At 34.7% G+C, this 72089-nt stretch overlaps 5 protein-coding genes across 9 annotated transcripts; all 5 read right to left on the bottom strand.

Annotated features, from left to right (window-relative positions):
* Positions 1 to 27273: 27273 nt before the first annotated feature.
* Positions 27274 to 29404, bottom strand: LOC112278167 (uncharacterized). Its single transcript, XM_024511339.3, has 5 exons — positions 28795 to 29404; positions 28255 to 28343; positions 28047 to 28119; positions 27817 to 27921; positions 27274 to 27692 (listed from the first exon to the last, which is right to left on the bottom strand). The coding sequence occupies exons 1-5, from the start codon at positions 29062 to 29064 to the stop codon at positions 27639 to 27641; spliced, it is 591 nt and encodes a 196-aa protein (XP_024367107.1). The 5' UTR covers positions 29065 to 29404; the 3' UTR covers positions 27274 to 27638.
* A 2573-nt stretch (positions 29405 to 31977) lies between these two features.
* Positions 31978 to 34935, bottom strand: LOC112277793 (uncharacterized). The gene is made up of 6 exons (XM_024510521.3): positions 34697 to 34935; positions 34468 to 34511; positions 33773 to 33936; positions 33492 to 33594; positions 33150 to 33319; positions 31978 to 32970 (listed from the first exon to the last, which is right to left on the bottom strand). Exons 1-6 carry the CDS (start codon positions 34933 to 34935, stop codon positions 32449 to 32451), a joined length of 1242 nt encoding a protein of 413 aa, XP_024366289.1. The 3' UTR covers positions 31978 to 32448.
* LOC149986228 (uncharacterized) lies at positions 34760 to 36337 on the bottom strand. 3 transcript variants are annotated; one of them, XM_090248183.1, is made up of 3 exons: positions 35877 to 36337; positions 35454 to 35683; positions 34760 to 35175 (listed from the first exon to the last, which is right to left on the bottom strand). In XM_090248183.1, the coding sequence occupies exons 1-3, from the start codon at positions 35906 to 35908 to the stop codon at positions 35087 to 35089; spliced, it is 351 nt and encodes a 116-aa protein (XP_090104309.1). In that variant the 5' UTR covers positions 35909 to 36337; the 3' UTR covers positions 34760 to 35086. The 3 variants fall into 3 exon arrangements, with proteins under 3 accessions (XP_090104309.1, XP_090104308.1, XP_090104307.1); XM_090248182.1 differs by lacking the exon at positions 35877 to 36337 and having other exon boundaries at positions 34760 to 35058; positions 35454 to 35870; XM_090248181.1 differs by lacking the exon at positions 35877 to 36337 and having other exon boundaries at positions 35454 to 35846.
* Positions 36338 to 36486: 149 nt separating this feature from the next.
* On the bottom strand, positions 36487 to 41966 carry LOC112277792 (nuclear transport factor 2). Of its 2 annotated transcripts, XR_016501260.1 has the most exons (11): positions 41456 to 41966; positions 40337 to 40395; positions 39843 to 39986; positions 39232 to 39496; positions 38828 to 39105; positions 38544 to 38688; positions 38026 to 38147; positions 37782 to 37841; positions 37552 to 37615; positions 36966 to 37403; positions 36487 to 36935 (listed from the first exon to the last, which is right to left on the bottom strand). XR_016501260.1 is itself a non-coding variant. In XM_024510519.3 (10 exons), exons 2-10 carry the CDS (start codon positions 40388 to 40390, stop codon positions 37084 to 37086), a joined length of 1452 nt encoding a protein of 483 aa, XP_024366287.1. In that variant the 5' UTR covers positions 40391 to 40395; positions 41456 to 41966; the 3' UTR covers positions 36487 to 37083. The 2 variants fall into 2 exon arrangements, 1 of the variants encoding a protein (XP_024366287.1); XM_024510519.3 differs by having other exon boundaries at positions 36487 to 37403.
* Positions 41967 to 45735: 3769 nt separating this feature from the next.
* On the bottom strand, positions 45736 to 48334 carry LOC112277673 (uncharacterized). Of its 2 annotated transcripts, none has more exons than XM_024510265.2 (4): positions 48114 to 48334; positions 46698 to 46905; positions 46169 to 46258; positions 45736 to 45899 (listed from the first exon to the last, which is right to left on the bottom strand). In XM_024510265.2, the coding sequence occupies exons 1-4, from the start codon at positions 48317 to 48319 to the stop codon at positions 45867 to 45869; spliced, it is 537 nt and encodes a 178-aa protein (XP_024366033.1). In that variant the 5' UTR covers positions 48320 to 48334; the 3' UTR covers positions 45736 to 45866. The 2 variants fall into 2 exon arrangements, with proteins under 2 accessions (XP_024366033.1, XP_090104136.1); XM_090248010.1 differs by lacking the exon at positions 48114 to 48334 and adding an exon at positions 47114 to 47496.
* Positions 48335 to 72089: the final 23755 nt, after the last annotated feature.

The following is a 72089-nucleotide window of genomic DNA, read 5'->3' as shown; positions in this document are numbered from 1 at the left end:
TAATCTAACAAGACAGTCAATGGATACAAGATCGTAAGTACAAAGCGGTATCGGAGATTAGCAGATTGGGTTGTTCGGGGTTCTCTGTAACGTCTAGAGACCTACCGACTGGGGCAAAAAGGACTTCGACAAGCAGTCGAAGGGCATCCATATAGATTTACGGTATATTCTTGTAGTCATTTATATTCTAACAGTCAAAAACTGATAGACTGCTTGACTATTGGCGAATCTCCATACTACCTTCTACAGTCAGACGCCCAGCGCGTTCTCGAGCAGGAAAGCACGTAATACGACAACGTATTATGATATCATGTTATTGTAAGCAAACTCTATCAATAGCAAAAGAGTTGTCCAATCATCTTATTGGTAGTTAATGGTACATCTTAAATATTGCTCTAAAACTTGATTAACATGCTCCGTTTGTCCACTAGTTTGAGGATGGAATGCAGAAGATAGTTTTATATCCACTTTTAGAATCTTAAAAAGAGTCCGCCAAAATCTTGATACAAATTGAGTTTCCTTATCTGATATAATATCCTTGGATAATCCATGATAGCGATAGATATTATCAAGAAAGAACTTAGCTGTTTCTTTAACTATAATAGATTTTGTACATGGTACAAAATGTACCATCTTGATAAAATAATCTACTATCATGAATATAGAATCATAAGAACCTGAGATTGAAAGATCCGTGATGAAGTCTATAGAAACAGAAGACCATGGTTGTTCTGGAATGGGTAATGGCTGAAGAAGTCCAAAAAATTGATGATGAGGAGTTTTTGATCTCGAGAAAATATTACATGATTGTACAAAATCTTTGACTGCCTTCCACATTTGAGGCCACCAAAAATCCTTAGATATCAGCTCCAAAGTCTTATCATATCCAAAATGTCATGTTGTTGAGAAGTCGTGATGAGCTTGAAGAACAAGTAAACGTGCTTCTTCTTCTGGAACATAAAGGCGTCCTTCAAAATAGAGTAGGTTGTTCTTGAACTCGAATTAAGAAAAATCATGAGATTTAGAAGAATTATTCTTGATATCATGAACAAGAGGATTTGAAGACATAATTAACTGGACTTGCTTGAGAAAAATTAAATCAATAATCAATGTTGATTTTATTGCTCGAAGATGAAATTTCTCCGGCTTCAAGAGAATACATTGGGCATCTGGTTGTAGAAGATAAAATAATATTTTATAAGTATCCAAGTAGGCTAGTGGGTTTCAACCATCTAAATATAAACTATTTCAGATTTCAATTTAAAGCTTAATCTCATTACAAAATACTTAGAAATACTATTTTTTAATAACTTCAAGATATTATTAGTACAAATCTTTTGTTATTTATTAGTCTTATTTTTTATTTTATTTTATTTTTTTATTTTTATTTTTATTTTTATTTTTATTTTTTAAATCCTAATCCTAGACAGCGAGCTTTGATAAGCTGTAATTTTCAATCTGACCGTCCGATTGTTGTAAACTTCTACCACTAGTGTCTTTGTAAGCCTTCTAAATGCTCAAGAAGTTTCAATCCAATCTAACTTATAGATTGCAAGAAAATGTCATAAATCCACACTGATGTATCTTGACTGCCGCCTCCAAGTCCTCAACTTACTATGCTAAAAATCACCTTATTCAAGTTGTTAGATCTCCAAATATTACAAAAATCCTAAACAACTTCAATCTGATAACTTTCGATATTTCTTTACGCTAATAATCAAATAACCTCTATCTGTTCAATCACATTAACACAAACCTTTGCATGCACTCGACATACTCAAACCTCTAGACACCTATAAATTTTAACTGTAGAAGTTTCTCCAATTTCACAAAACAGTCAAGAGTATCAGCCTTAACTTTATTGTAAAAAAAAATCCAAATCACCAATACAAACATTGACTTTCAGCAATGATTGCCAAAGTTTTTCCAAACCCTATGAATCCAATTCACCACCTTTTGAAGGAGCTTGAAGCTAGTTCTCCGACCTCCAAAATCCCAATCTCCCGAATGCCCCTTTTCTTATCCTCTCCTCTCCTTTAACTTCATGAGGTCCCCTATTCTTTTGCCCTGGACTCCAAATTGGAATAGTCGACAACACTTCTTTAGAATTCTTGTCTCTAAGAGGATCTTATCTTCAAAAAGGACATTTCTCCTGAAATGGCATAGAGAATGAAACAGCTTAAAATGGAACCAAAGCCTCCATATACAAGACCTCATTGGGTTGCACAACCAAGTCAGGTCTCATACTAGGTGAGAGGCCCATACCAGGACCTGGATTGGATGTCTCCATAGTTGGATCAAATTGGCCCTTCACATCAGATTCACTTGAATATTGAATTGGTCCTTTCTCTTTTTACCGATTCTTTGTAAAAATGGCTCAGACTCATTCCACCCGATTTACTAAAGAATCTTCAGGACCTTGATTTATCTCCTCAATTTTTCCTTGGCTTAGGATATGCTGATCCCATTTATTGAAATTGAATGGAGCATTACATTGCTGATAAGTATGCCTCAACTGCTTGCAATTCCTACACATTGGCGTGTAATCATCACTGGCTTTAGAATTGAAACATTCACTAACATAATGACCAACCTGTCTGCAACGAAAACGATGAAGTGGTCTTCTTGCACTTCCATCATGCATATTGGGTGTCTCCACTGGTATATACCTACTAGGCTTGTTCCATGTAAGGTTGGAAAATGATCTTGATTGTCCTGTTGGTATGGAGGGTATTTGGTTCGATGACACCGGTAGAGCATACGTTGTTGTCACGTTCGATGCTACAGTTGCAATGGGATGACATTAATTGGCTCCTAAATATTGGCACTGAAATTGGCCACTGTTTCTAACATCCAAGTTCACTAAATATTAATAAATCTTTTTTATTTATATTTTCACTATATAGTCATGTTGTAACATGACAATGGTCCCTATTGTAAATGGACAAACTCGTTTTCTAACATATTATCTTCTTTGACAACCATACTCCTCATTTTGTGGTTGTGTTGTTTCTTTGAACAATGTTGAGCAGTGTATTTTGGTTCTCCACAACATAAACATAATCCTTCTTGGCGACGACAAGTCTTTTCTTGTTCAGTAAGAAGTTTGAAATGTATTGCATCAATTTGCATATCTTTTACTTTTGAAGATATGTGTTGAAAAGACGTAGGTATTGCCATTGAATTGTAATAATGTTGAGGCCTACTTATGTGACTCTCAAATCGAAATTCAAACAGTCAATTGTCACATTTTATAGCAAAACAATTGCTTAACTCAATATTTGTAGATCGGATAAATTACGTATCAATTTTTTTACCTCATATTATAGTCCATAAAGAAATTGGCTAATGAGTGCAGCATCATCCCACTTGGTATCAATCACAAGTTATCAAAATTACAAAGCATATGTTGTTACAAATCGATTTTCTTGTCACAAGATATGGATCTTATTTGTTGCAATATGAACTGTATCATGTTCTCCATACATAGATCAAAATTCCACCAAAAAAACTTCTAAATTATCCAATATTGGATCTTGTCGTTCAAGAAAAGATGGAAACCATAATAATGTAGAATCGGAAAGTAGTGTTCCAATAAACCTGACTTATGATCCAAGAGTTGGATAGCTTTGGGATTGAAGTTCGATTGTCAATTGTACTTGATTGATGAATCCTCGAAACTTTGATCTCGTACCATCAAATTTCTCGAGTAAGACAATTCTTGGTTCTCTAGTATTTGAATGGTGTTCTACCACGGGAGAAGGAGCACGATTCGATGTAAGTGTTGAGGCAGCTCTGACCACCTCTATATCTCAACTTTTTTTATTCTTATTCCTCCTTCTGTTAGTGAATTAAGTTGATACATCACAAGCATTAATTGCCTCAGTTATTTTTGCATTTGTGTCATTGCACTCTTGAATTCGACAAGCTCTGCCATGGTAACACCTACAAAAAAAATGTCTAATATTGCTCAAGACAAGTAAGAGAACGGACTTGATAACAAAGAAAATACTAAAAATAATATCAATTTAAAAGAGGGTAATCCGCAACTCTTAATACACTTATGTCTTATTAAGAAAAAGGGGTAATCCATTCTTAATCAAGAAAAGATAAAGCTCTGATATTGTAAGTATATTCTTGTCAATCTGTCAAGGACAAGAACTCGATGAAAAAGTAATTCAGACAAGTGAGCCTTCACTCAAAGAAAGATAACAAAATATAAAAAAACAAGTATGTATATTAAAAGAGAAACTGAAATGGCTATTGCCAAAAACTAGAAAACATGAAGATTCTTGAAATTAGACTAAAAACAAGAAAGGAGTTGACAAGAGTGAAGAAGGCTTCACTCTTATTTCTATATATACTATCTAACTAGGAGCTACGTGGTAATGTTCTATAGAACCTCCAATATGTGTTGACTTTGTAGGACACATGCCTTGACTTACAAGGCAAGTTATTCTACGTGTGGGCCACATTGTTAGCTTGGTCTTCAAGCTAACAACATGTGTGGCACATGGCCAACTTGTTGACCACGTTGCTAATCCAAAAAGTCAATTAAAGTCACCTATAAAGTCAAAGCAGCATCTATAAAGCTTCTAAGAAGCTTCCATATCAAATACTATAGAATTAACTTACTTTTATCTACTTTTACTTACTTCTACCTATTTATATATGTAATTATTGGCTTACATGAGTATGTCCGTGACAGATATTGCCATATAGTTCTTAATTAAGAGTATATATGGAGGCAAGAATGAAGTCTTCTTGTCAATGCCTTTCTAATCTTTAATCTTATTTCAAGACTTTCTAATCTTCTTATCTTTGGTATATTCATTCTAGTTTAATACTATATCATCTTTAAGTGATTTTTTTGTCCTTTTAAATGATACAAGACAGTATTGAAGATTTTCTTTTCAAGATTTATATCTTTAATATAAAGTAATTTGGATTTGTACTTGCTTGAGATTAATAAGAAGAGTATTTTTAAGTACTTGTATTGGCTCTAAGCCTTTTGCATTGAAATTTTAATTACTTTATATTTTGATGCTTGAAACTTATTAAGATTTCTTAAATACATATAAAATATAACTTTATCTTCTACAACTAAATGCCTTGTGTATTTTTAAATAAGACAACAGGTAATACAATACCATTGATATATACTAACTTTGCTTAATGTGATTGAAAGGTTTTTGGATAGCTAAAAAAAAAAAAAAAAAAAAAAAAAAACTTAAATCCAAATTCTCACAATATTTTATATTATTTTTATATTTTATATTATTTTTTAGCATAATAATATGAAGATTACTTACTTTGTAAGTTAAAATATATATCTCTCAAATTAGACACATGTTAGGGGTCCTATAAAACTTTGCCATCTAGATCTTAGTTACATAGTATATATGAAGGCAAGAATGAAGTCTTCTTTACTCTTGTCAATTCTCTTCTTGCTTTTGATCAAGTTTCAAGGATCTTCAATTTCTTTGTCTTTTGGCAATAGCTATTTTAGTTTTTTTTTAAAATATATACACTTTCTTATTTTCATTTTTTTTTGTCTTTCTTTAAGAAAAATATTACTTATTTATTTATATTTATTAAGTTCATATCTTTGACAAATTAACTAAAATACACCAACAATATCAAAGCTTTGTCATTTTTTGATTAAGAGTAGATTATTCCTTTCTCTTGATAAGACATAAGTTAATTAGAAGTTGTGGATTATCCTATTTTAAAATAATATTATTCTTAGCATTTTCTTTATTTTCATATTCTTTCTTCTACTTATCTTAGGTGATACTAAATAAATTTTTTTTTTAATATTATCATAATAAAGCTTATTGAAATAAAGAGTACAATGGTACAAATATAAGAATAATTGAAAGAGTTAATGCTTGCAATGCATCAATTCAATTTAGTACTACAAAAAGCAATAAGATTGGAATTTCTTTAATATTTGTACCAAAATATATTATTTTTTCTATAATAAAATACTATTTAAATATTAGATAATTAAAAATTATCCTATTCAAGAAAATTTATGACACAAGATCAAAGTTTCAAGGATTTATTAATCAAGTACAATCGGTGATTGAATTTTAATCTCAAAGCTATTCAATATCAAGATCACAAGTCAAATTTATTAAAACACTCTTTTTAAGTTTTGTATTTTCATATTACGTGAAGTTTTGCTCAAGAATACATTGGATACCTAGCTGAAGAAGAAAGAATGGAAATTGCTATAAAAAAATCTTAACTCTAATATAATATTAAATAAACTCTAATTAAATCTTAAAAATACTAAATAAGCTTTAATTAAATTTTAAAAAAACCTTAAAGAAATTATAAGAAAAATAATAAAAAAAAATCTTAAAAGAGTTGAAAGAAAATCCACAATAAACTTGTGATTGTCATTTTACTTATTTCGGAAGAAACCTCCCAGAATAAACCTGTATAGGAGAATTCGAACACAAAAAAAGACCATGTATATGAGCTTCAATTGTTAGGATCACACAATTAATCGCTACTGCTGAATGCTTACAATATCAAAGAACACTTAACTTTTCGTCCTACTGTCCACTCTCTCATATCAATATGATAACAACCACAATATCAATTTCAGTACCTTATGTAATTCACAAATACACAAGCATAACTCAAACCCTAGAACGAACAACTTCCAATCCATAGAATCTGATCGAGACACTTTCTTCGATTACAATTCCTCTCCATTGAACTCACAACCTTGCAATAAAAAGTAATTAGAAACTTCCATACATCATCAATCTTTTACAACAATTGATAAACAGTGATCCATAAATAACTTCATAAATCAAATATTCATTCATTAAATCCATTTTCTTCACTAGAATCAACACTAATACAAAAGAAACAAGAAAACTAAGAAGAAGAGATAGCACCAAGTTTATCCCAACTCAGTACTATCGTATTCTGGCCCCCAGCTCATGACTATCATAGTCTAGTATTTTCTTCCTCTCTTCCATCTTCTTTATTCTACCCCGAGATACCAATTCCTATACTACGGATGATAACTACTTTTCCTGACTATTCATCTATTCTATCTACTGAACCACCTTTTCAATAGTTATATATTCCTATTTACACTATATACTAGATATCTATATTCTAAAAATAACTACTTATTCTACATAGCCCCACTCCTAACTATGCAGCATCTCCGCAAACACAGTATTGATAAACAAAAACCAATCTTTTTTTTTTTTTTTTTTTTTTTTTTTTTAACTGGATTGTTCAATCTCTTCAATTTGTGGCGCTAGCTCTATTTGGTCTTATTCCAACACTATATCTTCTTCCTCCGACTTGTCCTGAATCTCTGTCCTTAATTTGAGCTGTTAAATCTTCATTATACACTCCCAATTCTCGAACCTGAGCTTCCAATTGGAGTATTCTGGCATCTTTACCTTCCAGTTGTTGTTGCTGATACTGTAATTTCTCCTCCAATTTTTCAATTCTTACTCCCGTTGACGCAGATGTCTATGACTCACCAATACTGACCAAATCACTCTCTAATTTCGTTACTATTTCCTTCAAAACAACAATTTTTACATGTAGCTCATCCGTTTTGTTTTGATATTGGTCACCTAATTGTTTCTTTTCAAGCTCCAATGCCTCCTTTTTCTCTCGTTCCATCTTCAACTGAGCGTTCATCTTCTCTTGTTCCAATCTATTCAATTTGTGAGTTTTTAGTAATTCTTGCCTTTGATTTTTCAGGATATGCTGAATCCTCTGTTTCTCCTTGACCAATTTTCCACTCTCTCATCTAATTCATGCTTCACTCGTATCTTGAATTCTGATTCTACCTTGATGACTTATTCTTGTTCCTTGATTTTATAATTTTGTTCCAATATTATTTTCTTGCTCACTTCCACTTGTCTTTTTAAGCTACCTTCATCTTCGAGCTTATTCACCGTAAGTTGCAGCTGAAAAATTTGACCCAATATAACTTTCTTAAGATTCCACCCTTCCGTTACACCTCGTTGAAATCCTAATTGGTTGCTTTCCCTTGGAATTAGTATTAGTATCGTCATCTCTATTGTCGGCCAAATTAAAACTCGCTTTGGTATAGATATTGGTCTTGCTTTCCGTTCTGCGGCTCTGCTGGATTCTCTCGCTTCATATACTATTATTCCTAGACTAACTGTCCTCGTTTGTAAACTTGGAACTACTGGTTGAGATTCCTGTTTCAATGTATACTCAATCACTGAATTTACATAATTGAAACATAATAGTGAAGCAAACTTCTCCGTCTTTCGCTTAGCTCCCATCTCTGCATGTATCCTTGTCGCCACATAAGCTACCCAATTGAATACCATACCTTCTAGTGTTCCTATCGTGGAAAACAGTAATCGCTTCACCGTGTAGGTGGTATGCCGATTCAATACTAATCGCTTCTGAATGAACTGCATCTATTCCATAAGTTCAAGCGTAAGTACCTCTTATACCTTCCATCCTTGATTTTGCTCAAGAAATGACATTCTTCTTTTGAAGTAGCTTCCTGGCTTGAAGTCATTTGATGCATCTCCTCCCACCTCAAGCTCTTCGGTTGATAAATGTAAGACCTTGTGTAAAATATTCTCATCTATTCTAATCAAGATTCCTCTTACCACACTCGAACCATCCTCTGGATTATAATTTTTTATATATTTCACCACTCGTTCTATATCAATTGCTGGTAGTTTATCCGATCCTCGCAAAAACGTAAATAATTGTACATTTCTAAAATCTTTTTGCATTTTCAATGACCAACACATATCTAACTTCATCGGTTCCATATTAATGATAACTACAAGAGACGGTGATCCCAGATCGTACTTAGACCTCACATTGCGACGACTTTCTGATCGTTTTGGTACTCTCTTCGTTCTTTTCATCGACATTGTGAAAATCAAACTCTCAATACTTCCTCGCGCTTATACTATTATTGATTACTGTTATAAAGCTTACAGTTCAAAGTACAATGTCTGAAATTTGCAACAATGAAACCTTCTATGAGTGCCCCACTTCTAATTGCCTACTCGGCATCCAAATCAAGAATATTTAATTTAATGTACCTAAATTCTTTGTCTAATCAAGAATGTCTAATTTCTTGACTAGTCAGTTTCAGTACCCAAAACTAACCATCAATCATTTCCTAGCTATCTTAACCTTTCCAATCATATTAGTTAATCATTATTACGGAGACTCCCTCCCGCCACTGAGTAAATCCATCCCGGATTAACGTATAATATAGACGTAACCAGTTCCCATTAATGTTTGTTGTGAAGTGAGTTCCTAGAAAATCTTTCAATTGAACAAAACTATTAGGAAAACCTTCTACCACTCGATATGGCCCATGCCATCATACTTGAAATTTATTGGGAAAGTTGTTAAAGCGACTATCATAAAGTAACACTTGATCATTGGGCATAAAATATTTTGGCCATGACTTACTGTCGTAATAACTCTTTTTATGGCACTCTGTAGCTTCCATGATCAAGAGAGCCGTAGCCCTAGCTTCATCCAATTTCTCCAATTGGACTAACCTATATTGAAGAGATTCTAGGTCTTCCATACGTTCATCCAACGTAATTCGTAAACTTTGGACCTCCAATTCAATTGGTAGAATTACCTCCTGATCATATATCAATTGAAATAGAATAGAATTAGTAGTTATTTTATACGCAGTACGGTACGCCCATAAAGCTGCAAATAATTTAGTATCTTAATCGGTTCCCACTCCTGAAGTAGTCTTTGTTAAGATCTTACATAGGATACCATTGGTCTTTTCTGTCTGCTCATTGGCTCGTGGATGATAAGGTGTAGTTTTGCAATACTTGATCTCATACTTCGTTGTTAATGCTTTAATTGTTGTATTAATAAAATGTGTTCCACGATCACTAACCAATTCTTTCAGATAGCCAAAACGAGTGATAATGTTCTCATATAAAAATATTACTACATTATTGGCATTATCAATTTTTGTTACCATGGCCTCCATCCATTTGGACTGCAATTGGAACTGTTGGTCCATCGGACGCCATTAAAGATGCCGGTGTTCTACTCAATTCCTTATTAAAATAAAAACTGTCTCTTGCAAAAGTTTTTTTCGAACTTCTAGGCCTTCTTGATTGACTATAATTATCTCCAAATAATTTTACTAGTTGAATATGAGGTGAAAATAATGGATTTTGACATACTCTTAATTGGTCTTTATTGGCAAGTGATTTATGCCGATCTTCAGAACCAGTCTTGTTAGAATCAAACGTATCTCCAATTGAGAAAATATCCAATGGGATACCTAATTCCTCTGTGTCTTCCTCGCTTTCCGTTAACGGCTTCGAGAGGTATGTTGGACTATTAGCAGCGCTCCTCGTGAGTGCTCTTGGTAATTTCTTTAACGGTATGTACCTCTAAAATATTAGAGGTCAATCGTCTTCTTGGTACGATCGAATATGCCAACAAGCATGCAACCACGATTTAATCCAACTTTTTTTTATGCTTCTTTTTCAATTTGCGATCTCGCTCATTACGTAACAAATTTCTTGCTTGCGATCTCTCTATTCTTTTCTTTGATTGCTTTGTTCTCTTTGTTGTTAAATTCTCATTCTAAATAACCATATTCTTTCATTATTTCTACTAAGTTTGCTTCCTAAACTCCTTTACTACTTTGGCAGTTAATTCCTAACACTCAATAATGTTGTCAATCCCCGGCAGTGGTACCAAAATGTAATTTTCGTTTTACTTATTCCGGAAGAAACCTCCCACAATAAATTCGTTTAAGGGAATTCGAACACAGGAAAAGACCATGTATATGAGCTCCAATTGTTAGGATCACACAATTAATCGCTACTGCTGAATGCTTACCATACTGAAGAATACTTAACTTTTTCTCCTCCTGTCCACTCTCTCATATCAATATGATAACAACCACAACATCAATTTCAGTACCCTGTGTAATTCACGAACACACAAGCATAACTCAAACCCTAGAACGAACAACTTCCAATCCATAGAATCTGATCGAAATAATTCCTTCGATTACAATTCTTCTCCACTGAACTTACAACCTTGCAATAAACAGTGACTGGAAACTTCCATACATCATCAATCTTTTACAACAATTGATAAACAGTGATCCATAAATAACTTCATAAATCAAACATTGATTCATTAAATCCATTTTCTTCACTAGAATCAACACTAATACAAAAGAAACAAGAAAACTAAGAAGAAGAGATAGCACCAAGCTTATTCCAACTCAGTACTATCGTAGTCTGGCCCCCAGCTCATGACTATCATAGTCTAGTATTTTCTTCCTCTCTTCCATCCTCTTTATTCTACCCCGAGATACCAACTCCTATACTACGGATGATAACTACTTTTCCTGACTATTCATCTATTCTATCTACTGAACCACCTTTTTAATAGTTATATATTCCTATTTATACTATATACTAGATATCTATATTCTAAAAATAACTACTTATTCTACAAAACTTTAAAAGAATCCTTAAAAAATTTTGAAATAATTAGAATATTTACAAATATATCTTAAATAAATCTCAACTAAGTTTTAATTTAATTCTTGTTGAAATCTTAATAGACTTCAATCAAACTCTAAATAAATCCTAAATCTTAAATTAAATCTTAGATAAACTCTAAATCTTAGACCAAATCTTAAATAAACCCTAAATCCTAAATCAAATCTTAGACAAATTCTAAATCTTAGATTAAATCCTATACAAATCCTAAATCCTAGACCAAATCCTAGACAAATCTTAAATCCTAAATCAAACTATAGAAAAATTCTAAATCCTAAATCCTAAACCAAATCCTAGACAAATCCTAAACCCTAAAACAAATCCTAATCAAACCTTAATGAATTCAATTTAATCCTAGTATTGTTTAGAACCTCAATATCTATTAATCAAACCATTGCTCTTGCTTGAAAATTTAGAATCTTCTTAAAAATTAAGTTAGCAACAAGCATACAAAATTTGAAGATAATCACACTTACCATATAGAAGAAAAATCCTAAAATCCGCTCAATAGTTGGCTAGCTTCCTACTCCTATCTAAATGTTGAACTTTTAATACTAATATCTCTTATTCAAACTATTAAATTTTTCTTAAATTACACATATTTGTAGAAAATTAAGTCTTTTATACTTATATACAAATTTTATTCCAATTCAACTTGTATATTGCTAAAGATCATAGAAATCCTAACTATCTATCAAAATCCAATTTTTGAGACCTCAACCTACTTGAAATTCAATAACCTTTAATATAACCATTCAATCAAGCTCAAACTTATAGTATACACTCTAAAAAACTATTCTCATAAGTTAACAAAATTTGAACCATAAATCTACTTCCAAACTCACAAAATTCTCTAAAACGTAATATCCTTTTTATTTCACAAATTTCAAAGTCATCCAAAAAAATTGTGACTTTGCAAAGCTCTTGCAAAGTCATTATACATTCAAATCACTTAAAATCAATGCTTAAAAAAATCTTTTTAACTCTGCTTTCTATTTCCATTCTCTAATCTGCAAAAAAATCATTAAATTACCACAGGTGCCTATTTTGTGCGTTAGAGTTTGATTTTGACCTAGGTTGATACTTGGTCCTCTTTGGATATTAAATTTTATTCTTTTGAATTAAATTTTATTAAAATTAATTCCTAAATTTCTTCTATATATGTTTATATTTTTTTTATTTTTCTAATCTACCTTGTTTTGCCTTATTTATGGCTTTACAAAGTAAATAGAAGCATAATTTGTAAAAAAGTAGCATTTACATCTTTATTTTTACTTTATTTTGGACTAATGTCTATTTTCTAAGATAATTTTCTATAATATTTGAATATCTTTAATAATATAATAATTTCTTCATTCTTTTTATCTATTAGTCATATTACATCATGACAATATTATCATGGTTTTCAACTTTTTTTAATAATATGATTCAATATTATATAATCTAGATTTAGAAGCCTCAATTTGTTTCTAAGATAAAGAATTTATTAAAAAATATAGCATTTTTATTATAAAAAAAATTAAACTTATTCATGTAGAAATTATTGATAGTTATTTTTTATCTTTTAGAGATGTTATTCATAAAATCCTTCCTATAAAAGTAACAACTAATAGTCATAATATAATTAGATTTTTTAATTTAATTATTTTTAATTTATTATTATTAAAAAAAATTAAATAGATTATATTTTTTATAATCTTGATTCTTTTAAGAGTTTTCTTAGGAAAATAGAAAGTCAAAAGTCTTGTGCAATCAAATTTATATTTGTAGATGTAAGAACTTTTTTTTGTTGCAAAAGAAGGATTATCTTTATTATATATGCCACACCTATTTTCAATGGTGAAAAGACTTTAAGTGGCATACCAAGCCAATATCAAGATTATCAAGATATTTTTGAAAAAAAATACAAATATTCTTTTAAAGAATTACTTTTATAATTACTTAATTGATCTTTAAGAAAAAGCTTAATTTCCATTTGAGCCAATCTATAGTTTATCACAAAATAAATTGGCTAAATTCATAAAATATATGAATGAAAACTTAGCCAAGAATTTCATACACCATTCAAAGACTTCAATATGAGCTTTTATATTATTTGTGAAGAAAATAGATGAATCATTGCAAATTTGTATAGATTTTTGATGATTCAAGAAGATCACCATCAAAAATAGATACCTTCTATTCTTGATATTAAGACTTTTTGATCAATAAAATCAAGCAAAGATCTACGCTAAAATAAATTTACAAGGAATATATAACCTAATATGCATCAAAAAAAGAGATACATAAAAGACAACATTTTAAATCAGGTATAAACATTTTGAATATAATGTCATATCTTTTGGATTCAAAAATATCTTGGTTATTTTTCAACATCTTATAAATGATGTCTTTTGAAAATTTTTAGATGATTTTATTATCTATTATTTAGACAATATCTTGATCTATTTTAAAAATACAAAAGAGCATAAATTTTATGTTAGTTGTATGTTACAAAAATTTAGAGATGCAAGATTATATGTCAAGATGAAAAAATATATATCGTATTTTTACAAATAGAAGTAGATAACAAATTCTATCTAATAGCTTTGTATTCCATGAAATTTTTAGTAACTAAAATTAACTACAAGATATATTATCTAAAAGGCATCTTTATTATGAAATCTATTATCTAGAAGATATCATTATTATAAGATCTATTATCTAGAAGGCATCTTTATTTTAAAATCACATCCAATCTAATTATTCTATATATGAATCACAAGAATCTTGAGTATTTCATGGAAGCACATGTTTTAAATCATTATCAAGTTCTTTGGAGTATGTTTTTATTAAGATTTGATTTTCAGTTCACTTATCAACTATAAAATAATAAGATTTGTTGGACATCTTTTTTAAATGTTCTTAACTTACACTGAAAGAAAATAATGTAATTTTTTAACAATAAAGAATAACTCTCTTAAAGCTAGAGTATTTCCATCTTTATGCAATAAAATCAACATTGATTGTTGATTCATCCTTTAACAAGTTTAGTCTAATATATCTTCTGAATTTTTGCTTCATAATATTAAAAATAACTCTTCTTAATCTCATCATACTTTTAAGTTTAAATTTGAAAGTAATTTATTTTATTTTTAGGAATGCTTATATATTCTAAATGACAAAGCATGATTATATATTCTTTAAACTTGTCACAACTTTTCAACAATAACATATTTTGGATACAACAAGAATTTAGAGCTCATATATAAAGATTTTTAGTAGCTTCAAATGAGAAAGACTATTAAAGTTTTTTTTACAATTATATGACATTTTTTAAAGATCAAAAACTTCTCATCATCAACCTTATGGACTTCTTTAGCCATTACCTATTTCACAACAACTTTAGTCTTTTAATTCTATAGATTTTACTATGGATCTTTTAATCTCATATTCTTATGATTCTATATTTGTGATAGTATATTATTTCACTAAGATGGCACATTTTGTATCATATACAAAATCTATCACATGCAAAGAAAGAATTAAGTTTTTTCTTGAGAACATCAATTGATATCATCTATTGTCCAAAGATATTATATCAAATAGAAAGGACTCAATTTGTATCAAGATTTTTAAAAAAATCTTATTAAAATTCTAGAGATAGATATAAAACTATCTTTGGCTTTTTATCATTAAATTAATGGAAAAATAGAATGCATAAATTAAGTTTTAGAGTAATATTTGAAGTATACCATTAAGTATCAACAAGATGATTAGATAATTTTTTTATAATTGACAAAGTTTGTTTTTAATAATATAATATTTTTTTATTTAATAAATAATTTTTTTTTACCAATCATGATTATCATCCATGATTTGATACTTTTGACTTCTTAAAATTTGATAATTATAAGATGGAAGATTTAATAAATTATTTATCTAAGTTGTATATAACAATGAACTTGAGGTATGGTTATTTTGTTGTAATATCAAGATTATTTGCCATTGTGATAAGTTGGACTATTATAGATTTAAATCATTTTTTTTTGTGAAAAAATAAATTGAGTTGCTTATTGATTATATCTACCAAAATTTATGAAGATCCATCTTGTATTTTATGTATCTGTTCCTAAGCCATATAAATCAATGAATATTCTTAAAAGAATATAAATACCACGACCTCCTATAAAACTGAATAATAATCAAGAATTTTAAGTGGAAGAAGTCTTAGACTCAAGGTGGTGATGACTTAAGTTAAATTAACTTCTTCATTAGTGTAGATACAATATTAATAAATATACATAAGATCCAATTAAAAATCTTACAAATATAGTAAATAAAATCAAAGCTTTTATTGATAATATCTATTAAAAATAAGATAAAAAATCAAGCAAATCTTTGCTATGAAAGAAAGGATGTTTAATGAAGATTATATTCCATCTTCTTTTCTTTATTTTGATTTCTTTGTATTAGTGGTATTAAGCAAAATACAAAATCAATAGCAAGTAGATTCAACTCAAGAGCTATCGTTTGCTAATTTATTGAATAAGACATTACAATTGTGACAGCCTTTAAGACAATGTAATAGAAATAAAGATCTTCAAAAATGACATGTTTTTCTTTAAATAGATGGCAAGATACAATACATTTGATATCACAACCTTGAAAGAGATTCTTAATATTTGATGGTTTTATTAGAAGTAGGAACAATTCTTGATAATGTTATAAATATTTTTTTTTTAAAGAAGTTATAAAAACTTCAACAATGACCAAATTTCAAGGTATTTTTTTGCCTTAAAATGGAACATTATTGATAGCTAAGAAGATCTATTAATTACTTTTGAAAAGAAGAAAGATCAAAGTATGTGGCAAATATAATTCGTCTTATCTTAGACTTCATCAATATATAATCACTACTCTTAATGGAACTCTTTTTTAGAAAGGAGGGATAATATTACAGATAAATATATAAATACATATATATATATATATTTATTTATTTATTTTTATAATTAATTAACTAATATGGATAGATTAAAATTACTAAAAATAGATCAAATTAATAAAATCTTATAAAAAAACTTTTTAGAAGCTTTACAATTGAGATTTCACCTTTAGATGTATTTAGAGGTGCTTGATAGGTTGAATAATTGGCCAATAAATTAGCCATATATTATATGTATTGATAGCTTTGATACAAGTTAACTATGTGGCATATATATAAGAAACTTATTTTGCAAGTTAAGACATGTATCTTGCAAATTAAATACATGTTGGAGGTTCTATAGAACATTGCTACATAGATCTTAGATAAATAGTAAATGTAGAGGTAAGAGTGAAGTTTTTTTCACTCTTATAAACTTCTTTCTTTCTTCTAGTCTAGTTTCAAGGGTCTTTAATTTTCTTGTCTTTTGGCAATAGCCATTCTAATTTCTTTTTAAATATACACATATATTTATTTTTAATTTTGTCATCTTTCTTTAAGAAAAGTCTCACTTGTTTATTTTCTTTCAGTAAATTTTTATTCTTAATATCTTATGAATAAAAAATATATATTATAATATAAATTTTTTTATAAAAATTTAATATTTAATCCAATATATAAATATAATTCATGATTTATGACACGCAAATAGTATCTACAAAATCTTATTTGCTAAAATTAAAAAGATATAAAAATAAAATTAAAATTATGGTGAATTTATTAGCACTTCAAATTTGTAGTGCTAATAAACCATAGTCAAAATAAAGTATTATTATAAATATCTTTTATGAAAAATAATAATTTTTTATATCACAATTTTACTATATAAAAGTAATTTTTGTATTTAGGCCATATAGACTCTTTCTACATCAACTCATTAAATGAGTCAAATTAAGTTGAAAAAAATAATCTAAAAATTATGAATTCTTATTGCATAAGAATTCTTCTTAACAATATGCAAAAGCTTTACAACTATTACCACAACAAAAATATAAATCATAGTCTTACAAGAAAGTAATATTTCTTATAAAGAAATGTAACCATTTCTAGAATAATACTACAAATTAAGAACATATGCAATAATAAAAGACCATTCAATTATTAAGAGAATTGCACAACAATGTATAAAGTAAATTAAGATGAATTGGAAAGATTGTGAATTATACATGTTAAATAATATTTTTGATTAAGATTTCCTATAATGAATTAATTTAATATAGGAAAATTTAAACTAAAGAAATCCAATGAAGAATAATCTTTTCAATTATATACTTAGATTATTTTTAAAAAATTGCAAAAAATCCTATTAATCAAAAATTCCAAACTTAAGATTGTTCTACCAAATATCTTTGTGTTGGTCACTTATTAATAGACCAATTATAATTCATCAACTAATAATAATAGTTTATTTGTTATAAAATTAATTATATATATATATATATATATATATATATATATATTCTTATAATAATTTAATATAAATAACCACTAAGTTGACACCTCCCTTTTATTACATACTCACTTTTCTCTCTTCACACTTGTCAAAAAATATTATAAAGAAAAAATATCAAATATACCCTTAAATTCTTAATAATTATAAATGTATCCTTGAGTTTTGTCTTAATTACAAATATGCCTCTAAACTTGATAACTTATCTTGACATTTCTGTTTTAGTTGTTATTGGGGCCAAAACCATATCCTATGTAATTTTTGGCATGGCACTTTTCAGCCCCCCCTCTACTGCTATCGCCCCAATTCTACCCAGCCCTCTATAATTGTTTTGATTGAGCTGATCCACAACCAAGAAGTCCACCAAAACCTCCCAATCATTAAATTTCTTGATATATTGATTTTGATACCTTGGCAATAAGTCTCTAGAGCTGAAATTCAAGTATGGTAATTCATATCTCTCTGATCCATTTCAAAATAAATTTCTGGCATCTTGATCACTGATTTCAAATTTTCTTGTAGATTTTATGTTCCTCTCATTGCAGTAATGCTGCATGTAAACATTATTCTCTCTCCATGTTATGTGCCATCGCCTCAGAGTGCTTAGCTAGCTTAGAAATCAAAGATGCAGTTGTAGAAAAGTTGTTATTAAAGATTCCCGCCAAGTGTGTTGTCTTCATTGAGATTCTGTTTGTCAACAGTTTGAGCTTAGACAATGCTCAAATAGATTGCTTTGATATGTGAGTGAAGATTTCATATACAGTTTGAATACATCTTCAGGAAAAGATGATTTTTTCTTAATGTATCAAGAATCAAGAACAACATTATAAGAAATCACAAAGGCAGCATTGTGATGTTTTTTTGGAATGTTCAATTTTTGTGTCTCATGGTATATGAAAAAGAAGCTATAAAAGACAATAAAAGGTTTGTAAAACTTCTAAACAGACAGAGTAGCATAAAAATACAAGTTTAGCCTGCCAAAATTATTTAATATAACAGATACAAAAGAAAGTACTTGTGATTGGTACTAATTGTTCAAAATAAAATAAAAATATCCTATGTTATAATTTTTTTATAAACTGTACTAAATTGGCTGTAGTCAGTAATAATAAAAAGCACTGGTAATTATTGTGCTGCTGTTAATGTTTTGATTTTTTTTTAAAAAAACTATATTTAAACTTATTCATTATGAACTTTAATACATTGTAACAAAAACTTAAGGCCAATTTGAAAATTTAGGATAATGTTGAAAAACCTTTGCAAGAAAACTGAAGAAATTCCATTATTGAATTCGACAAAAAAAACTAGACAATGATATACTCATAAACTGATATTATTTAAAATCCAACTTGGATCACAAAATGGTTCAGAATATTTTATTACAAAGCAATAATCCATATGCATTAGAAGTATGTAGCACATATGATTCCATGATTAAAACTATACTTTTGCATGAACTGTTTTACAAGTTATAAAATTTTAATTGGAAATTTTTCTATATAAAGAAATATGTGAATACTTCAATAAGACCAATAGGGCTGTAGTTATTGTAGGAGATTGGCTTTGTGGATTTATATACTCATTATTGTAAAGAGATAAAAATAAGCTAATTATATTGCATTTTATATTTCACTTCTATTTATTTTGAATAATATACTTTATAACGTCTTTCTTAAATTCTAACAAACTAACCTCTATATATTTATGAGTAAAAAAATTCAAATTTTATTTCAAAAATGCCTTTGATAATTCAGGATGTTTAAATTCTTACTTCGAATTTTATTTTATTGAATTCATGTGTATAAATATATATATATATATATATATGCATTTATTATTTGTAATTGTGTATGCAAGTACACAGTTTTCTACTAGGTTTTTACTACCCTTAACAATTGCTTTCAGATTGTACTGTCCTTGTTTGCTTTCATGTGGTTTAGATACAATTGGCTGAAAAGGAATGAAAGGAAAATACATGATTCAGTGCAACTTGAAAACAATACAGAACTACTTTAGTTTTTTTATGAAGTACAATATTTCGGCATTTCAATTTAGATGGAATTGAACATGTGAAAATTTTGGAAATAAATTTTGGAAATAAAGTTGTAACTCTGAGTTACAATTTGTTCACAATAAAAAATAATGATTTCACAGTACTTTAAATCCTAATATCACTGTTTGTTTGTTTGTGTTGTTTTTTATTATTACTTAAAATATTCTAAATAAAATAATAAAAGTATAATTTCTTTAATAAAAATTAGGAATGCAACCCTTTTGCAGTTTACCATCATAAAATTAAAAAATAAATAAATAAATAAAAATTTGTTTGATCTGTTATTGACAAGTCTCACTGATTTAACGTCACAACCAAGTTGATATCATAGTAGTGTTCTATAATGCAAGACTATATTTTAAAGTGGCTTACAACCAATCTGTGACTCAACTAACAGGCAGGTAATAAGGCTACCATAAAGATTTATTTTTTAAATCATTTTTTAAATCATTTTTTAATTTGACATTAATAGTTTTCAATCAACAATAGACATTGTTTAAGTTATTATAGCTAAAATATATGTTAATCTCTTTAATACGTAATGTATACAAATAATATTTTTGATATTTTTGATTTATTAATGAATTCTTTATATACAAATTTACTAGTCTTGCCCATAGTTATGGAGTTGAAATTTTATTTATAACATTATTAACATAACAATAAATTATTTAGAAGACTCAATAAAATATTAAAATTTTCCAATATTTTTTGCAATTCTTGTAGTACAAATAAAATCCATTTTATTACCGTATCCTAGAATTAAAATTCAATTGAATTTTTTCTTACAAATTTTGTATTTAAATCCTTTACTATTATAGCATCTCTTAAACCATGCTTTGGTACAAATTTTCAACAATTGTACATAAAATCATATTCATGCAAAAAAAACATATATACAATATGATTGTGTTATTAGAATATAACCAAATGCATTCATAATCTTAGTTATTTTAGACTATAACTTAAAGCTTCTAAACTTCAACATCTATTTTAACTTTAATATAAAAATAAAATTATAAAACTAAAATTTTGTATAGTCAACATATCAAATGATTATATTATAAAGGTTCTCTTGCTACACCTCAAAAAAATTAATGAATGTGGCAGCACACAATTAGTTTTTTATTGTAATTAATAAAAAATTACATGATTTATATTGTAAGTTTATAATTTAATATTCAATTAAAATTAAAAATATTTTTTTTAATTTAACTCATAAAATCTTTATAATTCAATTCAAAATATAATTGTTGAAAATGAAATTAAACATCACATTAAGTAGCATGTCAACATTAGAATCAAATTGGTTCCTTACAAGTTAAGCAATTATCCAAGTATTCTTGCATCAACTACATCTAAACACTCTTTTAACTATTTCCATATCTTCTATACAAATGCAATGTTTATTTGGACAATCAGATAGATGTCATATAAAGGGTGATATGATTACAGCAACATTGATTTTGTTGTTGCTTGGTTTTGTCTAATACTTTATGGATGGTATTAAGGTGATGGCTATTGTATAAATTGCTTATTGGGCTTGAATAATATAAAATTAAATAGTGTATTCAACAATAGATTTTTGCAAGAAAAGCATAGCACTAATTGTATGTACACTTGGGATCCTAGATAGTTGTCATTGTTTGCAAGTATATGTACAATTTTACAAATCTACAATATTAGATGATTGTTTTGACATGCATTCCAAGATAGTATTGAATAGAAGAATAATGCAATAGTCTTATATAAATATTTGTAATTATTTGATCCACTCTTATGAATTAATTAAAAATGATTTAGTAATTTTATTAGCAATAATATGTCATTTATTATACCATGCCATAAGCTCTTGATGAATTGTTTCCAATTTTGAAATTAATAATATCTCTTGTACTTTCAAGTACTAAAAGTTCAAAGATTTTACAATATTTGAAGACATGTTCTCATATCAATTTCTATCAAACTATGACAATGTCCAATATAATGGTCTAGTACATATCAAATACCTTGCAGCTTCTTCAAATACAAACCATATTTTTGAGAATTTGATGTTAGAACATAAAAAAATCAATGCTCGTATTGCTATTCAAAGATATTGTATAATTATTAGATTCTTGAATTGTCATTCTAACTTTTTAATTAAATAATATATGTGAAATATATATTTGCATGTTAGAAATAGAAGATTGATAGCATCAATGAAGCCTTTTTTTTTATTAGATAAAAATATGGACTTTAAAAGTTTGTAGTTCTTTGGAGAGGATGCAAGAATTTTTGTCTTCAGCTTCTGCAAGAACCAAAGCCAATTGTCATCATTTTTAGCATTAATAATATTAAATCCAATAAAAAATAGTTATTCTTTAACATCAATTCTTGTAGCAACAAATAATACTCCATGGTATTTGCCTTTCAAATAGATGCCATCTATGCCAATGACAAATTAACAATGTTGCAAGCCATGTAAGATTATATTGTATACAACAAATAATTAAAGAAAGCAGTTTTCTTCATTGATTTTTATTTTTATATAACTTCTAAGATTTTTTGGTTGGATTTAATAACAATAAGCTTTCAGATTATTATAGCTATCTTGATAAGAGCTAATTAGTTCAAAAATAGTTTTTTTTTTCTTCTATACCATGTAGGATATTATGATGACTATATTATATCAAATGACTTTTCAAATATCTAGAGCTTTATATTATTATTGATCTTCTAATTTGTTTTTATGTTGTTTGCTACCTAATTGGTACTAACATGTTGATTATTCAAATATTTGATGTCAATGCATGTGTGTTCAAAGATAAATGTTCAAATGACAAATTCACTTATATATACAAATTAAAATTGTGATGCATGTAATCTCCATTTTTAAGTATCATTGTGATACTTTATTGTCTTTTATTATAAAATACAACTTTTTTAAACAAGATGCATAGTTTTTGCACAAGGCTAATTTTTGGTAGAGATATATGGTTGTTTTAATGCTTGTTAGATATTTTAAAGGCCAAGCAATGAGGTAAGAATCAAAAGTTTCTCATGATCAATAGAACAATAACATAGATGTATATATGTAGGCATAATATTAGATTGTATGAAAGCAATCTAAGATCCAATTTTGAAAATAAGGTGTAAGATATAAAAATACCAATTATTGATAAATTGGCCTTGAAGTTATTTATTTAATTATAGGCTCACTTATGTATCCAATGGTTGGTATAAAGATAGATCTTGCATATGCAATAAGTGTTTTGAGCCTATATACATCAAAATTTAGACCAATCTATTAGACAACCATCAAAAGAATCATGAAGTACTTAAATGGCTATTTATACTTCAAATTTTGCCTTGGAGATAATAACATTACTTTGCATGGTTATTATAATGTGAATTGGGTTAGAGATAAAAATGATAGGTCAACAAGAAATTATGTATTCTTTGTTAGAATAGGAGCTATTTTATAGAATTACAAGAGACAACCAACAATTGCAAGGTCCACAATAGAGGCAGAGTACATAGTAGTAAGCTAGAATGCAATGGAAGGAATATGGCTAAGATAACTTTCAAAAGATATTGGACTAATACAACTAGAAATAATTTCAATAAAGAGTGACAATCAAAGATGTCTTGCTTTTGCAAAGAATCCAAAGCATCATTCAAAAATCAAGCACATTGACATTCAACATCACTTCATAAGAGAGAAGATTGAAATAGGAGTAATTGACATGAAGTATTGTGCAATAGAAGATATGCTTGCTGATTTATTGACAAAGATATTAGTGAAGGATAGACATCATATATTGACAAAGGCATTAGAATTGAAAGCCTTTGACCAATAGCAAAGTGATAGTGTTAAAGTAAATAAATAAAAGTAAAAGTAGAGGATGTTATTTTGTAAAGGATATTACCTTAGATTATTTATGAATGGTCAAAAGATTGAATCTTGATATATAAAAAGATATCCTATGAATAAAGAATAAAACTAAGAATCAAGAATCAAGATCAAGAATAAATTAGAAAATATCTAGTAATAAGATAAGAGTATAAAAATATGTTATATGTTATCTTTGAAGTAAATGAATTAGCAAAAGATCCTAAAAGCATAACAAATATATTAAGGGCATATCTTTATAGTTAATAAGATATTAAAGAATATAATTGGATGGATATAAAGCCAAGAAAAAAACCTCTAGCTATAGAAAAAACACCCACTATCCTAACTAAACCTAACAATGGTTATTGAAGAAAACTTGCAAACAAAATTGAAGAATGCATTAAGAGATACTAAGTGCACTTCTAATATTTCTTTTCTATTGGCTCTTTCATTGGCTCTTCCATCTCCATTACAAATGATCAATCTTGCGAATTAGTTCCAATATTATTTATTCAGACCCAAACTAGCAAACTTAGAAGATGGAGATGGTGGTTTTGGTAGGTCGCCATCTACCATAAAGAAGAGGTTCTGAACAAAATTCACTTTAGATTAGAAAGGAAAAATGGATGTCTTTTCAAAGAAATTGGACTAGAGGATACAAAAGTATAACAAGCCAACCGTGCAAGAGTTTTGTTTAAACGTTGGTATCAAGCAACATGTACTACAAGTATGGATGCACAATAATAATAATACACAAAAATTTAAAATTCCAAAAAAAACATCACAATGTTGCTTTGGTGATTTTATATAATACTGTTATCAATTCTTGATACATTAAGAAAAAAATTATCTTTTCCACAAGATGTATTTTTCAAATTGTACATGAAATCTTCACTCTCACATTGAAGCATTCCATTTAAGCATTGTCTAAATTCATGTTGTTTACAAACAAAATCTCAATGAAAATAATATACTTCTTAGAAATCTTCAATAACAACTTTTCTACAATTGCATCTTTGATTTTTGAGCTAGTTAAGCATGTTGAGGCAATGACATGCAACATGAAGAGAGAGAATAATATTTACATGCATCATTACAACAATAGAAGGAACATAAAACCTAAAAGAAAAATTGAAATCAGTGATCAAGTTGCCATAATTTTATTTTGAAATGAATTAGAGAGATATGAATAACCATACTAGTATTTTAGCTCTAGAGACTTATTGCCAAGGTAACAAAATCAATAACATGTTAAGAAACTTAATGATTGAGAGGCTCGAGTAGATCACCTAGTTATAAGTAAGCTCTATCAAAAACAATTATAGAAGATCAGACAGAACTAGGATAGCATGATCATGGGGTGCCAACGGCAATAGCAGTAGAGGGAGGCCCAGATGTGCCATGCCAAAAAGTACATGGCATGTTGTTTGGACCCCAAAAACAACTAAAATAAGAGTGTCAAGATAAGTTATTAGGTTTAGAGGCATATTTGCAAATAAGAGAAAACTCAAGGGTACATTTGCAATTATTAAGAATTCAGCAATATATTTGATATTTCCACATTTTTTAGGGGTATGTTTGATATTTTTCCTATTATAAATCATTCTTTGGATAAAGAGATATTTTTTGAAAACTAAATCTTTAAATTAAATTAATAATTTTATTATAATATTTATTTATTTTTAAATATATAATTTATTTGAATGTGTAAGTATGAAGAAACCTTTGATCTTCATATAAAGATTTTAAATAAAAAGTAAAATTTTAAAAACAAATTTTTGTTATTTTGATTTTTCTTATTTTCTTTCTTCTTTTGATATTGTAGCATATTCAATGTTATTTTTAGATCTTGATATGATGTCTATTACAATTTTTTTTATAGGATTTTTTGTATTTAAAGAGTGTTTTGAAGACACGAGGTCTGTAAGCAAAGGGCTGGACAAAATACAAACTGGTATAAGTAATGTGAGATTACTGGCTAAATTCATTAACTTAGAAGGATTGTGTGGCAAGGAATTTTCAATAATCTCAAGTTGTTCTTGAATTTGATTCTAGCCACACTCATGGTAGACGACTATTTATGCTTTATATATATATATATATATATATATTCCTTGCAATTTGCTTTAGCCCTTTCTAGGCTTTCTTCAAGGCTCTTTGACATCTACTCCTATTGACCTTGAGCCTCAAGCTCTAAATTTTGCAGGCGACAGGGCAGGCACAAGGACAAGCATATAAAAACGTTTTTGAAATTGCTTCACATCTATTTATGGATGAATAAAAAAATTATTATGATATGAGCTCAACACTAGATCTTTCTTAAGCATTGTATCATGGTAATCCTTTTTCTTCATCCATGAATGAATTTTGGACGATTTAAACAAAGATTATACATGGCTGAGCTTGCTCGCATGTCCACCCGCTCGCCTGCAAAAATTTAAAAATTCTAAGAGATGAGGCAAAGGGGACCTTGGCAAGCGGAAGGGCCAAGGAGAAGCGGCTAAGAAATTATAGGAGGGATCAAAACGTCAAATACAATATGAATGGTCTACCATGTAAATAATTGGAGTCAAACTCAAAACTTACATTTTGCTAACGGAATTTATAACCGTTGGCACCAACCTTCCCAAATGCTTGTCATGAACCCAAATCTCACATTATTTGTATTGTTTTGGGTGCTACCTAGTCCATTGCCTGTGGGCAGCAGGCTAAACAGCACCAAGACTGGTATCTGCATGGATGAGAACCTGTGAAAAAGTCCCATTCTAAAAACTTGTGAATAAAGTCCGATTCTAAGAGTGATACCGCCGAACCAGTTTGGACCTAGGTCATTTAGGGCTTAAATCTTCATAGAAGAAATTATTTCTTTCAATTATTGCTACTAACGTGAGTGTAAGTCTTGTCAAACAATCACTATCTTAAATGCGACCTCATTCACCGTCTGTTCGTATGTGATACAGAACTCCATGGATGAGATGGTGTACAAAGCTATATGTTCTGAAGTGAGGCTCTGCTTGAAGGGGGCACCTGATTGTGAACTGAGTCTGCGTTTCTCAGCTCCGTATGACCGCTGGCTGCATATTTCAATGGCACATCGTATCTTCATCTATGTTTAGTGAAACTTGAATAGCGGGGTTGTTCCAGTTCGTCCACAGTTTCACACGCCAGAATGGACAGGAATATCCTCATATCACTACGACAGAATCTGCACAAGCTTGGAGTGTGCAGCGCGAAGTCTTGTCCTAGCAAATGCAGTAGGAGTCGCAACGAATTCTTGGGATCTTTGAAAATTTGTTTGCCCACTTCTGGTGTTAAATCACTGCGTCCAAGTTGAATTAGTAATGGAGTACGTTTCCGTGAGAATTGAGATAGAAGAGTTTCACCTAATCCACAAACCAAACCAAAGCTGTGGTGAGGGCGCTTCAAATTCCAGATATCTTGTAATGAAGAGAGAAGAATGCACTTATCTACTGAAATGAGCTACCCGTTTCATTTCATGAAGAAACGAGGCAATGACTACTTGCATGGTATCTCCCGTGTCTAGATCTACTAGATTTCCATCATATAACTAGGCGCTAGCGTCCACATGCCCGAATGTCCTTGTGAGTTTTGTGCAGTCAAGCAAGCACCACAAATTGGACACCACGACATTCATGTATGACGCTACTATGTAGCTGCTGAGGAAATATAAATGTTCAGAAGAAACAGAATATGTTGATAATCAGCTTGTGCGATCATAGAACTTTACTGATGCGATCGATAATGTCTTCAGCTCTTAAAGCACCTTCCTGCACAATCGCCCACCATAAACAATTAATTGTTACGTCTGGTCCCGCAATTTATTTGTAGCACATTCATAGTGCTGATATGAAAATTATGAGATAAGAAGTCTGTCGTTTCTAAGAAACGTACAATTCTATCAGCAACTTTTCCGCCTTTAAAAAGCACCATTGTGGGCAGTGCACGGATGTTGAAACGGGAGGCAAGTTCAGGGTATTTTTCGGTGTCAATCTTCACCTGTCAGCAGGTCATTGCACAAAATCCAATAGTTAAGCCCAACACATTACAAAAGCAACACCAAGATCTTAATATTGAAACTATAAATCGAACTCGAGACCATTCACAGATTAGAAGGAACTTACAACGCGAAGTTTATCTTGCATGATATTGCTGACTTCACTCAGAATCGGCACCATCATCTGACAAGGTCCGCACCTTCCCGCGTTCAAAAATCACACAGCTGTAGTTTAGATAACCAAAAAATAATGCTACAAGAATGCCTCTGCACTCTAGAAATTGAAAATGTCCATCAGGCGGAAAAGCAAACCGAGAACGGGAAGAAATCCATACCAAGTTGCGTAGAAATCCACCAGCATTGGCACTTTAGAATTCTCGAGCATATCGTCAAACGAAGAAAAGGTTTGTTTGGTAGCTTGACCCTGAAATGACGCATTACACAGGTGATCATAAGCATACGAATCAAACCACCATACATCAACAGGTTACACCGGTAATCATAAAAGAGAGCGTAAGAGCGAGCTTCAGCAATAGGTAGGATGTGCGGGAACGTCTTCCTTCAGGTGATAACATTATGCCACTCACCGAATGCCACATACGAAGGAAAACAGTTCGGTTTCCATTTTACTTCTCCAAAGTCTCTAAAGAATTCAACTATAAAACGTAAAATTATTGTTAACAGACACACATTGCGCAAACGAAGTAGAAAAAGCGAAGTAACACCAAATCATAATTGGCCTGTGCATTCAGGTTAATGAAACATTTACCTTTGATGCAAATAAACACTATTTTCTAAAATAATAGATAAAAAGCACTCATATCAGTTGGATTGGTATACTTGAGCGACTAGCCATTAAGAGAGAAGGAATATACCCGAAATTCCGGTCGACTTCTACATGAAAAGACTGATCCTCGGCCAAATGTGCTCCTCCTGACACCCTCCGAGGCTTGACCCAAATTTCCCACAACCTTAACCGTACCCCTCAATGGTGAGATACGTGGTGTTTGCTTGCAGAAGTGTCTGGCCGTCAACAATGCAAAGGATGAGCTGAAGCTCGAACACGAGGCCAGAGCGGAGGAAGCCCTGAGCCTGACCGCGCGCGCACCCGACGCCACCTCCATCATCAAAGCGCGGCTCTCCATCTCGAATTCAAAAACCCTAACGAAAACTCGCACCAAATCACAGTTCCACCGGCACAAATCAAAGCTTCAGGGCAGCCTGGCGGACGAAATGGACGCTAAACCCTACACCCACCCCGCTCGAACCCAGTGGCCTCCCTAAGCAATTCAAGTACCCAGTGTCAGTTTCTCTGTTCACAGGACCCAAAAATTACAACGGCAGGGAGATAAAGAGAAATATCTCCAGAAAGCACGCGGCTACCGTCAAGATTGGGCAAAGAACCCACTCTGAGATCGGCGCAGAAGGGGAAGAAGCCGAGGGAGACGAAGGAGGAGACGACGAAGAAGAAAAAAAAGTTAATATCAAAAAGCCAACAGACGAGGAGCATTATCCGTTTGCCGAGCTCCGACCACACCCTCGGAGCGCGTTCGCGTTCACACTTGTCTGGATTAGGTCAAGCAGAATATCTGCCACTTGGCACTCTTCGTTGCTCCCGCCAAGTGTCGTAGATTGACACCCGCCTTCATTATCGATATCCGGGGTTCCTAGACCGGGTATGGTGGCTTGAACCTGGAGTTTCGTTTGGCAAGCCCCCTGAGGTTTGTGATTATCTACCATGTCTAGTGTTTATTGTGTAACAAATAATCTTCAAAGTTGTAGTGGGAATGAATGATTGTTGCATACTATTTTTTCTAAATCTGTATTTTATGGTAAGTAAGATATATTATTCGTTAGAATATTGTCGGATTTTACAGAAGATGTTAAGATAGTTTTTCAACTATACGTGCAAAAAAATCAAAAATCAAAATCAAAACAAAAAAAAAAAAAACAAAACAAAAACAAAAACAAAAACAAAAACAATAAAATGATTGAAATTTTTTATTTATTTAAGTTTCTTTTTGCTTTTAGAAGGTAGTTTAAAGAAAATTAAAAAAAAAATTAAAAAAAAAAATCATTGGAAAAATAATAATAATTGAAATAAACAAATCTTCCAAGAAGTCCTAAAATAAGAAAAAAAAAATACAATTGACTTCCCAAAAAAGATAGAAATTTTTTCTTCTATTAAATTTATATATACATACTATGTCCATTTTTCCAAAACAAAATATTTGCAATATACAACTTCTTAAACCAATATCTCATGAACATTTACATCAACATTTTTTTAACATTTGTTTTTTAAATATACTTTTTTACTAAAAATATGTTTAAATGATTTTTCTACTATAAATTATTTATATGATGATAGAAAAATAATTACATATATTAGTGTAATGAATACATGACTTTGATATTGGCATTTTAACAAATCTAATATTGGCAATTAGATAAATTTTAAAAAATAAGTATAAACTTCTATTAAATTGTACAAGTATTAAATGAAATAAAATTACTTATATATATATATATATATATATATTGAGAGAGAGAGAGAGAGAGAGAGAGAGAGAGAGATATTTTATGTATAGGAGAATGTTAAATATACCCATGCTTTTAGTAAATAGACCTATTCTAGATGAAGAATATGGTAATTGATGAATGTGGTTGGTTTTTATTGGTTGCAGATCCAATAGTAGAATAATGAATCTAGAGGTTTTGTTTGTTTTTTTTTTTTTTTTTTTTTTTTTTCATTTCAATTCAGAAAAAACTTGGATCTATTTAAAATTCATCTCTCTCTCTCTCTCTCTCTCTCTCTCTCTATATATATATATATATGAGTATACAAGATCTAATTTATTTATATATATATATATATATATAGTCAACAAATTTTTATATCCGTAACTTGAATTTGTCTATCAATTACCACTTAATAATTCAACATTTGGCAATTGAATTAATGCATTAAATATCTATAAAATGATTAGTAATTTGTGTTGTTACTTGATTTTTACAGAAAGATTTTGGATAAATCTTTCATAAAGTATCCTTTCTCAACTAATTCAAAACCAAAGTATTTGAATCTTTATGAGAATGCTTGACAATGTTCATAAATGAATCATTAGGTACATAAAATATTCTCACAATAATAATAAAGTGATGTGTGTATATATATACACATACATCAAACTTAAATGTGATAAGATTGAAAAATGGATATTCAATGTTGTATAATTTCACCTACAATGTATACCCATGTAACAGAACTTGATGTTTTATTTTGTGTATGCTAGTATAAAATACATGTACATGCTTCTACCTATTGGAAAACTTGTCATATGTAAATTCTTTAAGTTGATTTTAAAAATTGTGATTTTCCATGTCAAATGATAAGAATCCACATTACAAACTGATCTTTGACATGAATATTGCTGTAAGTTTTATCTATATATGTAAACATACAAACACATGTAAAAGAAAACACTAAATTGAATTTGATATCATATGATTTTTGCATGTGTCCTAGTGCATCACAACATGAACTGTGTTTTCCGAACAGTATTTCCTTCTATTCTTGTAATTAACACACACATAATTCCACAGATTACCATGTATAAACCATGTGAAACCATCCATGTGAAAATAGTGTACCACAACATACAACAACTGAAGCAAATGAAAACCAAGAAAAAGAAACTTACAAAAAGTATGCCTTCGAGAAAGATATCCTTAAGAATCCATCTGATCCGTCATTAAGAACCAGGGAGATTATTCCTCGAGTTCATATCCATACTTTGCCAACAGACCTTCAGAAAGGCGCCTTGAATACGCCATTCTTACATCCCAAACTTGTGCACAAAAGAGTACGTCTGAGTAAACGCATGCAAACAATGGCAGATGTTCGATGACCAACTTCACCTGATAGAAGGTTGGTGATGAACGGCCACATTACAAATTAAAAGAGAGAAAATTCATACATCTATACGTTACAAAAGCGACAAGTAAAATTCAGAAATCATTAGGACTTGTTGGAACGCATTTCGGAACCACAGCAATTTCTATACAAAGAATCTTGCAATTTGCAAGACATCACTTTACTCACCATCTACAACAAATGTGCATCGACTCTCTTATAAACCAATTCAACACTAAAGAAACGAGTTGAAACAAAAGTCGCAATCAAATCATGAATTCCAACTGATGGTGTCTAAGATGGTTCATCTACATATGGATTTCCAAAAATATCCTAAAAACCAGATTTAGTACACATCAACTACGTGCAGCCAAGCAAAGAACGTAAAACTAAGATTGTTCCCTTCGTGTTTCAGTACACAAACAAAATTTTGGTAACTCCCAACTAACTTGTCCTCTGACGATGTGAGTGTCTTCTCCCAAAATTACAAGTTAAAAGAACGATCTTCTTGTTCATTGGGCAGCGCCTGCCTCGGTGACTAATAACTTCACAGCCTCCGCATGTCGTCAACTTCTCTAAATCACTGCCCTCGACCGTCCGAGCCTAAAGAAACCTAGCTCCTCCCATAAGGGTGGTACCGTCCGTGGCTGCTGCTACCGCTACCGTTCCCGCTGTAACCACGACTGCTTGCATAACTTCCACCATAGCCACCGCTTGAACCATACCCTGCACCGTAACCACTTGTACCGCTGTACCCACCATATCCCATTGACCCATATGCATCGGCTCCATCGCCATACCCACCCATCATCCCAGCACCGTATCCACCGCCTGACCCATACCCCGAACTCCCACCGTATCCTCCTCCCACACCCAAATCTCCTCCATAGCCACCCCCATAGCCATATCCTCCGCCATACCCCCCTCCATAGCCCCCGCCATAACCTCCACCTCTACCTCCATATCCTGACCTGTAAGATCCCCCATACCCGCCACTGCTGGAGCTACCATAGCCCCCTTCATATCCTGCATAGCCTCCTGTGCCTGCACCATACCCACCACTCCTGCCGTCTGGGTATCCAGCACCAGGACTGTCTTGAATGGCTCGTTTTGGCTCTGCTTTCTTGATCTCCACCTGAGCAAACCACGCGAAGTACTTTCAGAACAATCCACAGCAATATATATGCTAGAAAGTATACTGTAAGGTAGACAAGCTTTGTTAATATACACTTCACCAAACCGCCACCAAGCCTCATATCGTTACTAATTCATCGAATGGCAAGGTTGGGACCAGTAGAATTCCCAGTCATTCACCTGCTTTCCTGCAAGCTCGTGCAACTTTCCGTGAGCAAGAATATCCTCCACCACCTGCTCGCTGTCGAACGTCACGAACCCGAAACCACGTGACCTGCCGGTGCTGTGATCTTGCATGATTTGGTGCTCCATTACGCTTCCGAAACCAGCAAAATAGCTTTTGAACTCCTCTGTTCACAATCAGAACCCACCCACTCAACATCCCACATCACAATCAACCCCGTCCTCGACCCGTTGCCCCCTCACAAGCGACCATCTAGCAGTCCGGCTCACACCAACTAAACTCTTAACTGCATGGTCAAAGGGCAGGGAAGGCTAATGCTCGCAAGCACTTCTGCATACCATCTGTAATAGAAGGAGGAATGCCTCCGACAAAGATCTTCTTAGTCTTCGGTCCTTTACTTGTTGCCAAGTTTTCACGAGGAACTGACTTTTTGGCCTCCACCTGCAGCTACCTCTAGTGAGATCCCCATACACCACTAGTACTCCCAATCACCCTCATCCACCCTACATCAGTGCCATCCGTCAAAGCTTACGTTCGGAACTATTGGCTGCTAGGAACGAGCTACCAGTACTGGACAGGTAAAGCTGCAAGACTTCTACAGACCCGATCCGGAACTTACCGTTCTTCCGTCAATCACATGCTTGTCGAGCACGACTTTGTCGCACACATCTGGATCAGCGAATGTCACAAATCCAAACCCGCGGGGATGTCCAGTAGAACGATCTTTCATGATCACCGCATCGATGATCTCGCCGTACTTCTTGAAGTGACTCTGCAAATTGTCTGTGCAAATACAGGAAATAAGAGTGACAACACACCCAGATTGCCACACAAACCGTCACCTCATTGCAAACAGAAACTCCCTGAACAAAAACAGACTTGATGGTCCTACATCAGAGAACACGGAAGATAACACCCATCGGACCATATTGCCACATGCAGAGCACCGCACCGCACAACGACCCATCGTTCAATTTGAATTATCTCGGTGATAGCCGCTGAAAGTTTCATTCATACCCCTCCTCAACTCCAGACAAGCTCAGAAATACCATGAAATCAAAACACAATAATGTACATAACAAAGCTAAACTTACACAACCACAAAAGACCGTCAACTAACAAACGATAACATCGAGAACAATCATATATGATGACTCTCACGAAACATCCCACCCACGACCCAACATATCATGGCTCCACTTGTCGATTATGAACATCACAACCAATGCGAAGAGGACACTGACACTGAAGTCACTCATCAACACCCACGCGCTGATGATTATTGTAATGCACAACCAAGAGAAGCGCACATACCTGTGGAAGTGTCCCATGACAAACCACCGATGAAAATCTTCCCCCTACCAAACGAATGGACAGTGCGTTAGCTCTCATACATGTCATGGCAAGTGACCAAACAAACCTCCTACATACAAACCCCCGAAATTACAACCACAACACATTTCAGCGAGGACACAAACATCTGGGGATCAGACTAATGGTAAAATCTTCACTAAAACTAAACCTAGGGCCGCTGATAACTAACCCTGAACCTGACGCTTTTCCTTGCGAGCCGTGGAAATCCATCTCTTCCATAGCATCCTTCGCCGACCCTCCGTTTTGAAATCCGTCCGTGTGCTCCTCTTCATCGGCATGCTGGGGCTCGTCGTCCACGGCGGCGTCCTGCTGCCCCTGCTCTTCATCGTCCACGTCGTTGTCCTCCAGGGTCCCGTTTAAGTCAGGCGCCACTTCTTGCATCCTCTCTTCGTCACCCCCTCCCTCCATCCTTCCCGCCGCGCAGGAGCTGCAGCAGATGCGCCGTCGCAGTTGGCCCTCTCAAACCCTCTTCTCTTCTTTTCTACCCTTCCCTGCCAGTCTGCGGGCCTTCTTCTGCTTTCCAGAAAACTGCTGCTGAGCACAAACCAACCGACCCAACTCACCAACCGTCTGGAATACACGATACCAACTCGTCCGTCGCGGTCTCGCTCGTGACTTTCCGTCTTTCCTGACAACGCTCGCCCGTTTCTGCGACATGCACCCCAGGCATGCACCCTCTCCAATCATACACCCGTAGAAACACTCCGGAGCACACAAGCAAGAACCTCATCCACTAACTCTCACTGCAAACTAGCCCAACCCTAGCCTTCCATTCCCACATCCGCGAAGCAGAGGTCCCTCCCTCGGACCGACGATCCCGCACCCCTCGCCCCTCTCAACCTTCCCCAATTGAATCAACACGACGCCGCTTGAAATCTAGGAAGGCTGACCATCATCGACGCAGAGTGCATAGTTGGGAAACTCACCTGGCTGGTATGGCGCTGGCGTGAGAGGGTGGTCGGGCGAGGCTTGGGTCTCAATCTGGGCCTTGTGTGATGGAAGTGAAGGCAAAAGTGGGGGTTCGGCGTTGTCGAGTTCGGTGGAGACGCATCGACGAGCAAACAACACACGTGGTGTCAGAAGAGCTGCACCATGTGCGTACAATGCTCGTACTCCGTCGTCTTCCAATGCCTCGTCCCCAGCTTTGCTCAAAGTGCTGTGCGAACCCATTATGCCGACATCGAAACTGAGACACTCATTCTCTTCTTTACATGTACATGTGCTTATATATAGATATACGTGAATTTTATACATAGGGGTGCACTCATATTGTTACAAAATCAAGTGCTTTGATCAAATTTAATGGAGTGTTAATGCAATGAAGAGAAAGTAGAACGCAATTTCAGCACCTATGATGAAATATAATTTGCGGTAAGCACATGTTCCATGCTGTAAACTATACACCAGGATCTTTCGCTGGTCACTATCTGTAATAATTGAGTGCGTGCAAAGACTTTGATAGTCTCTGAACAATTGAAAAGCATGCTCGGTGCCGAAGTCGATAAAGATTTCATATAATAGAAGCATGCTCATTGGCGATGCGGTATTGAGAATCCTAAAACCACCACCTACAAACCATTCTCCCTTACACCGTCTCTAAATTGTCTGCTAAGAATTAAGCAAGCTGATCCAGTATTGTACAAGGATTGAATTTCTATTTGTTAAAACCAGGAAAATCAAAAGAAGAGGAAAAGTCGACAAACAGGTCTGTAATTTAACATTGCAAGGAATGTGCAATGTGGTCCATACCCCAAGTTTAACCGCAAAAGATCTATGTTATCACAGTTCCTGCAGTCAAACTGAACAGCAATTGCGCAGCCATTTTATCTTCAATCTCACTTTCCAGTTCATCTTCACCCAAAAAATACATAGTTGGGAAGGATAGGGTGAAGATACGTTTCCATTTGATATTTAATCCCATGCAACGTCCATTTCGGCACCAGTTCAAACGTAACCTCATCCACAAAATTAGCCACATGTTATTCCTCGACAATACCAGCCTGGCATCTCATCACATCATTATTCCAAAATTGCTTGCCAACCTACTCAATTTACAATCGCTTCTCATCATCTGTAATCCGTGCCACCAAATATCAAAACGCACTGCGCCAGGACGTCAATGTATATCTTCCTCGCCCTTCACACCAGACTAGTCTCCCAGCAATTGTCAACTAACCTACGCTCGTCAAAATCTTTGCTGCGAACCGTCGCGTGCTTGCCAACATCACCACCCCTATAAACCTCCTCCCACTCTACCTTCCGCCAAAAACATTTCACAAATTGGCTTGTGAGCATCTATTCCACTGCGCACCTTTGGCAGCGAGTTCCGCTGACTCCCTCTACCAACTCTCTTAGCCCTGACACTGCACCTACGCTACTCGGCACTACCACATCCTGTAACCCTCCACCTCCCAGCCCCTAAACGGGCCTTCACCCACTACTACTAACATCGCACCACTAGGCAACTCAGATGCATCCCCGCTGCCTCACACCCAAGCATTTGCCCGACTTCGCTTCGCCCTTCCGCACCCTTGCCCATCCCACCACCACCTCTGCTCACGCCGGAGCGGCCGCAGGCGCACCGTTACCGCGCCCACCCTGCGCCGCACCAGGGTTGCGTCTTGGTGCTCTTTGACCTTCGCCGCGACGCTCTCCCCCGCCGTACGCTGCCGCACCACTGCCGTTCGAGTTAGGGTACCCTCCTCGCGGAGCTCCGGACCCGCGCCCGCCCCTGCTGCCTCCGTCTCGCTCCCGTGACTCTAGCCCCATGCCACGACCGAAGTTTCGCCCACCGTATGACCCGCGTCCTCTTCCCCCTTCGCCTCTGTCGCTACGATATGGCCGCTCGCCTCTGTTGTCGACCGAACGCCTCGGCGCTGCAACCAACGCGACCACGCTGTTACCCACCACATCCAACTAGCTACCTCCTCATCTCGAACCCCTTCCCTGACCACTCACCCAACCAACACAACCACACCCACGATATCCGCCTTCACCCAGCTGCACTGCATGTGTCCGACGTACCTCGTCCCATGGGCTTCTTCTCCTCGATGTACACTGGACGCCCACGGATTTCCACACCCGAAGCCTGCGCACACACCCACCATCCCAAATCAGAACCCTCCCTATCACAACCAGACCGCACGTGCTCAAACCATACATGCGTGCACATTCTAACCCCTTCCTCGTCACGACACCGCCAACCTCCTCACCCCAACTGCCTCCTCACCACCGCATGCATTCCTCAATCTCACCTCGATCGCACTCTGAGCTCCACTAACTTCCTCGAACTCCACAAAAGCGTAGCATACACCCTGCCGCATACACCCAACCAAACCATCGTCAGTACCACCCATACACCTCAATAACAGCATACCACTCGCCTCACCAACTATTCCTCGTGTCCGAAACCATCCCTTGCACGTTTCATTCCAAAACCCCCTCTTTCACATGCACCAGGCAACCACGCGTCATTCACCACGTCTTCATGAGACCAACCTTCTGATTCTTCACGTTCACGCCGCCAGGTTTCACCGTCCCATAGTTGCGCAGCACCTCCTCTAGCTCTGGTGCCGTGGTGTTCATCGGCAGATTCTTCACGTACACTGACCGCCCGTCAGCTGCATCCAAGCATCAGTCAGCACCCATAACGCCTCCCCGACAACTGCTCCAACCCATGCCCGGCCATGCACATCCGCCCCATCCTCTCACCATCCTCTATTGCCCGCTAACAAGGAACACTCACTACCACTCTCGTCCACTTCCACCACCCCGCCGCCTAGCATGTCCTACAAATACCTCACCGCATGCCATCACCTCATCCACCTTACATCGCCTCGTCACAAGATCATGCCGGACACATTTTCTCCAACAAACCTACTCTCCACTCCGCCTCTACGACATGCTAATTAGCCGCCTCTCCACTCGTTGGCGCAATAATCTCATGCTACACTACCCCCTCTTCTCACGTTCATCCCCACAATTTTGCCACCACACACCCACCCACTTCCACACACCTTCGTTTTCCACAGGTGCGCTCTCTTCCTGCACTTCCTGTGTAGGAGCTGTCGCAGGAGCTGGAGATGCCGTTGCACTGGCTGCAGGACGTTCGGCCGGGGCCTGAGGCGTAGCCTTCGGAGGCGGTGTTCCGATAACCCTCAGCTGCACAAGCCAACCCGAGACAACATGAGCCAAGTCCCACCCACGCATTCACTTATCACCGATCCACTATGCACACCATACACCTCCACACATCAACCACTCCGTCACAACCAGGTCGGGCTCAAGGAATCCCACTCACAATAGACGCGTACGAGTGCTTCTTGGGTGCCTCCCCACCACTCTCGGCCTCATTCACTGCCGAAGACGGGGCGTCCTGGACCATCGGCGACTCCGGTTCCTCGATCACCGGTGTAGTCGTGTCTAGAACTGGCGCCTGGCCGTCCTCATCCTCGCCTTCACTTCCTGCAGTCTCCGGGTGCACGCGAACCTCCTGGACCATCGTCTCGCTCTCCGAAGCAGAGGGTGAAACCTCCCTCACCAACTCGGGTTCCGGCGCCGAAGCCTGTTGCTCCGCAGCTGCTCAGAACCCCAACCGCACGACAACGGGTCACTACGTGCAACAAAACCCTAGCTAACCGACTCCGCCACCCCTACCACTACCATAACATACATCACTGTCGTCCGAAAACGTCCGGTGCTCACCTGGCTCGGGAACGGGTTGGTCAGTCTTTTCCTGCGGAGTAGCGTCATCCAGATAACGGAAGACGTCGTTCAGCACGAAGTATCCTTTCTCCTGTGGAGCCAAGAAGAAGCTCTGCACGAAATTCCTCTTCCCACTGGAACTCGTGGACAGCGACCCCGTCACTAGAACCAGCACTCCACCATTCAGCGAGTCCTGAGAGTCCACGGTCTTGATTTCTGCCTTCAGTTGGCTGTAGTCCAACGACATCACTTTCTGGTGTATTTCCTGCAACAATCATGCCCCACATTGTTCAAACCCCCATCTGAACCCGACCGCCGACCATCCACCATCGACATGACAACAGTTCTGCCGAAACCTCCAGCACCATGGTCGAGCAAAGCTCAGTACCACCATATGCAACACATCATAGACAGTGGGCACGTGACTACGAGAGCTCGGACACCAAGAGATCCAGCATCTGCCTCCTCATGCGCACGGGAGAGCACAGACCCCTCGTGTACTACACGCATCAAACCTACGACGACCTTGTTTACCACACCCTCCTTCATTGAGCTACTTTACAGAGTGAATGACCAACAGGTACATATTAGTTCCTAACAAAGACGCTCACATTCTGGGTGGAAACGGTATCCACGGCACCATCAGCTCCTGCTTCGGCCCGAGTCAAGCGGCTGGAGTCGGTGTAAAACCGATGAACCACTTGTGGTGACTGATGAAGGACGGTGTAATACTGGTTCACGAACGCGTTCCCCACCTGCACCCCACACACCGAGTACGTATCGTTCAGTTCACAAACGCCGACACCCTACATTTCTATCCATGTGACCCACCACCACAAGCCAGGGGTCATAGTATAGTGCACCATCACCCACGAACAAACCGCGTGCAGAAACAGAGAAATGTCCGTAGAGTTGATATACAAGCGAGCCGATGGACTAGGTGCAGTCGCCCACACTGCAGTGTCTCTTTCAGACCCTCGTCAATCACACTCGCACAATGCTGCAAGCCTGGGAATAAGGATACATCTTACGCCTCAACCACACGTTAACAGGTCGGAAAAGGAATCTGACACAATTAAAACCCAAGGTGGCTCACGAATTTTACCACATGTGCTGCAGCAGGAATTTGAGCAGGGGCATTCGCGGAATGGTTCGCCATTGTTCCTGCAAAACGCATTTCGAACGGGACGCCTGCTTAGTAAACATGACACCATTTGAATCACACATCCTTCAAAACAAGAGAACTCACTCCGTTAAGGGTCGACCAGAACCAGTAGATCCACAATCCATCCAGCTCACATATCAAACGAGTGAGTGAGCAGTGACACTAGTTTGCCCATGGTACAGGCAGGATTCTTCGGACGTCACGCAGCTTATTATTTAAACGCGCCACAAAGACTTCTTACCGGCCACAGAATTTTCAGCTTACATAAAACACAAAAACATCCTTTCCTGCAATCGTTCGCCATAGCTTTGGTACGGAACACATAACCTAGATGCGAAACAAAATTATCTGATTGATAAGAGCGTGGACATTGGCTTTAGTTTCCGTCAAGTATGTGCGGACTAGCAGCAGGGCGTGGCTACTGGATGCCTCTACACCGCCGTCGTCACCTGCTCGCACCTAACGAAAGCCTTCAGTTAGTGGGGTGCGACCCTCGTCGTTCACATTCAGAGTTTCGTACAACGTACGCAGGGCAAAGTAAATATGACGAGTCAAGCTCCGATGTGTAGGTGTTGAAACTAAGGAATTTCAAAGGTTGAAAAGTTAACGTATCCCAGAGTGGAATACTCTTCGAGTGAAATAAACAAACGATGAGTTAACACACTCCCAGTGAGTTAAGAATAGCGTCCAAACATTGTTAGATAAACCAGGACGGGCTTGTTCACGTGTAATGCGCGGTACGGATAACTCAACGAAAATTCTATGTCCTAGAAACAGAGAGCAACCAGTTCATCTGCAATGGTTTTCCTGCTTAAGCAACTCGTATCCTACACTCAAGTCCTGGAAATCTATGCATACAAGACGAGGCCTCACCTTCAAAAACTCTACATGACCAATAACATCAGAAAGACTATAGATAGGTCCGTTCCAGGTCGGTTGCTCCATGATCTACATATCCAACAGACCGGTTTGTACCGCAGACGGGTAACAACTTATAAAACCACAGCACTGCATAGCAAATCACTCGAAAACACACCAAGGACTACAATGCGACACTACCTGGCCTCACACCACCGCAGCGGTGTGCAAACTTGCCCTTCGATCTCAACCTGCCAGGCGAGTTGAAAGCTAAGCCCCCGCCGCCTACCTCAAGACCGCGGCTCCGAAACCTGCCTACAACGATTGGAACAAACTGTGCCCAGCCCTCCGGTAGCGACAGGCAGCCCCGAGTCACAGCAAGACCACCACCACCACACAACCGCGAGCTCCACACTCCACAAAACCCCTCCAACCGCCCCCCTGCTTCAGCGGAAACCGCACCCCCAGAGTCACGAACTACAACGGCGCCAACAGTATCAGCCTCCGGAACTGTAGTAACCACCCGCGAGGGGAAGTCGGGGAGCAGAGAGGGAGGGAGTGAAGGAGGGAGGGAGTCTCACGATGGCGATGGCGACAACGGAGGAGGGAGGGAGAGATCCGAGCTGCGACGACAATGAAGTGGGCTCTGCAGGGTGTCTACAGCTTTTGATGGGAGTCCGAACCCTAATCTGTCTGGATGTTCAATAACCTGTTGTCTTTGTTCTCTTGTGGTTTTAACGCCTTGCCAGCCCATTCTAGCACCTTCTTTAATTTGTCCCTATTACCTTCTCCATACACACCCCCCCCCCCCCCCCCCCATTGGACGCAACACTGTGGCTCTCTGTGCTGGCCTCCTCGGAATCCACATCATCTACGCTTTCATTTTTTGTGGATTTCTGCTTCAGTAGATTGCCTTCCATGCCTTTGTTCTCTGCAGACGTATTCATTCCTATAATTGGGTTCATAGGTATTGGCATCGTCTGTCTTTCCATGCTGCAGCTCTTCTGCTTTGGCTCATATTCCTGGCCTTTTTGAGTTGGGTATTGGGAGTGGAAGCCTTAGAAAGAGTAGGACTTGGATATGTGAGTTGTTCTTGAATTACTCTTTCATTTCAATGAGTTACAATTTTGTAGAATCTGAATTCAATTTTTGCTGTGAATATTCTAATTCAGAATTCTGGAATCTTTTAATTGTGTCGAAGAGGTATCTTTGCAAGTGGTACTTTTGAGGGACTGGACCAACCCAATTGTTGATTTTGGTGGTCGAGTATCCTCAACTTGGGATAGTGGGTCAGAGAGACACATAATTATGGGTGTGTCAACTATTTCAACAGTTCCAAAGTACAAATACCACGCATTGAGGTATTGGACTTTGGGCAGTTCTAGTGTTGTAGCTAATGTAGGCAAATCTTAGTAAGAATTTTATTTCCAAATGATTTTATATGTATGTATGTATATATGTGATTTATCTTTAAGGTCCAAAAATGATTATGCAGGATAAGCCTCCACTTTCATGTGCAATGTGAGGTGAGTTTCTTCTTATTATATTTTATTAATTATTATCAAAAACTCATGTCATTGGGCACCGCAATCTGGTGTATATTTGGTTTTAATTTTTTTTTAAATAAAAGTTATATGTTTGATAAATAAAATTTTAAACAATATGTATAATTTTTTAAATCATGTTAATATGGTAAAAAAATGAATATATCTTAATACTTTAATATCAACTAACATTCTTATAAATTCTATCTATTCCATCAAATAAAATGATTATAAATTCTTACAGATTGATTTCTTGTTTGCTTGGATAATATAAAAAACCTAGTAATTTAAAAATAGGGCATTGAAATTCATATCTCCATAATAAGTCAAGATAGGTCTGATTTCTTAAGAGGAAAATCAAGTCTCTTCTAATGGTTATGAGTCTATGTGTCCTATAAAATATATTTTGTAGAGTTGCAATAAGATTGCAAGTACATATTCTTACAAATTTGTATACATAAGATATGAATTGTAATATTATCACCTATCTACTTATTGTATGCAATGATATTTTTTTAAAATTTATCATTGAATATAAAATAATGGTTTATACTTATTAAGAATGCTTTTGCAATCTAAAAGTATTATATCTCTATTTTCATCAATTATACTTCTACTCATAAATGAGATATTTTTTTGATTCTTGCTATAGTTAATATCTTTTAGTATAATATTATAGATTGTGACTTGCACAACCTATCATTTATTTTCACCTATATTTATAAGATCATAACAAAAAAAAATATATTATTATATTTGGAGTAGTATAATTATTTTTTCTATTGGTTGTAGAAATTTGAAGGATTTTTTTTTTTTTTTTTTTTTTTTTTTGGTATTGGTATATATTTCATTCAAGAATTTTATTTAAGAAGTTTTTTAAAATTATTACCTATTTGATTTCTCATACTTATTTCTATTTACTTCTACTTCATTCAAATTATTTCTATTTATTTAGATAGTATAAATGGCACTTTTGACAATGACTAAAGATATATTTACATGAATACTAAAATACCCAATTAAAGCAAGTAGTTCATAAATATAGCTTAAAATATATTTTATTGTTATATAATGAATATTTTTTAAAAAATAATTTTGTGATTTTATAAAATATTAAAATAGTGATAATTTTTAGAAATTGCTTAAATATAGTTATATAAATCAATGTATCTAGTTACTATTAGTTTTGTATTTAATAACACAAGTTTCTACTAGTATTAATATGTTTGTATGTATGTCCATGTCTATATATATATATATATATATATATTAATATCTTTCTCTTAATAATCTTTTTATTTATTAAATATAGATATATTGTACTTTTAACAACTATCTTATAATAACAATTCAAATTACATTATTTTTGTTTAATTTCTATCACGATCATTAGTACAATTTTATAAAGAAAAAACAAAACATATACAATATAGAAACAATTATTTGTTTCTTTTAAATATACCATAAATATGGTTTGACATTTAAAAGTTATATAATAATATAAAAAATCATCAAGTTAGATTTTAGAAGAAAAAATGTAAATTCCAATACAAAATAGCTTGTTCAAAAAATTATTCTTTAATGGTGATAGAATAAATTGTTAGCAATTTATGGAGTTTCCAAAAAACCATGTAATTTTCTTAATACAGTAAGTTATTGTGCAAATATAAAATATTATTAGCTCTTTGTAGCTGTTCTTTACACTTCTTTATTCCAAAAGTTATCATCTAGAACATAAATCCATATAGTTTATACAATCAATGTAGAGTAGTAATGATGATCCTTCCTACTTTGCACTTGCACAACTCAATAAAGACACAAAAAAATGCAACAAAGTTGTTGTAAGATTTTTTACTTTTGGACTCTTTGTATTCTATAACTTTCAACAACTTAATCTATTTATTATCTTTAATGACCACTTTTCATGAGTCAACTTATTACGTTTTTCTCACAATTTATCTTCTGTTTAATTCTTAAGATTTAAGTCTCTAAATTTAAATAGTAAAACTTTGAATCTTTCCAACATGAAGGTAACCTTTTAATACTAAAAAACTTGATTTTCATTTAAATAAGATCTCTTACAGTTGTGGACATGTGATCCTCCAAAATAGATGTGTTTGACTAAAAGTCACAACCAAATATCAAAAATATAATATCTTCATTATTTATTATCCGAAAATCGCTCCATCTGAGATCTCCAAAACATAAAGATCCTACTTCACACAAAACACACTCCTAAACCCCCATTCTAAGAAACCAACTTAATTATGAAATTGACCAAAATCAGTCTCAAGATATTCTTCATCTACTTCAAGCACTTAGAAACCTCAATGTTATACTCCAAAAATCCAAATTACTTAGTTCCTGAACTCTCTTGACTTCACCTACATAAATCTTTGATATAAGCACTTAAACGAATCTTTCAAATAACAATTACGATAACAACTGTCATTCAAGCAAATATTTGCATTGACCACATTTTTGAAATCAAGATATTCATCATATATATATAAACATATTAATAAGTCCCTATAATTCCATTGTTCATGTTCTATGTCCACTAAACCAAATACAGACACCATGTCGCATTAACATAACAGTATGATCTACCTCAAAAAGCCCTTTACTAAATTGCAAAAACTAGATCGAACTCAACTATTACAAATACATTCATGACCATGACGAAAAATAAAATTTGGCGGCGTACTTTAAATCTATCGATTTCATACGTAATTAAAAAAGAAGAAGCTAACTATCCTAAACTCCTGCAAACTTCTCGACTAACTTATTCAATGTCCTATCGCTCACACAGTACAGGAACTTCTCCTTCTCAAAAAATTCAAAATCATAAAGAAACAGCCCAATCAAATGACTCCGATACAAACACACACACAATTCATACACAAAAGCCAGATCAACAAAACTGATGCAATGCCATTCAAAAAACTACACTACTTTATTCGGCATTTCTACTAAATGCTCCCAAATTTGGACATTGCCTCTACTTTCTGACCCCTCGACGTTAGCCAGAAGCCTCCTGTCTCCACTCCCGCAGCTACATCAACCCCCTACTTCAGCTTTCGGAACAGCTTCGGTGCCGTCTGCAAAACAACATCCACGTCATCGTCCTCAGGCCACTACAGTTCCTCACTTCATCACTTTCACTAACTACGTCCCTCACACCACACACCCACTCATACCCTCGTCGCACCAACTCCGAACTCTCACATATTTCCACCTCGCATTCCTCCCTTGCAAACCCTCAATGCCTCAACGTTCCTCCACCGTCCAACAACTCACATGCCATACTCAATCCTCACAACACCACACCACTTCATCGTTCCCCTCCTCTCAGTTCAGCAACACTTACGCATTTGTCGATGCAACCCCAGTAATCGAAATATTGCCCTGTGCAATGCTTCTGACCCTCTTCATCCTCCTCCACGCGCTTCTCACACGCCTGCCAACCAACCGCCACCAACCATCACCAAATTGCTCGCCATCATCACACTGCCCACCTTTCACATCCCTATTCACACCCATCCCCAGTATGCTCACACCCCTCCACACTCGCTTCACTCGCCCAACTCATTTCCAACTGCATCAACAACTTTCGCCGCCCTCCATCAAACCAACTGCTACTCTCACTCGGGCTTCTCCTAAACCACACCATCCGCCATCCCTTCTTGTCCTCTACTCCACACATTGCACATCCGTGCTGTCACGGCTTTAGCTCCTGTGCCGCATGCGTCCATCATGCACCAAGCCTCCACCGTTCCCGCTTCTAGCACCCGCTGTGGAACTAATGAAAGACCGTCCACGCCCCACTAATACCATACCCCACATCCCTCTCCTCGATCAACACATAAACACACGCACACATGCAGGCAACCACGCACCTGCAACGCCAAAAGCTGCTTCACACACTTCGGTTTGCACGACTCCTCTATTTCCGCCTTTGGGTCCACCACTTCTTCCTCTTCCTCTTCCTCCACTGGGGCCTCTTCCTCTTCTTCTTCCGCTGCTTCCTCCTCGGCAGTTTCTTCCACCTTCTCCTCTGCTACCTCCTCTGGAATCTCCTGAGACTTCTCTTCCACCGCATCGCCCCTGCACAATGCCGTCTCAATCTGCTCAGCTCATACACATCAGCACGGCTGCCAACTTACCGTGGCGTCATCCACCACGCACAACTCTTTGCCCTCACGGACCCACTCCTGCTTACAGTCTGCGTCGCCGCCCACTACCCGAATATTACACCATCACCTCGTCATCCTACCATCCGACACCAAATTCCCTTCACCTCGCATCCACTTACACCTTCACCAACATTCTATCGTGCCACAACCACATCACCACCGTTCGGAACACGGAGACCGTAGTTGCAGAGCCATGCCAGGCGCTCCGTTGCATCCAACCATGTGGTACATCCACCGCGTGACCTCTCGCGCTGTCGTCACTCGTCGAGAAACGGATCAATCCACCACTCCACGTACTTCGCATACCACCCGATGTCCACTTCTACATACGCCTCCGGAAAATGCATACCGGACTACATCCCAGCTCACACAAGCCTCGGAGCGCTTGCACCTACACTACCACGCCTCTCTTACTCTCGCCAACCTCCGATCGCAACTGTGCAACACCTCTGCTTCTCGTTCCGCCAAAACAACTAGACACTTTCTCACACAAGGACGCTGCTCCGCATTCGCACCCTAACCTCGTCAACTAGGTCACTCCAGCTGCCCTCCGAAACCACTCCACCAAGCCCGACTGGCACGAACCCAGCACTGTAGTCAGTGTTACGAGATCCACTCCTGCGCACTGGAAATGCCGCAGTCCGTCGCGATAACCAACTCTAGGGTTCCTCCGCCATCACCACATCCACACTAGAACCCGAGGCACTGCACAAACAACCCACCACGAACGCGATGCAACACTCGGTCCGCGAAACCCCACGCTACACATACGCCTACGCGGTCGCCCACGCACCGTGGATTGCGAGCGCCACACAGGAACACAATCTCCCCCTCGCACCCAACAGTCTCGACATCCCTGCCCTAAAACGGACAAGCCGGCAAGACGACATTCTGGCTCCACAGAGCTCCCGCATCTAGCCGCGCTGCGAACTGGGTGCACGAGCTCCGACTAGAACCGCCACCCTAGAGCCACAACAATCCACCCTTTTCCACCGATTCCAGAGTGCAGGAACGTGCCGAGGCGGGGAGTCCGGAACGAAGCAGCAGAAGCAGTGGCGCAAGATGGGAGGCAAAGTGGGAGGAGCAGAGAAGCGAAGAGAAGGGGAGAGAAGGGCTTACATGATTGATTGGAGAGTGGCAGTAGCAGCTATGGAGAGGAGCGTCACGAGTGCAACGACAATGACGACGAGGAGCACGGGAAGCAGGGGCAGCAAAAACACACTCTGGAATGGGGATGGGCTGCTTGTGATGCGCTCACCCGCGGCACTCACTCCGTCCCTTCTTCGCTCCCTCGCCGGCGCACGTTCGTTGGCCTTTCGCTGCATCCTGTCGTTGGTGCCATCGTCTGTCCCTCGCAGCCTCTTTCTGCTTCCATTGCCTTATTACTCTTTTGCTGTGTGTGTATGTGTGTGTGTGTTGGTTCGTTTGTTTTACTTATTTACTTACCTTCTACATTGCTGGTGTTCGTGGGTTGTGGGTTACTGTTGTTGTTGGTTGTAATTTCTATCTTTTTCAGTCTGCTTGTTTTCCAATTTTTTCTGAGAACATGGAAAATGAAATTTAAAAATGTTGGTAATTCCAATTCATACAACATGTTATTGCTTACAAGTGGTTTAGAGGTTACTAGTGGATGGTATTTGCTCAAGTCACAATTAGGTCATATATGAAATTTCATCGTAATGAGAATCTAAATATGTAAAATAATCTAATAGTTAAAAACAAACATCCGAAATAATTTTTTTGTGAAATTAAAGGAATAATTCCTTCCTTAATTAATTTTTCTTAAGTGGCTTTTTCCTTTAAAATCATTCTTAAAAGCTGACTATATTCATTTAAAAAAAAAAATCTTATTTAAAAAGTTTGACAGTAATACATCAAATTTTTCTAGCTTCATTAACCTTTTATAACTTGTTATCAAATTCCAATTACAAAGCTATTAAACATTGATATTTCAAGCCAGATTTATTAAAATACTATTTATTGGACCAACATTATCTTGATTTTATTAATTTTGGAGCTACAATGTTTTGTATGGTGCAATATGGATGCATTTGTCAAATTTTAAAAATTGTGTAAAAAACATTTATGCAATATAAACAAAACTAAGATTATTCAGGTCTTATAAGAAAAACAATTCTTATTAAACTTACTTGATTTATAAATTTTGAGTAAAAATGTTAACTTTTTTTTCAAATGTGTAAATCAACTGTTTTATTTTTATTTAAAAATTTGTGTTATTTCATATTTGAAAACCTGTAATTTTGTGGCAGTAGTTAAGACATCCAAGAGCAAATAGTTAAAAAAAATAACATTCAAATACTTACTATGAAATTTACACCTTTTAGGAAAAAATTTTAAAAATTGATTTTGTGAACAATGTTTATGTTTGTATTGTGGAAAATTTAAGTATACTATTTAGCATTGTTTTAAAAAAAATCAAACTACAGAACAAAAAAATAATTGTAAAGAAAAAAAGACATTTTAAAATAAGTCTACTTAATTTTTTAAATATGATATATATATATATATATATATATATATATGTATAATTTTAATTTTTTATATTATTTTAATTTTAATTTTAATTATTTTAATATTACATAATATCTTTAATATAAAAAATTAAATATATACATGTAAAATCAATAAATAACTAATATTTATCATTTAAGATTGAAATTTATAAAATTATATCAATAGTAATAATTTAAAATTATATTAGTTTTTATTTAGTGTTACATTTTTTGATTTATTTTTAAAAACAATAATATATAATTATAATTTATATGTATAAAATTCAAATTTTAAATTTTTTATAATAATATTTTTATAAGTCTAATAAAATAGAAATTAAAATACCACCTATATAATACATATTTCTTATTCAAGTGAACTTTCTAAAACATTCCTAAAGCAATATAGGGACTTTAAAGATGTATTAAAACATAGAAATATTCATTTTATACATTTTTCTGAAAAATGCATAATTAGTCTTTAAAATAATCTTAATTTTTATTTATAAAAATTTTCAACTTATTATATAAAATGGTTTTATTTAGACAATATATTGGTATTTTCTTTTAAATAATTTATTCAAAACCAAAATTCCACATAGTTACAGGAATTGATGTAGTATTAAAAAACATGTCTTTAAAAATATATATACTTTATTTTTATTAAAAATTATTAGTGTATATTACAAAAAAAATGTTAAAAATTTTTATCTAAAAAGTCATACAATATGATAAGTTTTTATTTATTAAACTATATATTCCAAATTTGATATCAAAGTTTTAAATTTAATATGTTATTCTTTTTAGTCTACAAGTCTTTCAAGATATTTTATACAATCTGTAAATTACCTTATTATATAATTTTTGAGATGATTATTTTTTTTTATTTAGAGTTTTTTTCTATCTAACCTATAAACGTTTAAAAACATAAATAATAAACTTTTTATTATATTATAAATTTCAAAAATATAATAATATATTCTAAAATTTAAAATTAATTATTTTATAAAATAAAAATAGATTTTTTATAATATATTATTTAAAATAATTTTTTAAAAATAGATTCTTTCTTCCATATTTTCCACATATTTTGGTGGTTTAATTGCTATAATATTGGCTTAGATGAATATAGTCTTGTAGCAACATCATCTGTGACTATGTGTATGTTGTTTTTCTAGCTAAGTGGAGGGGCTCTTAATCAGCTAGGAAATGAGGCTCTTAAATTTATGTTGATTATGCATTTGTATTTGGTTTAATTTGCATAATTTGTGATTAATTTATGGCACTCAATGTGTTGTAAGTAATAGTCTACTTTTATTTGACTATTGTCACATGATGTGGCATTGGGTGCTAAATCTTATCAAATATATGTCATTTGGTTTGGTATAGTAGTTTTCCATCTATTTAGCTTTTCTATTAGTTGATTTTATTAGTCTCAATTGGGATTTGAAGACTTAAATTAAGAAACTCCTTTAACTTGATATTCTTGTCAAGTCAAATCTTCTGAGTGATTTTAGAGAGTAAAAACTTGTATTATAAAGGTTAATTGGACTATGATATTTTAGCCGTTTATTAAAGCTTTAGAATTTTTTTAACATACAATTATACTCTTGGATTTTCCTTTTATGATCTGAAAGATGACTTGATTATATGTAGATTCATTATCTTTTTTTAAGAATGTGTTGGTTGTGCATTTGTATTTGGTTTAAATTACATACTTTATAATTAATTTATAGTACTTAATGTGTTGTATGCAATAATCTTTGTTTATACACCAAGTTACTTTTGTGAAATACAATTCTTTTCAAAAAAGTTTCAAAGACCACAATGCATACTTATAAATAGAATTTATAATTAAGATTCTATATTAATTTTTTGAACAAGGTTATTATCTATTTATTTTATATTTTATTATTTTAGATTATTTATTCTATAAATAGTAAAAGTATCCATAATAATATTTTTCTTCTAATAACTAATTTTGACTTTTGTGTTTTAATTTTTTTCATAAGTTAATACAATCAAAATCTTTTGAATTGAATTTGCTACCAGCTTTAACATATGTTTTAAAAAAAATGATTGTTAGATCTTTGGAACAATTATTTATGATTATATTTTGGAAAGAAAACTATCTATTTATCTGATCATTATTTAGAATTTTATAACTAATTTTGTATAATGTTATTTCAAATAATGTTTACTTTCAACAATATTATTAAGAATTATACTTTAAAAAATTATTATAATAGTAAATATGATAATTTAGCTATTATTTATTTAAATTAAAAAAAATTATTTTTTTGATTTAGATGTTATGAGATTTTTTAGATTTAATCAAATTTTATTTTATAAATTTATAAATTAATAATAAATAAAATATATTTATAAAAATAATAATAAATATATTTGGTTTTTTAATATATATAAAGAAAATTTAAGAATTTTTTTAAAGTCGTAATTAGATTAAAAATATTTTTGAAATGTTAATTTTATTATATGAATAAATTTTAATTATAAAATATTTATTTTAAATCTAATAAATAAATTTAGATAAAAACTTATTTAAGAAATAATAATTAGATTTTATAACATGTACTTATTTTTAATAATATTTTATTTATTAAAAAATTCTAATGGATCTATTTCTATAGAAAAATTTGATACTATAAAATTAAAATTATGATAAGTGTCATATCAAAATTTTAAAATATTTTATTTGAATTTTTATTCTAATGAATTTATTTTTAAAATTTATATATAAATGAAAATTTAAATATTAAATATTAAATATTTGATAGTCTTTTGTATAAAAGAAGGAATCTTCAATCTTTATGAATAGATGAGGCATGCCTAGAAGACTTTTTCTAACAATGACAAATATACTCTTGTGTTAGAAAAATCAAAATAAGTGGAGTCAAGTATGCCATATGCCTCCATATTGGCATTGTTCACATAATAACATGATAGCAATCCCTCCATTCTTTCTACATAGAAAACAAGGAAGACCATTTGGTATAACTACTAGTTTTGGATGTACAAAATCATTAATAAGAAGATAAGAAGGAGTATAATTCTTTGAATGTTCTCAATACTCTTGTCCATCGTTGCCTATATGTAATAAAATACTATTTGGTAATACATCCTTGATACAAATAATTGTGGATCTTGTTTTAGTATTAAGTATTATAAATACATCATATTGCAAAGGCTCCTAATGTCCTTTTAAACATCTTTTCAAGTGAGATTAATTAGATTTGCTACAAATTCAAGCAAATCATATGATATTACAATGTTTAAAAATAAATATTTTTTTTATAGCCAAAAGAATAGCTTTTTTAAAGAACTTTGCTTAATCATATAGATATTGAGCTTAAATATTAAGATCATCTAAGTCCACAATTAGAGCTAATTTTTCATATGTTAAGCTTAGTAGGATTGGCATCAAAGACATGAATCTTAAAAAACTAAAAGATCAATATACTCTTATGTCACTTGAAAAGACTAGAGAATCATTCAAAGATAGTATAATATTGAATTAGAATGGCTACTATCAAAGATAAGAAGACTAGAAAGTCTTAAAATAAGACTAAAGACTAAAAAAATATTGACAAGAGTAAAAAAGGCTTTATTTTTGCTTCCATATATACTATCTAATTAAGAGCTATGTAGCAACATTCTATAAGACCTCTAATACATGTTTAATTTGTAAAACACATGTCTTAACTTGCGAGATAAGTTTCCTAAATGCATGCCTTATTCTTAGCTTGTATTACAAGCTACCTACATGTGTGACACATGACTAACTTATTGGCTAAGTTTCTAACCTACATATTAATTATAAACATGTATAAAATCAAATATGTATCTATAAAGCTTTTAAGAAGCTTTACTATAAAATAATATCAAATCTACTTACATTTATCTTCTATCAAATACTTTATATATATATATATATATATATATATATATATATTATCTCTCTTTTTTAGAGATGAATTCTACTAAGAGCAATCATTATATTTTGAGAAAGTCTAAGATGTAGCAAATTGTGTTTGTCACATACTCTAATCTTTGTTTCTCTTGAAGGTGATTGATATATCTTCTCAGCCATTGATAGTGCCCTATACTAAGATGGAAAGATCTTCTTATTATTTAATCATTGTTGAGTACTTTATAACTCCATCCAAATAAAAGATTTGAAATACCATTAGAAGTTGTTCTTATGTCTATTAAAATCACCAAATATTGGAAGTCTGTTCTAAGGTTGTAATACCAAATATATTATATCTTACTATCTATTCAAAAAAGAACATGTTATACTTGAGGTCTTTATTTCTATTATGTGGTCTTGAAGATTGTGACAATTGCAATATCTTATTCAAAAAGTTAGCAAATAATAATTCTTGAATATAATTTGTTTGATATTATTTGTCTATATCCTAAACACTTTAATTATATAAAAACTATAAATAAGGATAGAAAGTAGAATGATATTTTTTCTAGATCTTGTTTCTTTTATAGTAAAGATTTGATATTCTTTATCTTGATTTTGATGGATGTTGTCAAAGAAAAGCATCAAACTTCTTTGTTGTATTTGCAAGGTTTTTTACTAGCTTGTTGTCGATTCATTAACATTATATCTACATCAATAAACAAGTTATTCCAACTTATTTATGCGTTGCTTTGAATCTAAGACTTCTTCTACCTTGAACTTTTGATCATTATCTACTTCAATTAAAAAAAGTAGTATTTTTCTACTTTCTAAGATATTCATTATCTTATGTGATTCAATAAAAGACAGATAGAATAAAAGATGGATCTTTATAGACTCCAAAAGATTTAATTGGTAAGCAATTAAAATGATTTGTTCATAAGAAAGAATTGGTCTAAACCTATTGTAATCCAACTTGTCATAAGAGTGATTAGTCTTGATATTACGACAAAGTAACCACACCTTATTGCTAATATAAAATTGAGGTTGCTCTTTGTAATAGGCATGTGAATTGGACTTTTATCATTCTTAAGCTTATTTTAATTCTATCTTTATTGTTACATACAAATCAGATAAGTAATTTTTCAAATCTTCTACAATAAGATTATCAACTTTTGTAAAGTCAAAAGCATCAAGTTATGGATGATAATCATAATTTTTTTTTTTTTTTTTTTTTTTTATTAAATAGAAAAATCTATCATATTATTATAAATAAACTTTGCCAATGAAAAAAGAGTTTTCAAATCATCTTGTTGGTAGTTGATGGTACACCTCAAATACTACTATAAAAATTGATTTACATGGTATGTTTGTCCATCAATTTGAGGATGAAAAGCCAAAGTTAATTTCATACCCACCTTTATAATCTTGAAAAGAATTTTTTAAAAACTTGATACAAATTAAATCCTCCTATTCAATATAATATCCTTAGACAATTTATAATAGTAATTGGTGTTGTCAAGAAAAATCTTAATTTTTTCTTCATCACTAATAGATTTTGTATATTATAAAAAATATGCCATCTTGATAAAATAATATTATAATATAATACTATTAATAGATAAAAGTATGAAGAAAATATTCTAATATAAAAGATTTTATTTCAAAATATTGTAGTAAATCATCTTAGAAATATAGATAATAATCAAAAGGTAATAAAACTAAAAATTTACAAAGTAGGATTTTACTTACTTTGTAGAATCATAAATAAAAAAATAAGATAGATTAGAAAAATAAGAATATAGGCATATGAGAAAGAGAATTAAAATGTAATTTTAGCAAAAATTACTTCAAAAAAAGAAAAATTGATACTTAAAAAGGATCAATTGCTAATCTAGATCAAAATCAAATCATAAGGTACAAAAATACAAACCTACAACAATTTCAGGATTTTTTTACAAATCATAGAGTAGAATTTGAGAGAAGACCTTATAACGTTTCTTTAAGCATGAATTTTGAATAATTTGAGTTTGTAATGAGTTTGTAAGAGCTTTGCAAAACCAAGGTAGTTTTGGTGAATTTGATATTGTGAAATAAAAAAAATTACATTTATAAGAATTTTGTGAGTTTAGTAATAGATCTATTGTTAAAAATTTGTAGATTTGTAATTATAGTTGTTTTTATTGCATGTTGTAAATTTGAGCATAATCAAATAATTAGATTGAAGGTTATTGAAGTTTAAGTAGGTTGAAATCTCAAAAATAGAATATTAAAGATCAGTAAGGGTTTTTAAGATCTTTAACAATTTATCACTTGAATTGAGATAAAACTTATGTATGTAGATAATAGACTTGATTTTCAACATATTTGTGAATTTTGAAAAGGATTTAATAATAGAATTAAGAAATTTTATCTTAAGAAGATTGGCATCAAGATTGAAAAAGGAGATTGGTTAATACTTGAGTAGATTTTAGAATTCGTCTTTTATTTGATAAATTTTATCTTCTTAAAAAATATTTTACTTGATGCAATATTAATTGTTGAGAGGTATAAAAAATTTGAGTTGATCAATGATTTGATTGTTAGTTATGGAGGTTTTAATCTGCCATAGGATTTGTAAAGAATTTATTTAAGCTTTAGAGTTGGTTTAAGGTCTAGAATTTGATTAATATTTATTTATATTTGTCTAAGATTTTTTTAATATTTTTTTAGGATTTGATTAGGATTTTTTTAAAATTTGATTAAGATTTGTCTAATTTTTTTTAGAATTTGTTTATTATTAGATTAAAAATTTTCTAAGATTTTATTGAGATTTTAATTTTTTTAATATTTGATTAAAATTTTTATAGGATTTATCTAAGATTTGTTTAAGATTCAATTAAAATTTAATTAAAATTTAATTAAAATTTATTTAAAATTTAATTAAAATTTATTTAAAATTTAATTAAAATTTATTTAAAATTTATTTTTATTTTTTTAATAAATTATTTAAATTTTTAATTAAACTTGATCAATATTTGATTATATTTTTTAAGCTTTAATTGTAATTTATATATGATTTTATTAAAATTATTAGGACTTGTTATTGCAATTTCTATTTAATTTTTTTAGCTAAGTACCAAGTACATTCTCAAAGAAGACTTCACATAATATGACAACTATCTACTATCACAAAATTAGAATCATAAGAACTTGAGATTAAAAAATCTATGATAAAATCCATAGAAACAAAAGATTGTGGCTGTTTTGAAATAAATAATGGTTGAAGAAGATGATAAGGTCAAATATGAGGAGTTTTTGATCTTGAATAAACATCACATGATTATACAAAGTCTTTGATTGTCTTTTCTACATGAAGCCATCAAAAATCTCTATGTATTAGTTCAAAGTCTTATTATATCTAAAATATCTAAATGTTGGAAAGTTATGATGAGTTTGAAGAATACATCATTGTGCTTTATCTTCTAGAATTTATAATGGTTTTTAAAAATAGAATAGATTATTTTAAAATTCAAACTTGAAAATATCATGAGACTTAAAATAATTATTTTTAATATCATAAATAAGAAGATTAGATAACATATTTGATTGAACTTGCTTGAAAAAAATTGTATTAATAGTTAATATTTAATTTATTACTTTAAGATGAAAATACTTTGGCTTCAAGAGAATTATTTTTTTGTTAATCAAATGCTGCAATTCTTTCTTTAGATATAAGATAAAGATGTTTAAAAAGAAAATTTGACAAACCTTATTTTTTTTAGTCAATAAGTAATCTTCAAATCAAATCTTCATAAAGACATGCTTTAGCAAGCTTTGCAATGATTTAAAATACATATTGATATGAAATACTTGAGGTTCTTATGATATATATATATATATATATATATATATATATATATATATATATATATATATATATATATATGGCAATTGGATTAAAAGTTCTTTCTAGATAATGCCACTATATTTGAAATGAATTTGTGATTGCAAAAAATTCTTTATCATGGATCTTGTACTTGATCTTGATTGCTAAAAATTCCTTGAAATAGAAAGCTATTAAGTTGAGCTTGTTATTTACTCCTATTGATGACAATATTGTATCTATTGTAAAGTTTAATACATCTATTTTCATAAAAAATGTCTTTAAAAATTTGATGCAATATAAGATTGGTATATAAATGAATGTTATCTTTAAGTCTTCAAAATATGCTTTAGCTTCTTTGCTCAACTCAAATTTGTCTTTAGAAGTCAAATATGTAAGAAGAATCATAATTTGAGAAAAGTTTTTGTAAAAATCTAATAATAATTAGCAAATTCTAAAAAATATTATACATCTTTAATTATTTTTGAGATCTTTCAATCTATGATAGACTAAATATTCTTAAGTTTTATCATAAGGTCATTGTTTGAAATAAATTATCTTAAGAAATAAATTTAAGTAGTATGAAATATACACTTTTCCATCTTGGTATATAATCTTGTATTTTTTAGTTTTTATAACATACTACAAGTATAAAATTTATGCTCTTTTATGTTTTTATAATAGATTAAAATGTTGTCTAAATAAAAAATAAAAAAATCATTAAAAAATTATAAAAGATATTATTTATAATATATTATAAAGAAACTAGTGCATTCATGAATCCAAAAGACATGATGTTATATTTGAAATGCCCATACCTAGTTCAAATTGTAGTTTTTCATTCATCTTTTTCTATTATACAGGCTAGATTTTTTGCTCCTTGTAGATCTATATTTTTATATATGTTTGTTTGATTTAATTGATCAAAAAGTCTTAAAATCAAAGATAAAGGATATATATATTTGTCATGGTAATTTTGTTGAGTTTTTGATAGTCTATACACATTTCCAAAGATTTGACATTATTTTTCCACAAGTAAGATATGAGCCTTTATTAAAGATTTAGAATGGCATAAAAAGTTCTTATCTAAGTTCTTATAAATATATTTTTTAAGTACAACCAACACATTTTGTAATAAGCTATAAATTGGTCCAAATGGTGATTATGCTCTTTCTTGAAGATCAACAGAATAGTTATAAGAATGATACTTTAGAAGAGTATACATATATATATATATATATATATATATATATATATATATATATATATATATATTTTCAAAAATATCTTGATAATATTAATATTGGCTTGAAATTCTATTTGAAATCTTTTTTCATATTGAAAATAGATATGGCATATATATCAAAAGTTAATCCTTATTTTACAACATGCATGAAAGCTCATGCATCTACTAAAAAATAATATTCATTATTTTGAGAGGTTTGGTGTCTCTCAAAATAAAACAATCAAATAGAAGTAACAAAAATTAGATTATATGTATAGTCAAATAAGGTCAATGACGTAGCAATTCAGTACTTGTGATAAGTAATTTCCTTTAAAATGAGAGTTTTTATTGTTTTGCAAGGTGTCAAATACAAATGTGATTGAAAATAACAATGCTCTAACTTAATCAAATATTTTGATATAACTTTATACAAGTAATTTTTGTGTACATATAAAACTATAGTTAAGGAATATCTACAATAGTTATCTATAAAACTAAATCAAACTAAAACCACTTATTATACACTACGAGTTCTACTACCTTTGTCACAATACTATAAAATTTTAAAAACCATGTTACCAAAATATGAATATTCAAATCACAATGACAAATTTGTATATTTCATTCATACATTTTTAATATACGATGCAAGACTCTGCTTGATTATTTCAATTTGTGGAGCCGGAATTTTGATCTCACATTCACTTGTGTCCTTTCTGATTCGTGGTGACCACGCTGTCATAAGAGCATTCGTTTCTTCCCAAACAGGAGGTTCATTCTCTTCGATCTTCCAATGCAAACCTCTCTCCCTATCCCAACCTGTATAGAACTGTTGTACATCCACACTTCTTAAGGTTGGATGAAAATACTGAATGAGAATGTAGTTTGGCTTCTCAGGATTACAATCTGGGTTTGACAAAGCCCTAGCTATCCACACTGGTTGTATTTCACCTTCTGTAGGTCGAATTGCAACAAAATATCCTTCTCGAACATCTCGACCTACCCTAAAAGATGGTTGTGGGCGACCTCTCAGAGGACCAACATATGGATCATCTTCTCCAAATTCCTCATGATCCTCGCCATCATCTGATAATTGATCTGCAAGATTGTCTCTCACACGGATAATTGGCCAAAAATCTTCTCTCAAAACATTACAAGGAATGATTGATTCATGCAATGCATCCTTCACGTTACGCCAATACACCACCAAATGCTCATACCGTCTTCGATACTCTCCAGTGACATCAACATTGCACAAATCCTCCCAATATTTCACAAACTCTGATATTCCTTTCTCAATATCCTCCACACCTCTCATTATACGTTGTGGAACAGGCGATGGCTCACCACGAGGCCACAAACTACATCCCTGTGCATCCTCTTTCCAAATTTTAATGCCTGCTCCTTCCTCTCCTAGCCACTCTACATCAGTACAAAACAATTTGTATTTCATTTTTGGACACCCTGTTGCATCCAAGTAAAATTTGACTTGTTGTGGTTTTGTGTGACCTATAAGAACTTCACTTTTGTCTAAAATGGATCCAAGTATAAAAATTTTAAAATCCGGCACCTCCTCGATAAGATGAGGGATAGTGGGAATAGATTCCATGTCCATGAACGACTTCATAAGTGCAGGGATAGTAGGGAAGTTCTCTTTCTTCAGAAGCATGCTCCATCTTCCAAATAAGGCGTCGATGTCATCATGTGTATGTCCTACTATCATGAAATTTACATACACTTCGCGAAAGATCCGCTTTGCCACAAGTAGGGACCAAAAAGCAAAAATATATCTATTTTTGTCCTCTCCTATGGCATTATCCATTTGCACATTCAAAATGGGTGGCAACGGTGTTGCTCCTACTAATCTCTCAGGTTGTGGATCTAGTGATGTTTTGCACATCTCCGCACCCTTGAGAATGCTACGAAATAGAGCTGTGGATCCAGAGCCCAAAAATAATTCTCGAAAAGATGATTTTGGAGGTTCCTCCAAATCACGCAACAACTTTGTCATCGATTCAATAGTATAATTTGAATCATGGGGAAAGATATCCAATCCATAATGAGCATAACGCACGTCACTGTGTCCATGAGCAATCATGCCTGTCACAGATACAGGTAGCTTCACCAAAGCATCCAATTCTTTGTTTTTATGTGAAAATATCGGAGATGCAGTTTTGGCATGATCCATCTTGTCATGCATGATTGTCACGCACTCATCGGGATAAGTTTGCGAGTAGTATCGCTTAGCATAATAGTACTCCCTATGAGCACGAGCAATACCAAGATGTTTCTCCAACTTCCTCGTCCACTTCATAGCCTGTTCAAATCCTCCAATGGCATCCTTCCTTAGCTCTTTGTACTTGTCGCAGGTACCACATCGTGCAAAATTATCTCCGGGTCTTTTGACATCGAATTCTGGAAACCTAGATGCTCTGATCTTGCTCAAGTTTGAAGAAGAGACCTCCCTCAATCCAAAAGCAGTATTAACTTCGTTGATTTTTGGAATTTGATCTTTCCATTGAAAGGTAGCTAGGAGAATCATCGAAACCATCTTCTCCCCAGATTTTCTACTGTGAGTACGATGTGGCATGTGATCTGCCTCCTTCTCGAGGATACACTTCAACGTAGCTGTCGCTTATTCAGTGTGCTTCCTTGGCTTCGGTAATCCAGTGTTGCCATGGTCCCTCGCCTCCCGATTAGCTTTTACATATGCTTGGTAGTGGTAGAATGTTGCTTCTGATACCCCAGAAATATGCATCCATGCACGCAAGCACATGGTGATCCCCTCCACTGTCACCATCTTCCGCCCGCCTGCATCTCTATAAACCGCCCTATGCACATCTAACTACATATGGGCTCTGAACTAGAATGTAGATCTATTATACATTCGCTCGCGGAATGATTTAATCTTCTCTCTTGGAAAAGGCTGCACACAGTTCCTCATACAGCACACTTTACTTGATACCAAGTTGATAGACTCTTCGTTGAGGAGTTTTTTGTACTTTAGAGGTGACTCTTGAGAGGGATTTCGGATACCATTCATATATGGCCTTTTGGACTTTGAGAGCGCCGAGTTTGCCCAAGCTGCGTGCAATTGATTGAAGTTATCCTTAGCCTCGTGGTCGTGGAGACTAGCACCATGGCAATGGACTAGCTTTGTAGGCCACGCCACAAGTGCGTACACAAGATCTTGGGGGATGTCATCTTGGGAATGAGTTTTGCAAATGTGGACTGCGACCTGAGTGTCACCAAGAGGACCATTAGCGCCGAGCACAAGATCAGAATTAACACTATGGCATGTACCCTCGCCTACCAATTTTCCATGTGCATTATAGAGGGTCACACACTTCGTAATCCACAGACGCCGAGGAAGTCCTTCGCACTCGGGAACTGCAGGACTGATGGATTCAGCGTCCTCAAAATTATCCCCTGATGAATGAGCCATGTACACTTTATATTCCAAAGTGTTTACGAGTCCTCTGGACAAAAACAACCACTTCATCAAAACGATGAAAGAAACCTTACGCCAACATCCAGACACAAGAGGCAGTATTCATACTTATCAGATCGAGTCGATCTGATTAGCGGACATGTATGGATGAGAAAAAATTGTACAAAGCAAAACGATGAACCACATTTCAGTGAATGCCAATTTCCGAATGGCAGCGCACATCTCCGCACTGATAAGAATACGTGACACGAACATCAGCTCGAGTCGAGCTGATAATGGATGTTAGAATTCACTCACAAGGACGTACCCGACGTCTAATTGAACCAGCTCAACTGAAGTTGATTATGGACATTGGTTCTCCAATACGAGGGCGTAATAGAGCACTCAGAAAATCAGCTCGACTCGAGCTGATTCAGATTGTCAATTATTTAAAGGAGGACGAACTAGACCTCACACAGAATCAGCTCGATTCGACTTGATTCTGGATACTGGTCTTCAATAACGAGGACGAACTGGACCTCACACAGAATCAGCTCGATTCGACTTGATTCTGGATACTGGTCTTCAATAACGAGGACGAACTAGACCTGTCATTGAATCAGCTCGAATGCAGCTGATTCTAGCTGTTAGTTTTCTTTAACGAGGATGTTCTGGACCTCTCAGAGAATCAGCTCGACTCGATCTGATTCTAAACGTTTGTTTTCAGTATTGACGACATAATACACCTCTCAGAGAATCAGCTCGACTCGAGCTGATTGTTGACATTAATACTTTTGAATGAAGACGTAATGGACGTCTCAAAGAATCAGCTCGACTCGAGCTGATTTTAGATTTTTGAAAATAATAAAAATGACGAACTGGACCAATCATAGAATCATCTCAACTTGAGCTCATTCTATACAAAAAAATTTAATACCAAGGATGCATGGGACCTTTCAGAAAATATGGACCTCTTAAAGAATCAGCTCGGCTCGATCTGATTCTGAACGATTGTTTTTAGTACCGAGGACGTAAATTACCTCTCAAAGAATCAGCTCGACTCGAGCTGATTGTTGACCTTAATACTATTAAATGAAGACGCACTCGACGTCTCAGAGAATCAGCTCGACTCGAGCTAATTCTAGACAACAATTTTCAATAACAAGGACGTATTGGACCAATCAAAAATTTTGGACCTCTCATAGAATCAGCTCGACTCGATCTGATTCTGAACGTTTGTTTTCAATATCGACGACGTAATACACCTCTCAGAGAATCAGCTCGACTCGAGCTGATTGTTGACATTAATACCTTTGAATGAAGACTTATTGGACGTCTCAGAGAATCAGCTCAACTCGAGCTGATTTTAGGTGATTGTATTCAATAACAATGACGTAGTGGACCTTTCATAGAATCAAGTCTACTCCAATTGATTCTTGACAATAGTTTTGAACAACGAGGACGTATTGGACCTTTCAAAAAATCAGCTCGAGTAGAGCTGATTTCCATAGCACATATTATAAATTATCAGAGAGACATAGTTATAAAGCGAGTCATCTGTACTATTGCGGAATTGTATGGGTATGTGTTACTGTAGCAGGACAAGATTGTACCGAATTCTGGATGAACAGTACTATATTGAAAAAAAATGCCCCTCCGCATCATTAGGTCATTGCAAGACCTCACTCGACTAAAATGTAATAAACGAGAGCACAAAGAGAAGACTAATCCATACATTACTCTTGCTGGGGGATGACCGCAACAGCCCAAACGGCTGGACATAAAGACGTACAAAACATAAGAAGAAAACCAACACAATGGGCAACATCGGAACCCGCTTCAATTCAGACATTGAAGCTCACCTAAAAATTGGAAATTGCAAGTACAGAGAATGAGAGCAAAATTAATTCTAGCGCTCGTGCATTATCAATCGTAAGTAGACAAACAAAGGGACGTTCGGAGGGCATACCACTTGGACACTGGAGATCGACTAAGCCGCCAAATCGAAGAACGTAGCTAGTGTGCGAGCAAAGAGGAATGCAAAACATAGGATTGACATCGGCAGAATTGACTCTATGAGAATGCAGTCAACGCAGCCCACCTACCCTGGGCACGACGTTATCCATCGTCGATCCTCCACAGCAGATCTGAACCGTCCATCGCAATAGACAGGGGCAAAGCCAAAGATCCAGGCACGGTTCGATACTTGGGTGTCGAGGGTATGGGACTGCAGGGCAGGACTCCGTGGAAAATTGATGCTGACAGGACATCAATCGGGATGTGAGATGCGGATTTCTAAAACGTTCATATTTCAAGTTCAATTTTGTATGCTACTTCATATATCAATTATCTTGCTATGACATTTTATTCTTTGATAAGTGATAAAATGATTATATGAAAGAAGGACAAGTGAATTACTTGTTCGTTTAATCCTTCATTGCAAATGTGTGCATACCTCTAAAAGTAAATATGATTTAGATATTTTATGTGTCGATATGTAATCATCTTAAATGCATAGCATTGACTATATTTATATGATTATGTCGTAAAAGAAAAACTAAAATAAAACATATTAAGTAATAGTCCTTGTATTATGCATATCTTGTATAAATTATTGCGCATGTCAATAATATCAACATTCGTTAAATTGAGTCTTTTCATAGTCTTAATTTAATACTGATCTTATATCTGTAATTGATTTTTTGATTGATCTTATATTTTTAATTGAAATTTTTATTATAGATGAAAAAGTTATCCTCGACTTGAGATTAATTTATAAAAAGAAAGGATAATTTAAAATAATAAAGGATAATTTATAAACATGATATGAATATATTATGGAATTTTGAAGTTTATAGGTTAATGTGAGTAGTATAAGTAATCCGTTGTCGTGGGGTTAGTCACATTAGTCACATTAGTCACATTTGATTTGGGAACTTCAAAATTCCTTATTTTATTCATGTACTAAAAGTAAACTATTCATTAGACGTTCAAAATGAATGAATGTCTTGAATGTGATACTTGAGTAATTAATTAGTATTTTTTTATTCACATTGATTCAAGTTTTGAGAATGAAATGGAAGAAAAGGTAGTATTTGCAATGACATGAATGGTTTTTTGATTAAGAAATTGGAGTAGATGAAAAAGGTTGGAAAATTTAAAATAATCATGTAAATTAAAATTATCCTTTTTAAAAAACTTTACATATACAACCAAATGCAATCCACTGATTGTATTAGTTCGACCTGCTAGTGCGAAGAATTGGTTTTATTTAAAGGCATGTTTTGTTTTCAATCATTTGGATTTTGTTGTGAAATGTCAAAAAACGGTCATTATACACTTTCTATACACACATTATAGGAATGATTTGAAACTGAGATTTTATAGAAAAGAACGTCGTTTCTCTCCAACATTTCCCATCCTGTTCCCCAGCAGTTCCCGATGAGTTCCCGTGAAAATGACGTCGAAGCTCCCGACAAGTTCCCACCGAAATCGCGCAAAGAAACATGGCCGGGGCACGTGAACGCATATGCTCAGGGTGGGGGTTAAACAACATTACCGCCCACAAATTTCTCCTCTTTCTCTTTTTTGTTGCGCTCATTGCTCCTAGCGCATTTTCTCTGTGCTTCGTCACGTTGTCGTGACCCTCGCTTCTCTCCTTCGCTTTGCTGTTCCTCACTTCTTGTTTGCTGTTCCTCACTTCTCCTTTGCTGTTCCAGCTATTTTATTGCATTGTCAATCCCAGGTGACGAGGGCAGGAGCTTTTGACACCATAGAGAGCTGTTTTGATTCCCCTGTGCGTGACGCTGCCTACGTTCCTGTAAGTGCCGACTTGTATTTGTCTACGGTGTCGAATTCTTGGATCTCTTCTTCTTCGTTTTCAATCACATTTGTGTTTGACGTTGCATTTCATTTATTGGTTGTGAAATTGAACTCCTTTACTACTTGGTGTCATCTTGGATCTGTAGTGTCACGATGCGCGGTTTTTGTATTCGTACGATAACGAATAGGGCAAAACAGGAGGACGTCCGCGGCCGGGTGCACATCGCGTGAAGAATCACAGTTGCGCCCTTACGTCATCAGTATCTCGCAGATCCAGTTCCCACAGGTAATTCTCTACAAAATCAGTGTCGTTCCATTCGAGCCGAGCTGATTCAGGAGTTTCTTATTACCATACACATGGCAATAGAAACTCTGACGTGGACGAAGATCAACTCGACTCGGGCTGATTCGTGCGATCGCCCTAACCTGCCATCAGCTCGACTCGAGCTGATTCATGCAATCTCCCTGACCTGCCATCAGCTCGACTCGAGCTGATTCATGCAATCTCCCTTACCTGCAATCAGCTCGACTCGAGCTGATTCATACAATCTCCCTTACCTGCCATCAACTCGACTCGAGCTGATTCATGCAATCTCCTTTACCAGCCATCAGTTGCACAAACTCTGAATCTTGCAATCGTTCGACCTACCATTAGCTAAACTCTAACTATATCTTGCGATAGCCCCGACATGTCATCAGCTCGATTCGAGCTGATTCTTACGATAGCTTCAACATACTATCAGCTCGAATCGAGCTGATCCACGAGCTTCATTTCAATGAGCGCGTAAAAGAAGGAATTCAGTCTTCGAATAAGATCAGCTCGATTCGAGCTGATTCGTTCAATCGCATGAAGCTACATTCCCCTTCAAATATTCTGATTTAGTTTACGCACCAAAATATTATTGAGGGCAGAATAATTAGTCATAATCCAAACATATTAAGTTAACTTCTCTTAAAAATTGTTGAATGCATATCCATTGCTACATTCACATAGGAATATAAAATGAACCATAATATTAGCATAAAAAATGACACCATATTAATTAAATCTAATGTAGAAAACTTATAATTCTAGCGTCATCATTGACGCATAAACTCCATGTACCCCGAGTTCACTCTTTCCTCCGGTATCGAATCCTTTACAAAATTACTACGCATAACACCAAAGAATCAGATCGAGTCGATCTGATTTGACGTGAAGAATATATAGTAGATTTCCATGTTTCGGCATTAAAAACACATTAAGATGAATCATACAATTGGAAAACCTGACTAAAATCATAAATTCGTATTCGTAATCATTGTTTTCCAAAATACTAACATTGGCCTACATAGAACACCCTACGCAATACGAGGACCATAAATCAGCTCGAGTCGATCTGATTTCATATATAAGATTATTGTTCTTGTGTCCAATAATACATTTGATACAGTAAGAAGAGTTTAAAACGTTCATTGGAGTAACTGTGTCATTAAGTCGATGGGACATAATCTGACATGTTTGCTTCTACGTCTGTTGCAGATGGAGGACATCAAGGCATCATTGTCCATGTACTTGGATAAGCTCGACCGACGTGCCGATGACGATGACGAGACCGATCCGCGGTTGATTTATGGAACCTCGTGGAAGTTTTTTGACCCAGAGGAGCTCGAGGCATGGAGTCTAGCTATGATTCCATTCACGCACGACATCCAGTTTTTGTTCAAATTCAAGAAAAGTTAAGCATTCTTGAAGCTCACGACAGCAGAGCGGGTAAAGGATGTCGAGTACTTAGACGGCGACATGATCTTGGTGAAGTGCGTAACTACCGGAGTTTTGATAGATCCCACAGATGAATATCACTTTACAGTTCTCATACCCTCGAAGCGGATCCCCTTCACAATGTCTCCCTTCCTCGAAAGCCTCGAGCCCACTGAATACAGCGGAGAGGTGAAGCAACTCGAGGCAAAAATCGACAGGGGGGACTACAACGAGAAGGACGGGTCCCCAGCTTTTGGCAAGCGGCTCTTCACTAAGATAAATTCACTTCTGCAAGATTTCTCCGTCATCAAAAGTAAACTAGAGGCGCAAAAACTATTAGCTGCCCCGCGGTCTGTCCGGAGAGAAGTTTGAGCAGTAGGTGGAAGTCAAGCTTCGGTCGATACAGCAGCTCCTGCGCCTTCAAGCAGCCGGGGAAAAGCGAAGCCACGGTCCAGCTCTGCAGGGCGAGGATCGACGAGAAGTTGCCCCATTGCGCCTTCTGGAGATTGCGGAGCGGCTTCGGGCAGCTCCCAGGTGTCGGAGGTTCAACATCCGACCCTTGCCAATGCGATGATCGACGTTTCATCGTCGTATGAACCCCAGAGTAAGCCGACTTCAAGCACATCACCGCAGTGTACAAGAAGTTCTGGTCAGAGTGCAAAGATACCTACATCTTCGGGGTCAATACAAAGAAGGGCATCTCCATAGATAAACTCATTGATGTACCTACGGAGTTCAACATTCGATCGAAAGAGGACAAGCTTATTGATGCAATGGTGGTGTATCTCATGAACCTGCCCGATCGAAAGGCCTGGCAAACGTTATGCGTAATGCCCACGAACAGAACCTCAAAGCCGACAACGTGGGAGGAAATCAAAGACGGAGAGTTTTTTGTCATCAACGGGCAGCACAGTGTTACAGCCAGCAGGGTCATAACCGACGAGAGTAACGTGGTTGATGACGCTATCTCTAGAGTATCGTCCTCTAGATTTGTGGGGCGCTCCATGGAATGTGGTTCTACTGACGCTGCCTCCACTCTGGAAACTTCATTGATTGAAAAATTGATTGCCGGAGATGTCGGACTGTGTTGTTGAGATGTGGTAGGAGCCACTTCGCCCGAGACATTGACATCACTTGAATGCAGAAGATTGGCGGCTTCCGCATGTCCACTACTGGATTCGCTTATGACAGATCGAGATGGCATTTTCCCAAGCATCAGCGATGGAGGCTGGGAAGGAGGGGCGGGAAGGGCGTCTGGCAGTTGGTGATTAAGCCTCAAGAATGCAGAGAGGAGAAGATTTGTCTGCTGCTGCTGCTGCAGCATCATTCGGGATGTGTCTTCGTGCATCCTCCGGGACTCCTCGAGCAATCTCATGCTCTCGGCACGATCACGATCTTATCGAGCGTTGATTTCTGCAATCTGCTGCTCGTGCCTCCGCTGGCTGTCTGCCAGAATCGCCGAAATGGACTCCATGACAGTAGCCATAGAGTCCATGTCCTTCTTCTTCCTCCTCCGCTCCCCAGAAGATGACGCACCAGGAGTTCCACCGAAAGGTGGATTATCAGATGCTTGTGCTGACTGCGGAATAACCCGAGATCGCCGCTCAGGTAGTGTGGCGTTGGGCTGAATGGGATCCAACTCTTGAAGGTCATCGTCGTCGATTTTGACCTTCTCGTCGACTTCCTTCTCCTCGTCCGGGTCATAGTCGTGGTCGTCCGCTTTGTCGTCGTCTTCATCAGATATAACGAGGACGTTGTCAACTGGTATTTTCCTCTGCTTCTTTGATGGAGAAGACTCGAAGCGGTCACTGAGCCGTACTCCAACTCTTGACCGTTTGGGCGTGGTGGCCCTAGACTTGTATATCGCACTGACCTTGTATCCACTGGGAAGGAAGTCATCTCATTCGAGAGTGAGTGCTTTCCTTGAGATCTCTTCCCACCGATCTGACTCTCCGGTCTCTCCGACCGCAAAGACATCCACGGAACTCATCTGCATGAAATGGTACGCGGACAGCCTAGTGGATATGAAAAAAAGAAATGAATGTGATTGAGAAGCAAATTAGAACGACACGAGCTCATTGAGAAGCAAATCAACTCGACTCGAGCTGATTTAAAAGCAAATCAGCTCGACCGGAGCTGATTCAGAAGAAAATCAGCTTGACTCTAGCTGATTCAGAAGATAATCAGCTCGACTCAAGCTGATTGAAAAGCAAATCAGATCCACTCGAGTTGATTGAGAAGCAAATCAGCTCGACTCGAGCTGATTGAGTACCTACCATTGCCGTGCAAGTGATCTTGCCTCCCCCCGAAGTGAAAAAAATGGACCCCCCTGGACGGCTGAACTTCCGCACTAGCCAGAGATAGAACTCCATTCGTAGTTTGGTGTTGTATACTCGAAACTCCAACTTGTTGTAGTTGTGAGGCTTAGTAAATATTGGTGTGTCGGGAGGAAGAAATTCCGGTTGAATCTCGACACGGTCACGGGCGTCTACATCTTGCAAGAAAGTGAGGATCACCTGCCTTGGCGCTCACCCAACTGAGGAATCTCCAAGACGCTCGAACTTTGCAAGAATGTAGTCTGCAAAGTCGATGTGCAGGCCTTTGAAGGCCCCGTGCGAGTTGATGAAGTCCATTGTCTGCAGTCTATGGCTCTCGTTGCCGGATATGAAGAGCCACCTCTTTCCATCTGCGAAGTATGGACTTCTATTCTTCTCCAGAGCAGCAAGAACTTGATGGAAATAAGGGACGGTGTTTTGTTCTATAAGATCATCCTCCACCCCCGGAAGCTCTCGGAGGTCGATGATTCCAATCCCGATATCACCAGCGCTCTCGTTATTCCATGCGTTGTCTTTCCACTTATTGAAGGTGTTTGTCCTCACATCATAAGTCTTGTAATAGGCACACGCGTATGGCACCTGGAACCCGTTCTTATGATTCAAGAAAACTTTGAAGAACTCTGCTGCGGCCGGAGAAATCTGCGCGCAGGTCTTGTTCTTGGACTTCAGTTGCTTCGCTTCAGCAAAGTAGGATTCTCCAGGCCGCTCAAGGAGGACGTTTATTGATGCACTCGTGATATTACGAGCCGTCTGGAACACCTTCTAATTCTCATGAATGAGGTCGCCCTCCGCGTTGATTAATCCCAAGCTTGGGTCTATGTTGTCGAGCTCCTTCTTCACTAGCTGCTTCCTCTTCCTCCTCTCCACCCAGTCCTTCGTGCTATAGCAGCTCTCAAGCACAAACGAGTTTGATTTAATCGTCACCTTTGGATAGGGAAACTTTCGCTTCTCCCCAGATTGGTTAAGAAGGTATTTGGCGAGCCTCTCCAGATCATTCAGGCTCAGGTTGCCGAGCCACTTGAAGTACTCGCGGCTGAGCATGCAACTCTCCTGCTTCCAGTTCTCTTTCTCGTTGAACTTCGCAGAGGTGTCGGGGTTGTAGAGCTCCTCGTGGGCAGCACTGGAAATAACCTCACTCCAGAGGTTGTAGATGGGCTCGGGGGCAGTGATGATCTTTAGCTCATTGACGAGCTTAAGCTTCTCCTCTGCACCCTTGGTGCACAAAATTCTCAATGACTTGTTGACGTCAATCAATGAGAACCTCAAAGTCATTGCTTTCTCGAATGCCTGTGAACAAATAAAACAAGTTAAATATTTATTTTCTAAATCATAGCAAAGAATTCAATTCAAAAGAGGGAGAATAGCAAATCAGATCGAGTCGAGCTGATATCCTCTGAACAAGCCTTCATAATATCAGACTATTAAGTCACTCGAGAAATGTCGTCACATCAAAAATAATTCGACTGTGATGGAAAGTACAACCGTTCAGATCAGATCGACTCGATCTGTTCCCAAGTCAAGATATTCACATAATACAAATCAGATCATCTCGATCTGATTCTCTTACCATGAATCCCTTCGTTCTACATTGAATGTCTGAAGGTCTTCTACCAGCTGTCGTGCCGGCGGCTGTGATCTGGGAAGGATTCGCTTCGAGGGTATGAGAACTGTAAAGTGATATTCATCTGTGGGATCTATCAAAACTCCGGTAGTTACGCACTTCACCAAGATCATGTCGCCGTCTAAGTACTCGACATCCTTTACCCGCTCTGCTGTCGTGAGCTTCAAGAATGCTTAACTTTTCTTGAATTTGAACAAAAACTGGATGTCGTGCGTGAATGGAATCATAGCTAGACTCCATGCCTCGAGCTCCTCTGGGTCAAAAAACTTCCACGAGGTTCCATAAATCAACCGCGGATCGGTCTCGTCATCGTCATCGGCACGTCGGTCGAGCTTATCCAAGTACATGGACAATGATGCCTTGATGTCCTCCATCTGCAACAGACGTAGAAGCAAACATGTCAGATTATGTCCCATCGACTTAATGACACAGTTACTCCAATGAACGTTTTAAACTCTTCTTACTGTATCAAATGTATTATTGGACACAAGAACAATAATCTTATATATGAAATCAGATCGACTCGAGCTGATTTATGGTCCTCGTATTGCGTAGGGTGTTCTATGTAGGCCAATGTTAGTATTTTGGAAAACAATGATTACGAATACGAA

This window comes from Physcomitrium patens, chromosome 26, assembly GCF_059467195.1.
Source record: "Physcomitrium patens ecotype Gransden chromosome 26, ASM5946719v1, whole genome shotgun sequence".
NCBI lineage: Eukaryota > Viridiplantae > Streptophyta > Bryopsida > Funariales > Funariaceae > Physcomitrium > Physcomitrium patens.
The sequence above is the reverse complement of the archived record's forward strand: the minus strand, read 5'-3'. Positions and strand labels throughout refer to the sequence as shown.

Coding starts and splice junctions, on each gene's coding strand:
- LOC149986228 (XM_090248181.1), bottom strand. CDS start 35,781: ATGTATAAAATTCACGTATATCTATATATAAGCACATGTACATGTAAA. Junction 35,176..35,453: donor GCCAGCGCCATACCAGCCAG/GTGAGTTTCCCA, acceptor TGCATGTCGCAG/AAACGGGCGAGCGTTGTCAG.
- LOC112277793 (XM_024510521.3), bottom strand. CDS start 34,935: ATGGAGGGAGGGGGTGACGAAGAGAGGATGCAAGAAGTGGCGCCTGAC. Junction 34,512..34,696: donor GGAAAAGCGTCAGGTTCAGG/GTTAGTTATCAG, acceptor TTCGTTTGGTAG/GGGGAAGATTTTCATCGGTG. Junction 32,971..33,149: donor ACGAGCTTGCAGGAAAGCAG/GTGAATGACTGG, acceptor TGGTTTGCTCAG/GTGGAGATCAAGAAAGCAGA.
- LOC112277792 (XM_024510519.3), bottom strand. CDS start 40,390: ATGGCGAACCATTCCGCGAATGCCCCTGCTCAAATTCCTGCTGCAGCA. Junction 37,842..38,025: donor TGAACGTGAAGAATCAGAAG/GTTGGTCTCATG, acceptor TGTATGCGGCAG/GGTGTATGCTACGCTTTTGT. Junction 37,404..37,551: donor GAAGAAGCCCATGGGACGAG/GTACGTCGGACA, acceptor CGTTGGTTGCAG/CGCCGAGGCGTTCGGTCGAC.
- LOC112277673 (XM_024510265.2), bottom strand. CDS start 48,319: ATGCAGCGAAAGGCCAACGAACGTGCGCCGGCGAGGGAGCGAAGAAGG. Junction 46,906..48,113: donor GCCACTCTCCAATCAATCAT/GTAAGCCCTTCT, acceptor GGCATTGTGCAG/GGGCGATGCGGTGGAAGAGA. Junction 45,900..46,168: donor GGGGTTGCATCGACAAATGC/GTAAGTGTTGCT, acceptor GTTGTTTTGCAG/ACGGCACCGAAGCTGTTCCG.
- LOC112278167 (XM_024511339.3), bottom strand. CDS start 29,064: ATGGAGAGCCGCGCTTTGATGATGGAGGTGGCGTCGGGTGCGCGCGCG. Junction 28,344..28,794: donor GAAGTCGACCGGAATTTCGG/GTATATTCCTTC, acceptor GCGTCATTTCAG/GGTCAAGCTACCAAACAAAC. Junction 28,120..28,254: donor GTGGATTTCTACGCAACTTG/GTATGGATTTCT, acceptor GAACGCGGGAAG/GTGCGGACCTTGTCAGATGA.